The sequence below is a fragment of the Artemia franciscana genome, chromosome 12 (genome assembly GCF_032884065.1).
Source record: "Artemia franciscana chromosome 12, ASM3288406v1, whole genome shotgun sequence".
Classification (NCBI taxonomy): Eukaryota; Metazoa; Arthropoda; class Branchiopoda; order Anostraca; family Artemiidae; genus Artemia; species Artemia franciscana.
This window is the reverse complement of record NC_088874.1, coordinates 33,163,628-33,235,716: the sequence shown is the minus strand read 5'-3', so window position 1 is coordinate 33,235,716 and position 72,089 is coordinate 33,163,628. Positions and strand designations below refer to the sequence as shown.

At 34.9% G+C, this 72,089-nt stretch overlaps 1 protein-coding gene across 1 annotated transcript; it reads right to left on the bottom strand.

Annotated features, from left to right (window-relative positions):
- Positions 1–21,594: 21,594 nt before the first annotated feature.
- LOC136034014 (ras-related protein Rab-2) lies at positions 21,595–49,481 on the bottom strand. The gene is made up of 6 exons (XM_065715064.1): positions 49,331–49,481; positions 41,430–41,501; positions 36,902–36,969; positions 32,987–33,162; positions 31,290–31,470; positions 21,595–27,069 (listed from the first exon to the last, which is right to left on the bottom strand). The coding sequence occupies exons 1-6, from the start codon at positions 49,374–49,376 to the stop codon at positions 26,974–26,976; spliced, it is 639 nt and encodes a 212-aa protein (XP_065571136.1). The 5' UTR covers positions 49,377–49,481; the 3' UTR covers positions 21,595–26,973.
- Positions 49,482–72,089: the final 22,608 nt, after the last annotated feature.

Genomic DNA, 72,089 nt, shown 5'->3' with positions numbered 1-72,089 from the left:
CCAGGGCATAACTTACAACCCTTGCCCTGAGGGTTCTGAGAGAGGGGGTGTCATCCTCAAAGACATAGTTTCCGAACCTTTTAACTACGCTTAACAAAATGACTATCTCAACATTTTTATTTCATGTGTTTGGGGAAAGGATGGGTGTGGGAGGGGTTGGTTACCCTCCAATCACTTTTGACTGTTAAAAAGGGCACTAGCCCTGTCAATTTCCAATTGGATGAGCCCTTTTCAAAGTTTGTACAATTCCTTTGATACGAAGTGCCCTAGTCTAAAAAAAATAATAATAATATATTGTGCCCACATTACTCTTTATATAAGCAGCGCTACTGAGCTGCCTATGATCATTTCAGTCACTGCCCTTGGTCTAAATCCTATTTGAAATATTACGCAGGATTTGAATAATCCTCTCTCTTGTAGCAGCTTTAGTTTGCTCTTTGCTTTGGCAGCACGATGTTTTTTCACCAAGGAACCTTTTATCGAAAGAATCGTCTTATAAACTTTGGAAGGAGCTCATTTGACTTGGAAATTGACACTTCTAGTGGCTTCTGGAAGATTCAAAAGTGATTAGAGGGCTACCAGCCCCCCTCTCGCACCCCTTATTCCCCAAAGATATAGAAGCCATTTAGTTTAGCATAGTTGAAAGGTCGAATATCCATGCCTATAGGGATACCACCCGCTCCTCCCACCTCCTAGAGCCCGCGGAGAAAGTACTGTAAGTATGTCTTCCCCCACTGTTCATATAAAACAGTGTTTGTTATCGGGGAAAGGGGAGGGGGCATGTTTGACCCTTCGTGTCCAAAAATACCGAAGTCATTCAGGTGTAACTATCAGGAAATGTCAAGGGAAGTGTTGAATCAAACAGTTCGTGGTAACGAACTGTAGTAAGGAGCGACCCAGCTCAATAGTAACCGTAACTCTAAAAAATGGAATTTTGATACCAATAGTTACTTCAAAAGAATCGCATCTTATGCTGATTCTAAATATATAAGTTTCATCAAGTTCAGTTTTACCCATCAAAATTACGAGCCTGAGAACCTTTGCCTTATTTTAGAAAATACAGGGAAACACCCCCCCCCTCCCAAAAGTCAAAGAATCTTAACGAAAATCACACCATCAGATTCAGCGTATCAGAGAAACCTACTGTAGAAGTTTCAAGCTCCTATCTACAAAAATGCAGAATTTTGTATTTTTTCCCAGAAGACAGATCACAGATTTCCAGGGGTGATCGTATCGACCCAGTGGTACTAGAATGTCGCGAGAGGGCTCAATCTAACGGAAATTAAAACTTCCAGTGCCCTTTTTAACTGACCAAAAAAATTGGGAGGCACCTAGGCCCCCTCCCATGCTCATTTTTTCTCAAAGTTACTGGATCAAAATTTTGAGATAGCCATTTTTTCAGCATGGTCGAAAATCCTGATGATTATCTCTTTGGGAACGACTTACTCCCCCACAGTCCCCGTGGGAGGGGCTGCAAGTTACAAACTTTGACCATTGTTTACATATAGTAGTGGTAATTGGGACGTGTACAGACAATTTCAGGTGGACTTTTTCACGTTAAAGGGGGGTCGGGGGTTACGTGGGAGGAATCATGGAGATCGTTCCATGGAGGAATTCATCATAAGGGAAGAAAATTCCCATGAAGGGGTCGCAGGATTTTCTAGCATTATTTAAAAAAAAAACAATGAGAAAATAAATAAAATAAAGTTTCTTCTGTTGTAAGTAAGGAGCAGCATTAGAACCTAAAACGAATAGAAATTATTACGTATATAAGGGGGTTCGTCACCTCCACAATACCTCACTCTTTACGCTAAAGTATTTTTAGCAATTTCAGCTATTTATTCTACGGCCTTTGTGATTCAGGGGTCATTCTTAAAGAATTGGGACCAAGTTGAAGCTTTAGTGTAAAGAGCGAGGTATTGACGAGGGGGAGAACCCCCTCATATACGTAATAAAAATATACAAATATAGAATTTTGTTACATAAGTTAATTCGTAAGTTATGTATATTTATTACTAATAAAAACTTTCGTAAAAAAATAAGAAGTTCTAGTTGTCTTTTTAAGTAGCCAAAAATCGGATTTTTTATTTAATTAAATTAAAACACTATATGTACCCATGTTGTCAAAAGGGTGTATCTCAGAAATTGCATATTGCATTAAGTTGAAATTTCAAGGAATGATGAGGGGGATTATCAGTTGACAAAATAGCCAAGATGTGCATGCCAATATTTGTACTACTACTACTACTGCTGCTACTACAACTACTACAAGTACTACTTCTTTTGTGACTACTACTAAGGCTGAGGTTACAAAGATGAAAATTTCAGGAAATTCTGGGGGCAGTACGTTGACCTAAATCGAAACACATTATGTGGTTACTGATTGTTAAAAAGCTGTATCAGTAATATCTAGGAAAGAATATTAAGTTGGAACTTTCAAGGAATGATGAGGGAGATGTTTAACTGACCAAAAGGCAATATGTGCATTTTACTACTCCTTCTACTGTAATTACTACTTCTACTATTATTACTCCCACTACGATTATGATACGACTATGCCAAGGCTAAGGGTATAAAAAAGAAAATTCCAGGGAATTTTGAGGGGAAATTCGAATTAAATCAAACAGATATATGTTTATATGGGTTGTTAAAAGTATGTATCTCAGGAAAGGCTTCGAGCACTAAGTTGGAACCTTCAAGGAATGATGAAGGGTATGATTAATTGACCAAAAGGCAATATTTGCATGATGCACGGTAATACTACTACTAAAATAATTACTGCTAGAGCTATTATACCCATCACAACTAAGGGTAAGGGCAGTGGCATAATTTTATCAAAATCCTGGGGGGTAAAGTTGAAGCCAATTTTCTCAAATCAAGTGAAAATGACAGTGAAAACTCAAAAATGAGCCGAACAGTACCATAAAGGTAAAGATATACTAAAGAAAACTGACCCGTTTCTATGGATGCTTGAATTATGCTGGGGTGGGGGGTTGGGGGGGGGGGGTAAAGTTGAAGCCAATTTTCTCAAATCAAGTGAAAATTATAGTGAAAACTCAAAAATGAGCCGAACAGTACCATAAAGGTAAAGATATACTAAAGAAAACTGACCCGTTTCTATGGATGCTTGAATTATGCTGGGGGGGGGGGGATAAAGTTGAAGTCAATTTTCTCAAATCAAGTGAAAATTATAGTGAAAACTCAAAAATGAGCCGAACAGTACCATAAAGGTAAAGATATACTAAGGAAAACTGACCCGTTTCTACGGATGCTTGAATTATGCAGCCTTATCTTACTTTTGAAATTTTTTTTTGAAGAAGCTAAGTTTCAGCTGAGGGGGGGACGAAGTTTGGGAGGGACAGTCCCCTCTTTCCTGCCTCATTGCAAGTTAAGCCCCTGGCTAAGGGTATTAAGCTGAAAATTTCAGGAAATGTTGACGGAGAAGATGAACACACTACACATACAAGTTGTCAAAAGGGTAGATCGGTAATATCTTAGGTACGACTTCAAGTATTAAGTTAAATATTTCCAGGGCACTATGAGGGGGATTTCTGTATGACTAAAAGGCATTATATTCAGGCAGGACCGTATCCAGGGGGTTACAAAAGGACTTTTCAGGGGGGTGGCTTTACAAAAAAACTTTAAAAACGTATAAAAAATTTGTTTATATACATTTTTGTTGTGTTTTTACAAGTTGGACAAACATTCCGTAAGGGGGGGAGTTCAAATCCCCTACCCCTCCCCCTGGAAATGCCCTTGTGTGCATATCACTATGCTGCTACTATTGTTAGCAATACTGTTAATCTTATTAATACTACTAATACTCCTGCTTCTACTACTTTGAATACTACTGCGACTGCTAAGGTATAAAGGTGAAAAACTCAGGAAATATTAAGAGGGGAAATTGAACTAAATAAAAACACACCCTGTGCATGCAATTTGTCAAAAGAGCACAACTCAGGAACAGCTAAGGGCATTATTTTAAAACTGTAAGGAAAGTTGAGCAGGGTGATCAATTGGCTAAAAGGCAATATTGGCGTGGTACTACTAATACTGCTACTACATCAACTAAATCTTCTGCAACTACAACTAGTACTAAGGGTATTAGGCTGAAAATTTCAGGAAATTTTGTGGAGAAAGTTGAACTAGATTAAAACACAATATGTGATACGAATACCTGTCACATATTCTAACGTATCACATTTCTAAGGCCTACTTTACGTATCACAGTAGTGTATATCACAGTACGTATCTACGGTATACGTATCACAGTAGTCTAAAGTCTACTGTGCAATTGGTGCTTTACAGGAAACTACAGGAAACTTGAACAGCCTTGGAAAGAACTATTAAACTCAAAATTTGGTATATAGTGATATTTATTGCCGAAAGCTCATCAGTTCAAGATTTTATTTCACAGTCATTTGTATTTTCAGTTATTATAATAACTATAAAAGAAAATTAATTGTAATATAATCCATTTTCAGCAAAGACGTAGAAGGCTTTATAATTTTACAATTAGGGAAATGGGTAGTAACCAAACTCCTGTCTGTAGTAATTTTTGTTCGTTTCAACGTTGATTGCATATTAAATTTAAGTTTTACTCATTTTAAGATTTATTTATTCATTTATATTAGTACCTGTTGTATCTTTGTTTGCTATGATTGTTTATTTAATTTCTGTTTGTTTTGGGTTTAATTTATACTTTAATAGTAATTTCTAACCATTTTGAGTTAGAAGGTCTAGTACAAAGATCTTCAGTAAGATTTTATTTCCGTTCGAGCAGGTTTTGTTTACAAAAATTATATTTTTAGTGTTATTTATTATAAAATGACACTAAAAATATTTTCTTATTTAAGTGTTACGTCTGGAGATGAAGTTTATGCACATCAATAGCTCACATAAACGTTATCGTCTTTCTTAAGACTTTAGAACATTGTTGACATGGGCTTTACAATCAAGCAACGTCATCTTGGTTTAACATAAAAATTTTTACCTCCACGCTTTCTCTCAATTTTTTTTTAATTTGTCACTGGGGTTGAACAAACTACTTTTTCCAGCCTAAAAATATAAATCATAAGCAAATGTTTCGCATTTTACTTAAATTGAGAAATTGGATAGTTATATATCCATGGGTAACTTTTGATACTCCAGATACCCGAGTACACATCAAAAGTATTTGCTTCGCATTTAACTTAATTAAGAACTGTGAATAGTTAGATAATCTTGGGTAATTTTCGTTACTTAAGATACCAGAGTACTCCAGATAATTTCGATATACATACTTCAAATATAATTAAAACGCGGTGCGCATATCCATTGCGAATGGGCACGACGTTTTAATTCTAATTTTGTCTTAATTTTCAATCCATATTACCATATTTAAATGAGAACTTCCGTGGTTCTGAAACTCAATTCGCCACCAAGTTTTTAATTTTACCTACTAATAAATTGTCATTACTTTTGAGACATTTCATGAAAGCCTTTATTCTTCTCATTAAATGGCGACTAACAACTACAGGTTAAATTTCACTATGCTGCTGAGCTTCGTCAGTGGTAACGCTAGCTAGATCCACATCTGGCCGGTTACCAGCTACAAGTAAGGCCTTCCGCATATCAATCCAGTTTAAATCATTACAACTTAAGGTTATAAACCAAGCTGGAGCACCTAGGGAACGAATCATGGCTACTAGCTCATTATAAGCAGTTCGTCAATATGCTGCTGACCCTCTCAGATTCTTCATATAAAGATGAAGATCCTCAGCAAAACCGTCTTGACCACAAGCTGATATTTTTGACTGCACTCTATAATGTTAAAACATAGAGAGCACATAAAATAGATAATCGTTTGCTTGAAATCTCGTATTTTTCCCATATTTTTATAGTACAAGTAATCTAAAGGAAAAATTCTTACTTCACGATCCTCATTTAATCCATTTATTCCATATGGAAATAGGCAATACCATGAAAATTCTTCGGCTTTCTTTTCGTGTCTCACATTACCGGGAAAACAGCTAAGAACCAACTAAGAAAACAAAAGTTATTGTGACTAAGAAGACTGATTACTTGCAACTACGACTACTTGCGATTTGTGTCTACTTGCAAATTTGACAATTTGTAACTACGACAAATTGCGACCGTAGCAATTTTTAACTATGACTACTTGTGACTGCAATTTCTTAAGACTGCGAATACCTGTGACTGTGATTACTTTCGACAGCGACAACTTATGACTGTGACTGCAACTTTTTTCAACTGCAACTAAGAATGCGACTTGACTGGTACGCCGGCTACTTGTAAATGTGACTACATACAATAGCGACAACTCGTGACTGCAGCTGCTACTACTTGTGACTGTAACTGCTACTACTATAGAGCTATTATTACTAATGCGATCGCGACTGTGACATCAAACACTACTGCGCAGAAAATACTGCTGCACATTCTACCATTACAACTAGAAATATTGAACTAAATTAAAAGATTTTAGATGTATCCCGCTTGTCAGAAGGGTTTATCTGCAATATCTCACGAATGACTAAGATTATTAAGATGAAAATTTCCGAGAATGTTGAGGCGGGTGTTGAGCTAAATCAAAAGAGACTATGTGAATATAATTTATCAAAATGTGTATTGTGGGGTATCGTTCTTGATCTTAGGATCAGCTATGGGTTTTCAGTTGAAACTTTTATGAAATGCCAAGTCCAATGTTAAACACATTCAAAAGGTGCTTTGTGCATCCTAGTTGTCCAAATGGTAGTTCAAGATTAGTTAATAGGGGTATCAAATTAAAACATTCAGCGAATGTTGAGGGAGATATTGAACTTAAGGAAACTTTGTGCATCCCCGTGGTCAATGGCCGTAACTGTAATATCTCAGTAACATCTAAAATTATCAAGTTGAAACTTTTGGAAAATTTTGATTTGGGTGCTGAACTGAGTCAAAAGACATCAGGGTCTTTTTCATTCATTGTCTGCAGACATTAATGCATTGTCCTGAGTCAATGCAATATCTCAAGAATACTTAAGGGTATCAAGTTAAAACTTTCAGAGAATGCTGAGAGGCTCTTGAACTTTATCAAAGTAAGGGCATCTTGCTGTCAAAAGGGCGTATCTGTAATATCGCAGGAAGGGCTAATAGCATTTAGTTTAAATTTTCAGGGAATAATAAGCTAAATAAAAAATCTGTGTGCATCCAGTTTGTTTCAATGGCGCAGACAATATCATAGAAACTGTTAAGGAAAATATAGTTACTTTCGTCCTTGGCCAAAGGAAATCCCTAGTTGATAAAAAAAAGAGAAAAGCTCACCTGACAGTTGGGCCTGAAAAAGGTCAAAAAGCATTTTATCTAAACAGCTTGAAACTTGCATCTGGAAGTCCCTGGTACAAGGACAAAATTTTCATTAGTAGTATTGTAGCCTTAATTAGGCTTAAAATGTTGTTTGTGGCACAAAGGGGTAGAAAATGAGACAAAATCTCTTTTGTTACTAAAATGAGGTTCAGGGTTTTTGAATTTTTTTTTCAAATGATCCATTTCCCTATATTCTAAGACCTCTGGTCCGCTACGATCATCCCAGGTTAAAAGGGAAAGAAGTCATTTTTGACCTACCTCTTACACATCCTTTTATGGAAACCATTGATGGAATTTCTTTCTTTGACTTTTCTGTTGCTCAATGGTGGGGGATCACTTTGTATAAACACATCTTCTGTAAGACATTTACTAAACTGTTATATTTTTACACATATTATTTGTTTTTGTTTTTTTTTTGGGGGGGGGCTTTATTGATGGGTATTGGGAATTTGGGATCTCTTTAGGGCTCTATAGCTTATTGGGAATGAAATTACCTCAAAGTTTCTTATGTTGTTTTGTGTAAAGTTTTTCTTGCATTGCCATTTTTAATTCTTATACCTTGGGCGTATCCAGGGGGTGGGGGAGCCCCTGGCCCCCAAGATTTTTTCTGATGCCATCATTCCTTTTTTTTCTCATTTTTACTCTTGTTTTTAAATAAACTTGTCAATTTGGTCAATTATTGGTGCCCACGTCACATTGGGTCTCCCCAGGATTTCGCTCTAGGTCCACATTTTTGTCTTAAAATCATCCAGACTTGTTGGGAAGACTATAGTAGTTTAAATAGCATCAATGTCAATATATTATTCTTTCTGTATTTCAATCTTAGACTCTGGATATTTTACTTGTTGTATCATTTCAACGTTTCTAACGTGTATAGCTCTTAGTTTGTCATCTAATACAATCTCCAGGTCTCCTTCCTCTGATTCATTTTCCAATGACTGAATTAGAGGTTCGGCCTTTTCCACGATAGCTAGATGTACTTCCTCTTAAGGCCGCGATTAAGTTAACTTGAAAACATCGAGGTTCAAAATCGAAGTTAGGGTAGCCTTCTATCTCTCAATTCTCTAGAGACCGTCGATTGTCAAAAACCCTTCAAATAGCACTTATTCATTGGCGGAAACAGCAGGTTAATTATACCAGCTTGTCAATCTGGTCTCTAGGGCGATCTGAAACGATTCTTTCTGGCAAAAAACTTGTAAAAATTTCAGGTAGCTAAAAATATTCTGTGGGACTCTTCGAAAACAGGAAAATAGATCGAAAAATGATTGCCATCATCTTACAGGTTATTGTCTTCTGCTCATGATAGTACCGATTTTTATTCTAAAAGCAATATCCTTCATAGAGCACACTTGTGAAAAAGAGCTAGACATTTTCTAAGATTTCTAAGCAATTAGAGGAAATAGAGCAAAATCCTAGCAAACATTTTGTAGCATCTTCCGCCTCTTTCCAGTATCTTCCGCCAATGAATACTTGGGTACTTTTTAAATATAAATTTTCTATTTTAAAATTGGATTTTCGAGTTCCATCAGTTCACTTAATCACGGCCTTACTCTCTTTAAAAGGCTTTCGGGCCCATATATAGATATTAGCCTTAGGATTCTCAACTCAAATGATCTCACTGTCAAACTTCTTTCACGGTCATTCTGATCAGTGGCAGTTCTTGTCAAACAGTTCGTGGTAGCGAACTGTATTAAGCAGCGACCCGGCTCAATAGTAACCAAAAGTCTAAAAAATGGTATTTTGGTACCAATAGCTACATCAAAAGAATCACATTTTAATGCTGATTTTAAATATATAAGTTTCATCAAGTTTAATCTTACCCATCAAAAGTTACGAGCCTGAGAAAATTTGCATTATTTTAGAAAATAGGGGAAAACACCCCCTAAAATCATAGAATCTTAACAAAAATGAAACCATCAGATTCAGCGTATCAGAGAACCCTACTGTAGAAGTTGCAAGCTCCTATCTACAAAAATGTGGAATTTTATATTTTTTGCCAGAAGGCAGATCACGGATGCGTGTTTATTTGTTTGTTTTTTTTTTTTTTGTTTTTTTCCCAGGAGTGATCGTATCGACCCAGTTGTCCTAGAATGTTGCGAGAGGGCTCATTCTAACGGAAATGAAAAGTTCTAGTGCCCTTTTTAAGTGACCAAAAAAATTGGAGGTCATAGGCCCCCTCCCACGCTAATTATTTTCCCAAAGTCAACGGATCAAAATTCTGAGATAGCCATTTTATTCAGCGTAGTCGAAAAACCTTATAACTATGTCTTTGGGGACGACTTACTCCCCCACAGTCCCTGTGGGAGGGGTTACAAGTTCAAAACTTTGACCAGTGCATACACATAGTAATGGTTATTGGGAAGTGTACAGGCGTTTTCAGGAGGATTTTTTGGTTGAAGGCAGGGGTTGAGAAGAGGGGAATATGCTGGGGGAACTTTCCATCGAGGAATTTGTCATGGGGAAAGAAAATTTCCATAAAGGGAGCGCAGGATTTACTAGTATTACTTAAAAAAACCAATGAAAAAGTTTTTTTCAGCCGAAAGTAAGCAGCAGCATTAAAACTTAAAACGAACAGAAATTATTACCCATATGAGGGGCTCACCTCCTCCTAATACCTCGCTCTTTACGCCAAAGTATTTTTAGTAATTTCAACTATTTATTCTGCGGCTTTTGTGATTCAGGGGTCATTCTTAATGAATTGGGACAAAATTTAAGCTTTAGTGTAAAGAGCGAGGTACTGACGAGGGGGAGAACCCCCTCAGTAACGCCCCGCTCTTTACGCTAAAGTTTTTTACTGTTTTAAAATGTAGAGTTAAGAGAAAGAGTCAAACTTTAGCGTAAAGAGCGGGGCGTTGAGAAGGAAAAGCCCCTTTCATATACGGAGTAATTTCTGTTCGTTTTAAGTTTTATTGTCGCTCCTTACTTTCATTTAAAAAACTTGCTTTTTTTATTTAATCATAATAAAAGATAAGGCACTAAACATATAAAAATAACAGCCATAGCCATCGTCATACAAATTTATATGTTGACTCGAAATATCACAGAGTCAAACTAAAACCTAAGACATTGAAATATCCAACTATCTATAAGAAAAAATAAAATATGAAAAATATATGTTCAATAGTTACGCATTGACACCATACAATCTCTTGCGCCCAAGGGCTTTGGACCTATCAACTATCGCTATAGCTTCATCGTAAATTACTTTTAGAATATGCTGCGTGTTCGGAAGCAACTCAGATTTATGCCGTTCAATGCCTCTAAGTAGGGACTTTTAAGCTTCTCCTGAGTCGATAGTAAAGTGAATGAATGAGCTCTGGGGGATTTTTGTCAATCCCGTAGGCATAGGTATTTGACCTTTAGATTATTATACCACCATCCCTTCCAAATGAAATGGGCCTGGAAAATAAAATACTTTGAGGCAGGGGCGTAATTTGCTATAGGGCAGGGGGGAGAAACTGCCCCTCCCAGACCTTATTTTGCTTCCCCTCCCCTAGACTCCAGTTGGTCCCCCAGTTGAAATTTAGTTTCTCCAAAAATCTTGTCAAAAATCTTTTTGTACTATACGACCCATTTGTCAGTTTTCACTGTCATTTTTACCTGATTTGGGGAAATTGGCTTCAACCCCCCCCAAGGACTTTGAGAAATTACGCCATTGCTTTGAAGCCTTACGGCTCTTTACCATGCGTAGGCAATGCTTGTGCGTTGCCTCTAATGTAGCTTATTAAGTTTCTTCCGTGTTTTTCTGCTACTGTTTAATGCTTGCGTTTTTTTCTCATCTTTTTAATCTATTTTCTAGAGTGGGATAACTGCTCATTCTATTTTTTGAACGTATTGATAAAGGCTCATGAGGTGATGCCAAACTATTTGAATTTTTATTAGTGTAGGTGTATATAAAAGAAACTCAACTTTTACTGTTTAATCAAAAGTTTTATCCTTTATTATAATTTTATTTCATTTTAATTACAAAAAAAGGGACTAAAATTGGCTTGGAATAGGCTTGGTAGGCAAAGTGAATCACAAAATATTTTATATGAAACAAAAGTAAGGAAAAAACATCAACCAAGCCCGTTTTGGACTAAAGTTATTTAATTTGCGATAGAAAGTCTTTAGCTTCAAGAATATTTATAATTTCTAAGACTACACTAGCTTTCACTTCGTAGCAAAATTAAATGAAATTACGTAATTAATGGGTAAAATTTGTAATTACAAAAAGGTGGAGGATTTATTTACCATTAAAATGTCATGTTCTTTAATTTAGGCGATATGCTCTTAAACTTTAAAATTACACAATTTGTTTTTGTAGAGGTCGCAACAAGTAAAAAAACAACAAGTTTTTGTATGTTATTTTAATTTTGAGATATCGATGTTGTTCGGCATAGTTGAAAATTCCAGCAGCTAAGTCTCTGGGGATGTTACTTCCCTCCACTGCTCTCAGAGAAAGAGTTGTAAGTTATGCGATTCGCCCATTGTTTTAGGGGAGCATTGTTGAGGCGAGCATTCAGCTAAACCAAAACACGCAATGCGCATACGGGTTGTCAAAATGGTGTAACTCAGGAATGACTGAGTGTATTAATTTGGGTATTCCGCTCACAGCCTTCAGGACAAAATCTGTAAGTTATACAATTCGTCCATTGTTTCCATAAAAGCAGGGCAAGTTTGACCTTTAGAGTTCAAAAAGACGAAGGGCATTAGGGCGAACCTTTCAGAGAATGTTGAGGGGAGCATTCAGCTAAATTACAACACGCTATGCACATACGGGTTATGAAAATGGCGTAACTCAGGAATGAATGAGTGTATTAATTTGAATATTTCCCTCACAGCCTTCAGGACAAGAGCTGAAAGTTATACAATTCGCCCATTGTTTCCATTAAAGCAGGGCAAGTTTGACCTTTAGAGTCCAAAAAGACGAAGGGCATTCAGACCTTTCAGAGAATGTTGAGGGGGGCATTCAGCTAAATCAGAACACGCTATGTGTATACGGGTTGTCAAAAGGGCCTAAATCAGGAATGACTAAGTGTATTAATTTGGATCTATCAGGAAACGATAAGGGGGATGATCAATTGACCAAAAAGGAGATACTTGCACACTACACTACTACAACAGCAACGAGTGCTTTTACTACCCCTACAACTACTGTTTCTGTAGCGAGTACAATCAAGGCTGTGTGGTCTAGCTACGTGGAAAACGGAAGCATTTTTGGGACGATTACTTATTTATAATAGAAATTGATTGATTTTCAAAAAAAGGGTGGAAATAACCCCCAAAAGTCAAAAATCTTAATGAAATTCAAACCATCAGATTCGATGTATCAGAGAACCCTACTGTAGAGGTTCCAATCTCATATCTGCAAAAATATAGAACTTGATATTTTTTTTTGCAGAAGAAAGATCTGGGATACTTGTTTATTTGCTTTTGTTTTTACCAGGGGTGATCGTATCGTATGAATGGTCCTAAAATGTCTGGAGAGAGCTCATTTGTGCCCTTTTCATGTACCCCAAAATCTTGGAGGGCAACTAGTCCCTCTCCCACGCCCATTTTTACTCAGAATCGTTCGATTAAAATTTTGAGATAGTGATTTTGTTGAACATAGTTGAAAGGTCCAATAACTCTACCATTGAGAATGGCATGACCCCCAACAGATCCTGGGGAACGAGCAGTAAATAATGAAATTTGCCCATTGTTTGCGTATAGTATCTCTTATTGAAGAGTATACATAACACTTTTAAAGGTCATTTTATATTCTGCGTTAAAATCTATTGAATTCTGTGGTGTTATCAAAATAATAATAGCGTATAATCTGAATAATGCAATGCTTAACAGCCCTCTTTTCTTGAGCCAGCATACTATTGGGCAAAGTTTATCAGCAAATCAATGATTATCGTGATGCAAAATTTTGCTGAGTAACAAAGCCGTTTCCGGCAAAAGGTCTAGATTCCGTAGAAGTCAGAAATCTTGATTATAGCTATAGAAATCCTATGTTATTTCAGTCTTAGGTCCTATAAAAATTAAGATGCTTTTTACCGTAAAGCAGTATGCTACAAAAAGCAGATAAAATTTTCCTGTGAGTCCCAAATCGATCCCGTGCCGTCGTCCAAAGGTCGCAGGTTCAATTCCTGCCACAGGCAATTTATTAAATATTTTACCTTTCGCGCAGTGGGTTTGACCTTTGTTTGGTAATACGGGACCCAGAGATCGAATCCTGCGAAGCATGCATACTGCGTGTAATCTCTGGGATAAGACAAAAAAAAAGTCTAAACTCTTTTGTGAGTGTTTGAAAACTAAAATTAGTGAACTAGGTCTATTCTTTAGAAGTTCTCTATCCAAACACTATTACCCTTTAGGCAACATTACGTCATAGTTAACAGATTAGATGTTGATTCATAACTTGTGATGTACTCTTGTGCCGTACGACGAAGAGGACTGAGGTTGTATTCTAACTTGAAAACAAATGAAAAATAATTTTAGTTACAAAGAATAGTAAATATGGATAGAAGCAAAATTGTTAGCTTAAGTTAACGATTTACGTTTTAAAGCATGATTCTTGACAGTTTTTGGGCGAAAAGTAAAATCATTCATACTCAATCTTTTTTCGCCCAAATCTCAATGATTGAGTGAAACATAAATAGCAATTACTAAAGCAATAGCGATGAGACAAGATAGAAATAAAAACCAAATAAGAAGAAATTCAGATGAAGAAGAGTTCGTTCTTCCAGGATTTATCAAAAGCGATATTTCGATGTTTATAAGCGGGAATATATTTTATCAAGATAATGGAAACGTAATTTTGGACTCAAATCGGTACAGCCGATTTTATGCCTCTTGTGGAAATATAAATATAATGAAAACCAATGTAAAAATACTTGAAAAACACGATTGTTGACGAAGAGGTGAAAAGACTGAGTGCCCACCTGCAGGAACTCCTGCAGGAGTTCCTTGACCCTTCCATCGCTATCTTAAGAGACGAGCAAAGAGCCGTAAAGCGCCGCGAGAAATTTAAAAGGGCAATGAAGAAATATGTTGGATTTATTACAGTCCTGTGGTGGCGCAGTGGGTTTGACCTTAGCTTGGTAATACGGGACCCAGAGATCGAATCACGCTGCAGGAATGCACTACAGGGCCGACGCAGGGACCTTAGTAGTCAAGAAGCGTCGTTAATTCTTAAATAAAAAATTGGATTTATTGCACTCAACGCAGATGGTTCAGTCCGGGAGGATGGGACTGCAGGATGTGCCATCAACTAGAAGAGATAAGAGTTTTCAAAATTGAAATGAGAAGAATGTCCAAGCCGAACTTGAAGGGTTATTAAAAGCTGTAGAGATGGTCCTCTCCAGCTTTAAATCCACAGACAAGATCGTGATTTACACCGACTCTCTGACCAATTTAGATTATCTGGTAAGCACAAAGGCTCATAAGAAAGAGCCGTTGGTAAGACGCCTTCAAGATACCATCATAAGAGCATCAAAGAAAGTTAAGGAGTTAAAGTTTATATGGGCACCAGTTCACACGGCCATATATGATAATGAACAAGCAGATTATGGAGCTGGATATGCGACGACTAACCTGACTGAGAAATTTGAAACGATTAAGTATGCCAAAAAGACTCCTGAACAATTATTTGAACAGCTAAGGCAAAAGAAGCTAAAATATGATCCAGGTTTAGATATACTTGATGAAAACACGACAGAAAAACAGGAACAGAAAGATTCAAGCAAGAAAAAGAAAGATCAAAAACAAAATTGGAAAATTTTATTTACAGAATTTCAGGGGCTGATGACAAGTATGAAAAAATGTAAAGAGGATTTAACACAGATTCAATTCAAACTACGAAAAAATCAAAACTTTACATTAAACCCTAATTGAGAGAATTTTGTTGCTTGAAAAATTTTCGATTACTTTGAATCGGATTGAATTGTCACTGGGTGTTGTGACTGATGGAAAAAACTTCAAAAATCAAAGTAAAAATGAATCTGTTTTAATGTTTAAAAAAATTATTCTTTGGATTATTTTTCGAGGTGTTTCAAATGTGTCTATCTCGTAGAAAGGGTCTTCAGATCGGGGAGCTCTTTAACGTTGGCCTGCCATAAGAAGGGTCTTACTATTTTGTCCCTAATCTAGCAAAATTAACTACTTTATCGATAATTCATAACAAATTATTCTTAACGTTTCATACCTCAAATTTACATACCTTTCAAAATTTAAACCCGGTCGTTCTGTCTAAAAGTGTGCTCTGCTGGGTATTTGATACCCTGATTGGCGTGCTTAGTTGGGAATCCTTTGTCCGAGGGGCACGGGTTCGACTCTTGGCGTCACCGGTTATTTGGTTTGGGATAGGGGTCTGTGGTATGACTCTATAAGCTCAGCCAGAGTCAACTAAGTTCTAAATGGGTACCTGGAGAAATCTGGAGAAGGTCAACAGGAATGGTGTGCGAAGGACAGGATGACTGGCCCCCAGCCTCCGATCACACTTATTGGCTGGAGGGCCACGAAACAGAGATCAGCACCACCGGTTTGGACCTTGTGGGTCTATTGCCTTCAAAGTTACTTACTTACTATACTTTGATACCTGGGTCACTAAATACCAGGACCCTTTGGAATATAAAACAGAGGACTCCATATAAGGAGCTCCTGGGAAACAGTATCATTTAAATAATTTTTCATCTCTGACATTTACAACTGGTTCAGTGGGAAAAGGTCTCTGAGAAGTTGGTTCTGCCTTTTTCCTCGATTTGAGTAACCTCAGATGCTTTACAGCAAAGGGTTCTTGCTCGCCCTGCAGATAATTCCCCCTGGACAATCCCTCTGGAATGTTTCCACCCGGACAGTTCCATCGGATAAAGAACTTTTATAGACAATTACCCCACGGAGAATTCTCGCCACATGCGATTTAGCAGCCAAAGTCTTTTTTCCTAATATAATTTAAATGGCATATTGTCAAACTCTAAGTCAAAACCAACACATTAAAAGGACAGAATCCCTTATTTCAAAAAAGGAAGCAAACTATTTTCTTTAAACTTGATCTTACCCTGCTATGATGACTCAACCCCCAGAACCCAAAACACAAAAAAGAATTAGGAGAAACAAAAATACAAAAACAAAGCCTATAGGATATTCTACGCCATGGATTCTAATTGTAAATTAAAAGTAAGTTTTTTTTTCACTGAAAGTAAGGAGCGACATTAAAACTTAAAACGAACAGAAATTACTCCGTATATGAAAGGGGCTGTTCCCTCCTCAACGTCCCGCTCTTTATGTTAAAGTTTGACTCTTTCTCTCAACTCTACTTTTTAAAAAATTAAAAAACTTTATCGTAAAGAGCGGGGCGTTGAGGAGGGAACAGCCCCTTTCATATACGGAGTAATTTCTGTTCGTTTTAAGTTTTAATGTCGCTCCTTGCTTTCAGTTAAAAAACTTGTTTTTTTGTTTAATTTCTGAACGTTTTTGAATTAATGCGTATTTTGATTTTGGCTCTCCGCACATGAACACTTAAAACGAAATTTGCATATGGTTTTTTTTTGTGCTAAATGGCTTTCTCATAGTTTTGATCGGACGGTTTTGAGAAAAACAGGAGCGGGAGAGGAGGCCTAGTTACCCTGCAATTCTTTGGTTACTTAAAAAGGCAACTAGAACTTTCAATTTTTTACGAACGTTTTTATTAGTAAAAATATACGTAACTTACGAATTGACTTACATAACAAACTCCTATATTCGTAATTTTTTTTTACGTATATAAGAGAGTTCGCCCCCTCGTCAATACCTCGCTCTTTACACTAAAGCTTAATTTTTGTCCCAATTTCTTAAGAATGACCCCTGAATCACAAAGGCCGTAGAATAAATAGTCGAAATTACTAAAAATACTTTAGCGTAAAGAGCGAGGTATTAGGAGGAGGTGAACGCCTCATATGTGTTATAATTTCTGTTCGTTTCAGGTTTTAATGCTGCTCCTTACTTACACCTGAAAAAAACTTTTTTTTTAGTTATTTTCTCATTGTTTTTATTTTTTTTTTAATAATGCTAGAAAATCCTGCAGCCCCTTCATGGAAATTTTCTTCCCTCATAATAAATTCCTCCATGGAAATATCCTTCCACCCTCTAGATCCTTACCCCCTTTCCCCAACCCCCCTTTAACGTGAAAAATTCTCCCTGAAAACGTCTGTACACGTCCCAATAACTATTACTATATGTAAAGAATGGTCAAAGTTTGTGACTTTCAGCACCTCTCCCGGGGACTGTGGGAGATTGAGTCGTCCTGAAAGACATAATTATTAGGCTTTTCGACTATAATGAACAAAATGGACATTTCAAAATTTTGATCCAGTGACTTTGGGAAAAAATTAGCGTGGGAGGGGGCCTAGGTGCTCTCCAATTTTTTTGGTCACTTAAAAAGGACACTAGAACTTTTAACTTTAGTTAGAATGGGCCCTCTCGCGACATTCTAGGACCACCGGGTCGATACGATCACCTCTGGGAAAAAAGAACAAAAAAAAACAAATAAACACGCACCCGTGATCTGTCTTCTGGGAAAAAAATACAGAATTCTACAATTTTCTCAGGCTCGTAACTTTTGATGGATAAAACTAAACTTTATGAAACTTATATATTTGAAATCAGCATTAAAATCGCATTTTTTTAGAGTTTCGGTTACTATTGAGCCAGGTCGCTCCTTGCTATAGTTCGCTACCACGAACTGTTTGATTTGAAGGAAATACCTCCCGCAGATAGTTCTCCCCGGCAAAATTTTCCCTGCAGAACATTTCCACCCGGACAGTTCCGTCGGATAAAGAACCTTTACAGACAATTACCCCACGGAGAATTCTCGCCACATGCAATTTAGCAGCCAGTTTTTTTTAATATAATTCGAATAACATATCGTCAAACTCCAAGTCAAAACCGACAGATTTAAAAGGACAGAACCCCTTATTTCAAAAAAGGAAGCTAACTATTTTCTTTAAACTTGATCTTACCCTGCTATGATAACTCAACCCCCAGGACCCAACACATAAAAATAATTAGAAGAAACAAAAATACAAAAATAAATCCTATAGGATATTCTACGCCATGGATTCTAATTGTAAATTTGAATATAGTTGGAATATTCCAGAATCCCTTCTTTTCTTCATTCTTTTTCTTTGTCTTACTCTCCCTTAGGCTGATAAATTTTACATATGGGTGAATATTTAGGGGGTGACTGTCTGCAAGAAGATTTTTATTAGGTGGGAGAAATTTTCTGGTGAGGGGGAATTGTCCGCAGGGGTGAGGAATTTCTATGGGGATTTCCTGGCAGAATTCTCTTGGGAGGAGAACTTTTCGGGAAAATTGCCGGGTACCATACCAGAAATGGCTCTGGAGGATCTTTATCCTTTTTATGGACGATAGGAATAAACAATGAGGACACTTTATCAAATACCATATTCATTTTTAATTGGCATTTTTTTATTGATTAATCGAAAGGAATATTGGTTAAAATTTTCCTCCTTAATAATTATGATTTTGGCCTGCTATGTATATTTGGAGCAAAATTTCTAAACAAACTTTTAATTGTAGTTGTATAATGCAATTTTGGATGGAGCGATACAGAGAATATTATTTAAAAAATGGATTGAAAATCGGCATGATTTTTGGGTTTCTATTGGACTGAGGCCATTCAGATTCTCACTATGGTATAGCCTTGAGTAATCTTGTTGTGTTACATTTTATTTTAATTCCCATCTATTTGAATACTTGCATTCTGATTTCCTTTATTCAAAAAGTTCTGATATACTAAAAAAAAAAAAAAAAAAAAAAAAAAAAAAAAAAAAAAAAAAAAAAAAAAAAAAAAAAAAAAAAAAAAGACATCAACACTCAATGTAGCCAAATTTTTCTCCAGTAAAGGGTTCCGTTTTTTTAGTCTGGGGTTCCAGTCTGGTTCCGTTTTTTTTATTAAGCTGCTCTTTGTGACCTATAATTTCAATCTGATCAACCTTAAACAAACAAACTTTTCACACCAAGAATCAATGCAAGCATACTGTTTTTTAGCATTTTCTGTCCCTGATGTGCTCCACTTAGTCCCCCTAAGTATAAACTCAGAACCTACTTGATCTTTCCGTCCAACATTCTCTCGGAACTTTAGTTGGGTCCCTTAAGCCATTAATTTAAGCCCTTGGACAAGTCAGGCATTGCAGATATGCCCCTTTGACAATCTAGATGCAGGAAGTGTCTTTTTATTTAGTTTAACATCCCGTACATCCATCCTACTTAATACCTTAGAAATTCCTAACATATTACAGATACGTTCTCTTGACAACCTGGACCCATATAACGTCTTAGGAATTAGTCCAATATCTTCCTAAATATTCCCTAGTATCCCTTGCTGTTCCTGAGATATTGCAGATCCGCCCATTTAGACAACCTGGAAGCATATGAAGTATTGTGTTTTGATATATATCAACATGCACAGAAAGCTTCAACTTAATACTTTTATCCGCACTTGAATTTTGCAAATACACCATTTTTACAACTTGAATGCACAGTATCTTTTGATTTACTCCAACAGCCCCCTCAGAATGCCTTGTCAAATATAAATTGAAAACCCTTCGTTGTTCTTGACATTTTGCTGATACATCGTTTCCACCACTTGGATACATTTTGTATCTTTTTACTTTGTTCATCATCCCTCCAGCATTCCCTGATAGTTTTAAATTAGCACCCTTAGCCGTCTCTGAAGAATTGTAGATACACCTTTTCAACAGCCTGGATGCAAGTAATGGCTTTTGATTAAATTAAAGTCCTCTTCGACATTCCCTGAAAGTTTCTGCTCAGTTTGATTAGCAATTCCAGAGACATTGCAGATACGCCTTTTTGACAACCTGGATGCATATAGAGCAATTTGGTTTAGTTCAAAATTTCCTAAAGAATCTCTGAAAGTTTTAAACTAATATCCTTAGCTGATTTGGAGATATTGCCATCCTGACCAAAATGTTGAGGAGGATAAAAAGTGATATTTTTTTTTATTATCCTGACCATTTTGTAGAGTTATCTTTCCAAACTTTACTTGATTCATTAATATAATTTAATAATCGGCAAATATCAGCAAACAATCATCTTAGTTATTAAAAAATATATCCAAACTTTCAATATTTTATGTAGTAATGGAAGAGGACAATTATTCTATCATTACGCATGAAGTGCTTTTACTATTTGAAAATTTTCATTAGAAGGACAAGAGCGGCATAATTAATTTTACTGAAATCGATGGGGTGAGAGTTCAATTTTTTTCAGTTTCTTTACTAGCTAAAAGAAAAACACTGTCTTTTAAAACAAATTTTAAATATCCTAATCACTACCCTCTCAAATGAACACTACCCTTACAACCCTATATATGCTATAGCCTTCAACTAACCCTGGTGCAATTGATGTCTAAGCCGCGTTGGAATTGTGTTTACTGTTTATTGTACAGTAGACTTTGCTCCGGCTTGGTTTTTAGCGGGTAGCCAGTGAAGGATGACTGCCTGTCATTTTCCTCTGTGCATTCCTTGCCATTGAGTCTTGTGGGGTAACAGGATATTATGTTTATGTATGTGCAATTTGCATTTTTTATTTTTAAGATCTGAGTTCATTTTTTTTTAATTTGGCATTTTTTAACCCTATTTGGTTAGGCCAATACAATAGAAATTGGCGAATATTTATTTAAGTTAGAATGGATTACCACTAATAATAATTTCTAACCTGCACTACTGAGCTTTCAGTGGCGCTAATACAGTAGGCCTTTCTCTTTTTTTATTTTCTAACCTGCACTACTGAGCTATCAGTGGCGCTAACACAGTAGGCCTTTCTCTTTTTTTATTTTCTAACCTGCACTACTGAGATTTCAGTGGCGCTAATACAGTAGGCCTTTCTCTTTTTTTATTTTCTAACCTGCGCTACTGAGCTTTCAGTGGCGCTAATACAGTAGGCCTTTCTCTTTTTTTATTTTCTAACCTGCACTACTGAGCTTTCAGTGGCGCTAATACAGTAGGCCTTTCTCTTTTTTTATTTTCTAACCTGCACTACTGAGCTTTCAGTGGCGCTAATACAGTAGGCCTTTCTCTTTTTTTATTTTCTAACCTGCGCTACTGAGCTTTCAGTGGCGCTAATACAGTAGGCCTTTCTCCTTTTTTTTATTTTCTACATGATATATTGAACCACTAGAGATCAGCTTATTGCCACATTTCTTATTTCATTTATTAAGAAAAAAGACCAAAATTAGCTAGCAAATTAATAGAAAAGATAGCCATTCAATTGTTTATTTATCATGGAATGAAACACATCAAAATCACCAATTTCAGGACTTAAAAATGAATAAAAATAAGTGCACAGCAAGACTAGACCAAACAGAATAGCTAACCTACGTAATAAGAAAAATCGAATATAATTCCGAATTTGATTTTTTCTAGTAAAACCAAAAAAAGAATAAATATTTACAAATGATGGGAAGGGGGCTGTGAATCTTTTCTCTTATTTCTACTCTTATTGAAGACCTAGTAATAATGAGATTTAACTAATACCAAAATTTGGGGCTAATTCAAACTAATCAGAAAAGTCAACAAAAATCTGATGACCTCAAATTAGCGGTAACTAAATATCAGTATTAGCAAGGTCTCATTGCAAAAGGGCCTTAAGACATAATTGCCTGCAAAAAGAAAGTTTGCTTAGATGACCAAGTCTCGGCAGTAATTAGATATCAGAAGTTTTAATCATTAACGACTATTTCTGAGGGAAAAGCTGGATATAAATGAGAAAATAGGATTGTTGGGGAAAAAACGAGACTTCTAAATATTCATGAGAAACAAAGAAGTTCGGAAATAATATATTCAACCAAGGCCGTATCTAGGGGTAGGGTGTTAGATACTGGACCCCCCCTCTCTCAAAAAATATTTGTCCGACTCAAAAAACATAAAAACAAATTATTAATGCGTTTTTCAAAATTTATTTCTACCTCCCCGGAAAAATCCTGGATACGAATCTGGGCTCAACCAAACGATTGCTTTGTTCTATAAAGTGCACTATCTCTTTTGAGTTTTGCATGTAAATGTTGCATAACACCTTATGAATTACCTCAACTGAAGTGCTATTAGAAGTTCCTTTTACCTTAAATCGCAAAGAACTTCAACTGTGAAGTAGCTATGATTTTTACTGAAGTTAGACCTAGGAAAGACAGAAAAAAAAATCATTCAAGGACGTCAAGAAATCCCTCAAGGTCAATATATCGACAATTACATAACAATGGCGTCATTTTTTCGTTTGCCGGTTTAAAAGACAGGAACGGTATTGAACTTTTTTTACAGTGAGTCGAACCTTTCCAATCCAGTTTAATTCATCATTTGCATTTTATCTCCTTACCATTACCATTTGCCTTACCACTCCTTACCATGTTATCTCCCTAATATTTTATCTCCTTAGGATGTTAACGAGGATTTTCTCGCATGTATAACATCTTATCAGTTGATTTATCCTTGATATCATTAGAGGAAACAGATAATATTTACAAAAACGCACTTTTCGTAGGACGCAAGATGCATGGTTTGAGACAGACAGCAACAATAAATACAACTGTTTTTTGGTTTTTCTCTCTTTTTTTACCGTGTAACAAGGGGTATCTTATACCCTTGACACCCCATCTATTCAAGTGGCAAACCAAAAACCAACGTTAATATAATGCGTAAGATAGAAAATAATTCTGCTTTTCGTTTTTATTTTCTAAAAAACAGGAAGTTACAACTTTTAGCATCCATCCAATTAGCAATCTTGCACATACAATACACATTTACAGAAGCGGCGGTGGGAGACGGGTTGGGGGGGGATTTACAATTTTGAAACTGTCTGACTGTAACAAAACATAACAAGATATTAACCATGAAAACGGCAAAAGAACAATACCATCAAAGGACATTTTGGTCAAAACTGAGGGGAGAGGCATTTTGGACCAATCTCGCCGAGAAATAGTCCCACCATCCTTCCACGTCTATGCTTGAGCAGATAGTGAAATCTATCCCGTAAAAAAGATTTGCAGTGCATGCTCTTACATGTCTAATTAAAGGCTGGGTTTTGACCGTAACTCAGCGACTCCTTGGGAACGCAAGAAATTTGTGGTAAGATTTTCACATGCAGTTACAAGGTTATAAGGAGGCAAAGAGCGACACAATTCTTAGGAACAAAAACAGGGGCATAATCGGACCTACAAAATAATGTTCAGAGACTATAATATAAGCCACAACAGCGTGAAGTACTGACAAACGGTAATTGAAATTAACTATTGGATTAAAATGACTACTTCTATGATCCCTATTTCACTTCCTTCTTTTTACAAAGATAGCTCTTTCGACACCGATTTATTCTTCAATCCGTGAAACATTTTAAAATGTTGAAAGGATAATGAAGAGAGAAAGAGAGATTCTAAATAAAACATTGGGATTCAAGCTTACTCAACTACAGTAATTAGCACTGCTAAAATGTCATAGTAATATGATAATATTAGCATTGCTAAAATACCTAAAATATCGACTAGAGCATTGGCCCAAAAATACTAGTAGATTCTCATTTGTCTTGTTCTTCAAAGGGAATGAGGAAAGGCATATTTTTTTCCTAGGGAAGGGGGAGTCAAGACTGAAAATGTACATTTTCGGTGACTATTGTTAAATTTTTCGGAGGAAAGCATTTTAATAAGATCAAATGTTAACGCGAAGAAGTTTTAAGGCTGACAAAAAAGATAGAATATTCCTTTTTCCAAGCAACACAGCTTTATTACAGCATTCTATCGGACACTTCGACGCAAGCGCCAACCAGTCCATACTCAAGGGTAAAATATGGAAATCAAGATTCACTCTGTCCCCTCTTTAAACGTAATAAAAGGCAAGTCAAAATACCGAAAAATTACACATCCCGAGTTGTATGACGACATTAAACAATTTTAATACACATCAGAATCGAACAACTCTGTGAATAAATGATTAAAAAGGGTGACCAATATCAGTCACTTAATAGAATATATTATCGTTCGTTCCTTTTACTGCATTCTGTTTTCCTGATTAAAATAATTCTAGATTCAACGCGAGGCAAAATAATGCGTCTTGCCCAAGAAATTTGCGTCGTATAAAAATAGCGATAAGTGAAAAAACAATTTTGAACGAAAATTTTTCAGACTAAACGACAAACACACAATACACATCTTGCAGATTGTCGCTATGCAATTCTATTAGTTGCCACTACAACTAAAAGTACAAAACAGCGAAAGCCAAAATTTTCATGACAAATAAAAGCCTTCCATTAAGCTTCTTTTATGGTCAATTCACACATAGCGAAAACATTGTCTCCCAGCCTGGAAAAACTGTTACTTGGCTAGAAAATATATTATTGTTTGCTTTTGTTTAAGTGAAACGAGACTAACTGACAATTTTCACTATTATTCTTAAAAACACAGACATATGAGGTAATAACCCATCTAATGGTATTAAACTTTTAAAATCCGAATGTTGTTAATTAAATGCTATGATTGTTGCTAGAATAGCGTATGGAGCATTTTTGCTAGCTACTATGTCAAGAAAATGCCAAGAAAGACCCTAGACTGCATGTTACGTATCTAAAGTAGCAGTGTTTACATCTCCGTCATTACGAAGAAATCCTGGGAAAATTTTTTGATAGGCCTTCAAAGAAAATCCAGAGCAGTGTGGAAATCAATTCACCGTCTTTCAAGAGGCAGAAAATGTTCCCGTCACTCATTATACTAAAGGATTTAACCCCCTTAACAAAGTAAATATTAACGTTCCTGGAGTATCTCTTGGCCATACGTACTATATCCCTGAAAAGGGCAAATTCCACTTGGCTAAGCTGGAGCTTTTAGCAAAAATGGATTCTATGATGAAAGATACATCTGTCAATAAGCTGAAGTTTGGAACAGATAAGATAACGAACGGTGCTTCCAGTGATTTAAAATTACAAAAACCATTGCTAAGCAAAAACATATGAAAAAAATATTCATATGGCATCCATATGAAGAGCACAACTTCAAGGGTTTGGGAAAGTCCGAACGTGCTTTTTCATGGCAACGGAAGCAATGAAACTGTTGGAAGCTACTGAAATCTGAACGCAGAGACTTTTTTAAAAACTTTAGCATTACAAGCGAGGGATTGAGGAGGGTCAGCCCCTTGTATACCTTATAATTTCTATCCGTTTTAAGTTTTAACGTTGCTCCTTACTTTTAGTTAAAAAAAACACGTTTTTCTTTTAATCATGACCGTTTTTAAATCACGCAGGGAAATCTCCCCCCCCCGAGGTGGGAGTTCGTCATAATAAGAATTAAAACTTTAAAATTGTTTCAAAAGGCTATTGAGTAGTTCCTTTTTATTGTATTGTTTTAGGGGCATTGACGCATTAAAATTTTCTATAAAATTCGGCTCTTAATTGAAGTTGGCGGTAATTCTTCAGGAAGAAGCAGATAATGATGAAAGCATTTAAAAAATTTATAAAATCTATCAATCTCACGAAAAAGAATGAACCGCTTAGATTTTGTAAATATTCACTCTAACGCTATTGATTCCACTTTCTGACGTTACATGTTTCTCCTCATTATTGCTGGCTAAAATGAGAATTCTTGGACTAGGCTATTCTCCATTTGGTAATGAAAAAAATATGGGAAGTTATTCCCACTAGAATTATTTATTTTATATAATCAAAATCAGGGATGCATACTCTCTGCCAATATCTTCGCATTTTCTTTCTTTTTTTAACGGAGCTAAATCGATTTGGGAATTTAATTGACTCACGAGTCCTAACATTTTAATTAAAATGGCATGATTCAAATATTTACGTATTTGTTATCGACTAACGTAGTACATCATTGAAAAAAAAGAATCACTTTTTAAGATTAAGTATTTAGTAACCTAACTAAAGGTTGATATAGGTCAATTTTAAAGCCAGTGATTTTATAAGTCAATAGACCATTTTGTTGCAAACCGAAAGAACGTTTTTCTTAGGAGAAGGACCGGCCATTATTTACGCACCTATAGACCCTTTAACACGCCACTTATCACTTAATAGACCAACAACCGCTTTAAGGTCGACATGCCGGTTTCTCCACGCTGACAGACCATTTTTTGCAGGCCAGCTAACCATTTATAGGCACCTAATAGACCGTTTTTTACAGGCCAACAAACAGTTTTTTACAAGATAAAATATTGTTTTTCACAGACCAGACGACCATTTTTTTTTCCGGCCAGGAGACGCTTTTACCAGCCTGCTTTAAATTACCGTTAAAAAAAGAATAAACACGCATGGTTAATTACAACTTGAAATCTAAAATACTCCTAACCGAATCACTACTACTCTAATGCTTTACATTTATAAATAACTCGTATGAAAATAAAATCCTATAGCAAAGAGACTTATGCCCTACTAATACAACGCTATTCTTGGCTGAACTGAGCAGAAATAACTGAAGTAAACATGTGGATAGACATTTAATAATGCCATTGCTATTTTAGAATTGATTCGGTTTTCTCAAATACACGGATAGGAAACATTTTTCATGTTTTCTGAATTTAAATCTTCTGCCAAGAACATTTCCATCATTAATAGCGTTGAAAGAAATAGTACATACTGCAACTTGACAGATTTTTAACAGCACCCGGCAGATTGCCCACCCGACGCACTAGCCGATTGAGCACTGCCTCCTTGCGGAAGATGCTGGGGTCCGATTTTGATTCCGTTAGCCTAAAAAAAGAGAATAACAAATATTTTATAACCCATATCCTACATTAAATCCATAATATATGAAGATATTCCACACATAAGGGAAAGAGGAGGAGTAGTTCCTCAAGACTAATACGAGAGAGACATAGGACATTTTAGCAAAAATCATTAAAACGTAAACGTATGAATCACTATTTTAAGAATAATAGCGTATTTTTTACAAACCCTCCCATGATGGTCACATCACTAAACAAACTCACCATTTCATCGGCAAAAAACGTATTATCCGATAATAAAATATCCTCTCCAACATATTTTACAAGAAACAATGGCCTTACTTCGTCCCTAGGTTCGACCAACCGTGAAGACTGTATCGTTAGAAGAAACTAAGTATGTCAACAACTTTTATTTTCGATTCTTTGACGGAGTGGAAGACCAACCGACACAAGTTTTGCCCTAATTTCATCTCTGGGAAAGGATAACACCGGATACTATATTACCTAATCATTTCTTTTATATTCTAAAGACTTAATATTTTCTTTGTATGCAGGGGAGGGGTGGAGGGAGGTTGAAATTCCCCCTCCAAGCATTGGTATTCTTACTTCGTCCTTGGTCTAGACTGAACTTAGAGAAGCTATCTCTCGATTAAAGTTTGAATAAATCATGAAAACTTTTGAGACCGAAAATTGTCCGATTCAAACAGATTCCAAGCATCATTTTTTTGAGAATTTTCACTGAATATTCTATGTTACCTGTGCGATCCATAAATGTATTAATGTTTTTCTAACAGTCGAAGGCAATAATTATAGCAGCACTTTCCTCTAGGTTTACCAATAGCGTTGAAGTTTGTCAAGCTAAGCTTCTTCACTGCCGTGCAAATCGCTAGAGTGGATGGGGGGGGGCATTAGCCTTCCAAACCTTGATGTGGTTCAACCTATATGCTATGAGAAGCTGTGACAATATACAGAAACTAGTAGAAAATATAATACGACAAAATTTGGCACTCGGTTAAAAAAAATCAGCTTTTTCATGCCATGTTATAACTTTTGCTAGATAAATGAGCGGTGATTATGTAACTCAACTTTCATTTAAATGCAACCCCTTCAACTCAACCACGTGGAAAATTAATTAGACACCAAATTAGTCCACTCCCACTCGTTTAAAAAAATATACATCTAAAATTGAATTGTCATGGGTTACTGATTTTGTACGAGTCCAAAAATATGCCAACAAACTATCTTCGTCTGATCGGTTCGAAACTTATATCCCTGAGAGCCTGGGTTAAGTGGACCCCAATGCATAAAATAAACCTCAGCAACTAACAAATAAAGACAATTTGATTTTAAGTCAAACTATTATCACTTGCAACAAAACAAATGTCGTTCAGTTATATTATTTAGTCAATTAGCCCGAACGGAAGTTGAGCTGTATCACAGTTTGTTCAATTAAATGAGACTGAGGTGAATGCGGAACGAGATGCAATAGGGTTGAGTTACAATGGAGCGTAAATAGGATTTTAAGCTAACTTTAAGACAAAATGCGATTTTCGGCAGTAAGTTTCACAGCTTTCTAATTTGAAAAAATGTATACTATGGAGACACTCTCCCTCCTTATGATTTTAATTACATGCAGTTTTATTCTCTTAGCACGGTGGGGCGTTTCATTCCGAGCTGAGCTTAACAAGCACAAATTAAACGTACGACAGCCTAGCTCTTGATGATATCCCATCATTGCATTTACAATTCAATACCAAAACTACCTATAATACCTCAATAATGAGTAAACCAACTTATAACTTTTCTCTTTTTATCGCTACAATTAATTCCTCGATAATTAGTCCTGTAAAACTTATAAAAAAAATGCAGTACAATCTGTTTTTTTTTTTTTTCAGAATGGTTCTGCGTAGAATACGCCCTAGAAATATTGCCAATTCAATACTTAAAGAAAAAAAACTACTAAAAAATAATAGAATGTGTTGTAGGATGGTAATACTGCCACTCACACACCTCCTTAATAGATACAGTAAGACGAGACACATGAAAAAAAAAAAAAAAAACAAAGTCCTGTAGTGACGGAGTGTGATTGACCTCAGGTTGGTAACACGTGATCCAGAGTTCAAACTTAACTGTAGTAACACGCAGCACAGCTCGTACGACAGCCTAGCTCTTGATGATATCCCATCATTGCATTTACAATTCAATACCAAAACTACCTATAATACCTCAATAATGAGTAAACCAACTTATAAATTTTCTCTTTTTATCGCTACAATTAATTCCTCGATAATTAGTCCTGTACAACTTATAAAAAAAATGCAGTACAATCTGTTTTTTTTTTCAGAATGGTTCTGCGTAGAATACGCCCTAGAAATATTGCCAATTCAATACTTAAAGAAAAAAAACTACTAAAAAATAATAGAATGTGTTGTAGGATGGTAATACTGCCACTCACACACCTCCTTAATAGATACAGTAAGACGAGACACATGAAAAAAAAAACAAAGTCCTGTAGTGACGGAGTGTGATTGACCTCAGGTTGGTAACACGTGATCCAGAGTTCAAACTTAACTGTAGTAACACGCAGCACAGCTCAAAATTCTATTTCGATGATGAGATTATGTAGTAAAACCTCTTTACTAATCCAAACAAGAAAAAGAAAAGGGTGTGGACAAGGTATTTTGACTGTGGCCCCCAAACATATAAGAAATAACATAGCCAAAATACGAGATTTTAGGCGGAATAATTGATTAATTTAGCTAAATTAATAAAACTAAGAACAAAAATATTGGTTTATAAGAAACTTTTTTGATTTCCAATTTTCCAAACTTCTTTCTTACTTTTTTTTTAAACGAAATTCTGAATTAAAGAGTCTATATTTGACAGTTCTTGCCTCATTGTATTATTTGAACAAAATAAAAATCACTATATTACATTTGTGGTAGCGGCAAACTTCAGGGGAAAAAATACTAGGGGTTGTATGGTTACAACAGATAGTTATTTCCCTTTGATCAACATAGACTATGTCTTGGTTTTGTAAGTTTGAATATCAATCTAAAGGGCGTTTTCGCTCCCTGATTCCATCTATTTGAAAATCGTGAAGAAAAACAAGGGGAAAAAACATGTTCTATGCTTTAGGACTTTTCCGGTAATAGTCTATATTCTCAACTTACATTGTTGGATTGTCAAATAGGGTTGAAAATAGGGTTTATGTAATCTGCAAAAATTGTTAGCTATGCAAGATTAATTCTTTAAAACAATAAATTCATTTTTAGTTTTTTCGCTTTGATTGTGTAAAACTGTATTTTCTTAAAATTGGAAACTGTTCAAATATTTTTTATTACAGTTAGAATTTGATTTCAGGTTCAAAATATTCGTGATCTTTTTAGCCTCCTTTACTTTTTTCGATTCTCCCCCTCCCCCCATATCAAATGCTGGAGCAAGTGACTGATAATCAACTTACCCTTCCAGAATTAGAGTAAGGCCTAAATACATCGACATTTGATACATTTGACGAAAATAACAATAAAACTTAACGGCACGAAAATTCAGAGGTAGATTTGTGTTTTTTTGAGGAACATCATGAACTAATGCATCGGTGGTTAATTACAGAAGCGTCAGTTCTGCGGGTCAATCTTGGAAGGGGGAGGGATTATAATTCCCCCCTGCATGTGGACATCGCTTGAGGATACTTCTGCTTTAAAAATGATAAAACTTTCGTTCAGATATTTATCAAATGAAGCACTTTTCAGGTATTTAGATGTTACCGTGAATGTCAGAAATAACTCTTTTCTTCTCCTTGGATTTAGTCAGCGTTGCCAGTCAATTTTTCCGGTTTAATGCACGGTTGATGATGACAGATTAGGTTAAATTAAGTTTAGTTAGGTCATGTAGGGTTCGGTTAGCTCACACCTAACTTAACTTTAACTTTTACCACCATAAATTGCATAGAAGTGAAAAAGCTGACTCGCAAAGCTAATTGAATCCAAGCAGAAAAAACGGAATTTTGGATATTCACCACAGAATTTCGATATTAGCCAAATTTCGGACATTCACAGTAAGACAGACAAATAACGAAATCCTGACACTATACCTGAAATCATAAAAAGACAGGCCCGAAACGAAACTTGACGCTCAGCATAGTCAGTAAATGAACAAATTTCTGATAACCAATAAATAAATAAAGACTTATTAAAAAATAATAATTAATAAATAGTTAAGAAACGATTAAGTGGGCGACCTTACCTCGTTATTTATGTCAAATACACCCTCTTGTATCTTGTTGTAGATCTTTGTAGCCGTATTTATAAAAGCCTCTTCTACATTGGCAGCCGTCTTAGCCGAAGTTTCCATAAATATTAAGCCATGCTCTTCGGCAAAAGCCTCTCCTTCCTCCCTTTTTACTTCGCGTCTTGATTCTAAGTCACTGAAAAAGATAGAAATATATTTGACAAAAAGAACAAGAACAAAAATCACACTCCACCACATTTTATTTTTTTTTCTTCCGAAAACCCTAAAAGTTCGACCAGAAAAATTCGAAAATGTATTCTGTAAAACTGTGGATACATGAAAAAAATGAGGATACAAGATTAAATTTTGAACTTAGCATAACAAATTTTAAGCAGAAATTTTAAATTTTAAGCAAATTTTAAATTTGGAGCAGAGAGCTCTTTAAACGATATTTCTTTTTCTTTAACATTCAGAACACTCATTAAAAAAAGAAAAAGAAAGAAAGAACTATACGGAAAATCGGGCTGGAGAAAGCTTTTTCTTGTATGTCAAGATTCAACGTAAAAAGTTATATTATATTCACATATTTCAGTTCTTGAGACAAATTGCATGGCTCAATTTTATCAAGGTACCAAGAACAGTTAAAATGACACCTGAATGTTTGAATAGATCAACTGGAAACTTTCCGAACCATATATAGCCGGAATTTAATTTTCAGCGAGAAAGATCTCTCCATATGCAGTTTCGGGATGGTTTAAAAAAGAAACTTGGGTGAAAATTTTGCAAAAACTTATGGCACCATCTAGCGACACCCAGACAGATGGCACCAAACAGCTCAAGAAGTTGTAAGCTTCCTGTTTAAGTGGGATTGTCTTTGAAAATCAAAAGATTATTAATGTTTGAATCAATACGAAAGAGACGCATTGCCAAAATTATTAGGTTTCTAATAATTGAAATATTTGAAAATTGGAAAAAACCTAATAATGGAAAATTGGATTAATCACTTCCATTCCAAAAAAGAGCTATTAGAGATTTCTCTGGTGTGAGGGCGATCAACCTTAAGCCAAGTTTATAGGAGTTCTGTTGTTTTTGTGGCTAAAAAATATCTATCGAAAGTAATTGGAAAGAAGCAATTCGGTAACATCCCGAAGTGTTGAGGTATTCACTATCTCATTAGTGTGCTTGATTTCATTTTTAAACATCTATATGAGCCTGGGAAATTGAATAATTTAATTACAATATATTTTTAAAAAGTTTCGATCTTGCTGATTTTTATTTATTTCTTGGATCCAAGTTATGATCCCCCAAGCAGCCTCTTGATTTGAGGCTGGAAAGGATGGTCTGGCGAGACATGTCCTATCTCCTTCGCTCAATCGATGGTAATATTTTAGTGAAAGGGCTGAAGAAGGCTCAATCCCCATTTTCTGACAAAAGTTGACTCACATAGGCAGGGTCGTATCCAGAATTTTTTCGGGGGGGGGGGGGGGGGTACGACAGATTTGCTTTTTTGGGGGGAGGGGGTATAGAAAACGCATCAAAATTTGTTTATATTCATTTTTACTACGTTTTTACGAGTCGGACAAACATTTCCGGGGGGGATTCAAATCCACTAGCCCCCCTGGATACAACCTTGCACATGGATGAGTTTCAGAGGTCATACTAGTGTTTCCAGGCATAAATGTAAAGCACAATAAGCAACAAGAAAAGCTCACCTTTTATTTCCTATCAGCATAATGACCATATTTGAATTTGAGTGCTGACGAGCGTCCTCAAGCCACGCTGTCAAGTGATTGAATGTGTCACGTCTTGTAATATCATACACAAGGAGCGCCCCGGCAGCACCTCGATAGTAAGACCTGGTAATGGATCTGAAGGCTTCTTGTCCAGCCTGCACGAAATTAAAATAATGAAAGAGTATAATCCCTGTTATTCACTCCAAGTACCTCTGCTGGACTTGATAATAAGGCTTAACTATAAACTTCCCAATCCAAGATATATTTGTAACTTTCTAGAGGGAGATTATTACTGAAGTTTGAACATAAAACAACTGAAAAATCTTCTAACACACACATCGAATTTACAAATAAGAAAAAAAGCCATGATGTCCAACAACAATTGTTGGACGTCCAAAACGTCCAAATATTCCAAGTGTTTGATGTCCAAAACGGCCAACAATAATTGTCATTTATATCTACACTTACAAAAACAAAAGAGAGATATCTTAGTCTCTTCGCAAAGGAGTGTAAGAGATGCCAAAAAGTTCTGTTTGTGGCGCAAACGGTATCATCCCCCAAAAGCTGGCGCCATGACTTTCTGATATCTACACACACAAACAAAATTATTCCTAATGTTAATTTCTAAATAGTTGTAAGATTTAAATTTCTGCATCACAAGCACAAATTTGGTTGGATTATAATGCCCATTTCTAAATAAAGTTTCAACTTCATTCAAGTAACCACAACCATACAAGCCGCAATGTTGCCAAGATCTCAATTCAGTTATAACATATCTATTAATACCTACAAAATGAGTTTCAAATTAAACTTCTTAATATATAGCAACTGAGCATTTAAATAAATAGTCTTATATCTTTTGATTTTTTTTTTCTTTTCCGACGGTTCTTTTAAACTTACGATATTATATGGACCTAGTTTTATTCGAAGTCGCACTGGTTTTTACTATTTGAAATTTATAGAGTTCCTAGTTCTCTATGACGTGAGACACAAATTCGGCTCTTTTATCTTGTGAAATAATTACTTCTTAATAAAGCACTCAAACGGATGTCACTATTCCAACTTATTACTAATATTTATGATCTAAGTTTCGGGTTGGGTGGTTTCGAGGATTGAAGGATTTAATAGTAGAAAACTTTATTATTAACAATAATTTAAAGAATTTATATAGCAAATCAACTTACAGGACCCCTGCACTAGTAACATTAAAACAAATATCTCATCAAACTAATACTATTGATATTATGAATTAATATTAATATTACTGATAACAAATCAACTTACATTAAGTAGTCCCTGTACTTCAAATATTGTTAACAATGTTTCCTCCTCAAAAGCACACCCCCGTCCCCTAAAGCACACCCCCGTCCCCTAAAAAGGAGCAAAGAAATACAGTTCAAAAGCCTATAAAGCGGGTTTTTGTGTGCAATATACATAACTATGACTAGCACAAACCTCACTTTAAAAGCTTTTCACTGTATTTTTACGGATTTTTGAACCATGTTTTTAGCCTTTTCTGATGGAGTGAAAGGGGGGGGGAGGGTTTATGGTCTATTAATTGACTGTAAAGGTTTAGATGAATAAAAGTAAGGAAAATTATGTGTTTTATGGTTTTAATAACCAAATACAGCTTCTTGTTTTGATGGGCGGTCACAACTTGGAGCTCCTTGATAACTCCTTGGGGTGCTATCCCATGCTTTGTTAAGCAATTTAAAAACATTTTTTTGGCGGGAGGGGGGTACATTTTTTGGCGGGAGGGGGGTACATAGCTAATGCGGGGAGGTGCAAAACTAACATTGATTTTTGTTGGGGGAGGGGGACACTGTAAACAATGTTTCAAGTGAAGGGGCACCTAATGTTAATATATATATATATATATATATATATATATATATATATATATATATATATATATATATATATATATATATATATATATATATAATATTAAAAAATGAACAGACATTATTTCTACACCATCCTAATAAAAGCTTACGCCAGATTTACCTCTCACTCAATCGGACTATCTGCCTTGGCTTTTTCTACAATTAGCAATGGCTTGATGCCCACAATTACTTTATTTTAATTCATATATTTGATTTTAGGCACAAATATATATATATATATATATATATATATGTATATATATATATACATGTATACATATATATATATATATATATATATATATATATATATATATATATATATATATATATATATATATATATATATATATATATATATATAAAAGGTAAAAGGTAAAGGATACGGCATTAGACTTTACAGTCCCTACCGGCGGTGCTGATCTCCGTTTCTTGGCCCTTCAGCCAGGAAGTGCAATGGGGGGTTGGGGGCCAACCATCCTGTGCTTTCGCACTAAAATCGAAACATAGAAAGAACCTACTATTTTCCCTTTTAATTAAAATACATCAGTGTTTATTACCAATTGACAATTTCTCCATAGCAACTAAATACTATGGGAAGCTCGGGACACTTACAACAAAAAAGTTCTGTCTTACAGACTCAATAGGTGCACTATTATAAATAGCCTAAAATTTTCTTCTTGATTAAGATAAATTCTGTCACATCATTTTTTCCGGCTCATCCTGTTACCACAAAATTTATGAACTTCAAAATATGCTATGCTTGCGGTAAAGTAAGCCAACAATTATTTTCTGAGCATTCAAAGAAACACAGCAGGTGTATTAAAATACCAAGAACAATGAAAATAAAATACGATCTTTTGAATTGGTTGCATGAAAACTTACCCAAACAAACATGTCTATAAAAATAAGGAAAAGCCGAACTTCAATATTTATAAAAAAAAAACTCCATTTGCAGTTCAAGAGTTTTCACTCCTTACATATTTTCCTCTATAGTGCACCTATAGAATACTTTAAAGAAAGATGAAATAGTAATTTTCGTTAACGAAAAGCGCTTTATGAAAATAAAAAAATCTTCAACAATAGATTTCTAAATTAAAAGTATTTTTATATGGAACAATTTAATTTAAACAGAAAGGATCATAACTAAGCTCAAATTTGGACAAGCTGACCTGGGGGAATATTATCTAGGATTTATTCTCGTTCTAGCCAAGTGTTAGCCCGCTAGACTTGAGACCCTTTGTCTATGAGGACAGGGGATTTGAGTCCTCGCGTCGCAGTTCATTTGGCTTAGTCGGAAACCAGTGGCGTGACTCTGTTAGCTACGTCATGGTCGATCCAGCTCTAAATGGGTACCTGGAGAAATCTGGGGAAGTTAAACAGGAATAGGGTTGCAAAAGCACAGGATGGCTAACCCCCCTCCCTCCATTACACTTTTTGGCTGAAGGGCAATGAAACGGAGATCAGCACCACCAAGAGGGATTGTAAAATCCAATGCCGTATTGCTCTAATTATTTGCTCTATACTTATGGATTATTAATAGACAAACCAACGGATAGAATGAGAATTAAGAACTGATCCCTCAAAATCATTTTTCAGCACTTTACAATCATTGGTTAAATAATTGAAAACCATGTCTGGAAGTTGGAGTTTCTCAGTAATTTGAGTCTTTAGACAAATTATCATATTTTGATTAGTTTGATTCTTTGAACAACAGATTTTCATTAATATTGCTGGTACTCATTGGCATAGCTAAGGGGGCAAGGGGTATGCTTCTTTCCAGGTACAGAATCTGTTGGGGCACCATTTAGCTAAACACGTTTTTTTGTATCTTCAGGGCGTTTAAATGCAGAAAAATAGGTTACAATCTCTATGTTTTACTGGTACTGGGATATTGGAAAATATTCATGACACCTTCATCTCTGATAGTGACTTTATCAGTACAGTTTTCTTCCCCTACTTGTTCTTAAATTGAATTCTCTAAATAGTTATTAAAATCAATACTAACTGTGTCCCAAATCTGTAATTTCACCTGCTTCCCGTCAATGGTTATCATACGAGCTCCAAATTCAACACCTGCAAGTAAAACATAATTATCACTAAAATTGTGCATGGGGAAATATTGCAAACACCAAATAATAGCCTATCAATAACCATAAAACTAAATAAGAGAAAATAGAGATAAACATTTCGTTCCAGGGAGGAATCTAACTCATTTAGGGGGCAAAGGGAGAAAGCTAAGGAAAATGTTAAATATTTAACCTGGTTAAATATTTAACCAGAGAGACAGCCTTTAATAAAAGTAAAAAATAGAAATAAATGTACTGTGGGAGTTCAGGACAAGATAGTTTGGACAACAGGTGGACACAGAAACAGGATTCGGGAGGGGCACCAACAGAACTTGGCTCCTCCAAAATGGTATTTTTCGATTCCTCAAACCTCAAAAAATTAGAAACCTCTTTCTGTATGGGACTCCATTGAAATAGTTTCAATGGGAGAAAGACCTCAAAAAGATTTGGGTTCTTATAAGTAAAAACATCAAACCCTTTGAATACTAAAATATTTAAATATTTTGTACTTATTTACGTTTTTGGTCTTTTGAAAAGGGGGTAGAGAGGATCGCCATACTCCTCACCCTCTCCGTCCCTTTGAAGACATTCCTACGACCATACAGCATATTAAATTTTCATAAAATTGCTGTATATATATATATATATATATATATATATATATATATATATATATATATATATATATATATATATATATATATATATATATATATCCCCCACAAAACTTCTCTTGTCCTAATCAAAGATTTGGACTATGGATTCTATTTATGAATAATTGAGCAATAATATTGACTAAAGTATAGGACAAAGATAAATTCCTACTAAAAAAAAATTCCAGAATTTAGGTTATCAGTTATGATGGTTTGTTTTACAAATTCTGTGTTAAGAACTGTGATGTCAGTATAGTGAAATATTGAATTTATTCCTCTATGATACAACCATAAAACGCAATTGAGTGCAATAAAATACAAGGAAAATACCTACTGTGTTAAAAAAGATCTTGATAAAGGGAGGAATAGAGATGGAAATAAGATCCAGCATTTATCAAATTTTATGGTTCGAAACTTGTATTCAATTTCGTATTTCCTGACTTGTACTAGATTTTCGATTTACAAAACTTTTATATTAGGCAAAAATTTCATAGGCCCCATCAAGACAAGCGAGCGGAAACTAGTTTCAAGCAGGTGTCAAGCCTGGAAAAAAAAACACCAAAAATATATGAATTACATGGAAAATATAAGGAACCTCGTATATAATTACACGGACCTCGAGCACTGCGTTATTTGAAGACTCCAGGCCCACTTGTAAATGTCAGGTCACTCAAGAAATTTGGAGAAAAGGCTGTTAAGACACAAAGTTAAACCTAACTAGTAGTAACTAGTAGTAAAACTACTAGTAGTAAACTAGTAGTTTTACTACCTAACTAGTAGTAAAACCTAACTGATGAGAAGACACAAGCACCATGCTCGTGACAAAACACCCCAGCCGTTTCTGTTAACACGTGAACTGTTTTTACACCTTCCATTATTGTTTCTCCAAAGTTTAACTTAGAGCACCTTTTTGAGGGGAGGAAATCTCCCAAGGACTATCCCAGGAAACCCTAGAAAAATCTTCAAGGAAATGTGTCATGGAAGTAAGATATTTGGAAGGCTGGGGACATAAATTGCTTTTAACATACATTTTTCAAGCATTACATTTTTAATAGATAAATTTATTTTGATTTAACAGTAAAATTATTACACATCCATCTACAAATCCCTACAAAGGCTCCATGACCTGAAGGAGGTTGATTATGAAAAGGTCACATAGACATAAAACATTTAAACTATACAAATAATTTAATTTAATACAAATGATAATAAATTTAATTTAATTAATTTGATTAATTAATTAATTAATTTAATTAATGATAATTAATTTAATACATGATAATTTAAATACAAAAGAAGATGTAAATCTGTGTAAATTATCATGCCTTCTGCTTTGGCAATATTCAGTCAAACTTTTTAATAAAATCAAAATTATCGATGACTACAACGCTGATTATTATGCTTTCGTGACAATCATAATTTGGCTAACGAGAACTTAATCGTTTTCCTCATAACATTTGTCATTTTTAAATGCATACATTTGTTTTTGTTTCTTTTTTTGTACCTTATGACTCACTTCGTGCTTTTATGACCTAATTTTAATGGAGCATGCCTGGGAAAATATATAATTATCAACAGAAAAAAGGAGATAACCCATACCAAACAATTAAAACCAACAAGACAGTAAAACCGTTAAAGATTAAAACCTAAACAATCAAAAGGATCGGTAAATACTTTATTTCATTTTGTTGGAATTGTGCCCGATAGTCATAATTGTCACAATTATGTTGTGACATATAGTCACAATTGTCAAGAAATCAAAACTGTGCACAACTATAATGCCAATTATGTACGCCGTCATAATTTCTTGAGTTGAACATTGTTCAACTTTAAAACCGACAAATTTTCGATTGATTAATCAGAGTTGAGAGTTTAGGCATTCTTTTTAAACTAGAAAACACAAGAGCTTAAAATAGTAGTTTTCCATCTGTATCGCGAATCTAGCGAAAGATAAGACGACGTTGTAATAGCAGAGAATAGTCAGGAACAAGTTAGTACTGGTACCAGCTTTCCAAACAAATTTCTTGATATTTTAATTTTTTCTTCTTAAATACAATCAGGATGTTAAATTCAAGAAAAACTTCATTTCATTTATGCAACTTGGCTAATTTTACTGGCGGAGGTGACAATGGTGTTTCTTGGGCATTAACAACATTTGAAGAAAGAAAGTGGGCCTATTCTAAACTACTTTAGACCAAGTCTTGTCTTACTACAAAAGACCCTTTGAATCTCTATAAGTGCATAAGATGGTTCATAAGAGTTAATTAAGTGAAATAAGAAAAAAAATAACCATCAAAATAGAGAAAAAATCTCAAATTTAAATTCTAGGTAAGTTTGCTCATTGTGACCCTTGCAAAACTAAGTTGAACCACCATTTTTATTGACTTAGATATACTAATTACTTGGTATTAACAATAGATATTGATTGGAAACTGTCTGTTTAAACTATACTTTTAATCTTTAAGGTGTGAGATAAGATCCTCCCCTAAAATTTTTGTGTTTAATTTTTTTTTGTAAATTCTTTCAATTTTTCTGGCAACGATTTTCTTGAAGTAGGTTTTCAGAAAAACTTGCTTCAAAGATTAGAAAGAAGTTTTTTTTGTTTTATTTTTGTTGAACCAAAAAACAACAACAAAGGTTTGAACTTTAACTATCTTGAGTAAAATAGGTCAAAAACGTTCAATGGTTCAGGCATGATTTTTGTTTATCAAACGTTACAACATTTTCTTTTCGACTTCAAGCATATCAGGTGAGCTAGAAAAGCATACTCGATTTGAAAAATTCATAGAAAAATACAGAGGCAGCAAATGCCTTATTTATAAACCAACCCTCTGTTAGTTTGCAACCCCTTTAAGTAGCAAATACGGTCGTATTCACAAGAATAAATATGCCAAAGCCTTATGGAGACAGATGGTTGGAGTGTTTGTTCCTTGATATGTGATGAATTAATTTTTTTAAGCCCCTATCTTTCAATTTCCAGGGGGGCCAATCTCAGGAGGAATTGATATCATTATACGCCTCACCATATCCCTAAATGTAAGGTTGGCTGTAATGTATCTTTCAAATACGTAACTTTACATAAAAAAAAAAGATTAAACATAAATTGTAGAAGAGTTTGATGTTAAATATTAACTTACCAGATACCATAAATCATCCAATTCCCCAAGGTGAAGTGATAAAGAGAGTAAAGGGATTAGAAGCAGCAGTCCCATAACATTGGAAAGATTAACATGAAGTAGTTCCTGCTTAACTATTGTTTTGTTTGTTTTTTTTTTAATTATAAAAATCTCTTTTTTAAATGAGCTGTCTTAGCTCAGTAGTACTCAGTAGCATTCTAGACTTATCCTTTGTCCATGAGGATAGGGGTTTGAGTCCTGGCATTGCTGGTTATTTGGTTTGAATAAGGGTCTATGATGCAAGCTATGCAAGTAGTTGACCCAGCTCTAAATGGGTACCTCAAGAAATCTGGGGGGGGGGAAGAACAGAGGTAGCATTGGATGATTTGCTCCTAACCATGCATTGCATTCTCGCCCAAAGGCAAAGAAACAGGATATTGGTACCTATGCAGACCTTTAGTCAGCATGCAAAAAAGTTTTTTTAAGCTTATTAATAAAAATGGAACTGATTAGAAAAAAGCAAAAAAATGAAGTTTTCATATTATCTACTGAAGTTCTGAAACTGATAATGAAACTGAAATTCACCTTCTAACAAAATTCCACAAAATATTTGTAAGCATCATACAATGTTTAAACAAGAAAAATGGCAATAAACTGTATATTTCACCTTTGCTCAAGAAGAAGAAGAAAATACATACCAATTGTTAAGTCATGGACAGGCTGAAACCTTTTGTCTGTAAATTGTAACAGCAAGCATGATTTTCCAACACCTTAAAAATAAGTAACATCATAAAAGAATAAACATGAGAAAATATTGTCAGAAAAAAAAACTTGTTAAAAGCCAGCTTTTTTTCTATTTTTTTTTACATTTTTCAGTGTTATAAGTGGAGGATATGCTACTAGTTCTATACACTGACAAAGGACTAGATTTTATGTGCATACATACAAATGAGCCTAAACTTAGAGGAATCAAAAGACTAGTGGAGAAGCTGTCCCAGGCCCTGAGACTCAGGGAAATAGATCCAGGATGTGCAGCACTTAACAAATGTGGAACACACTAAGTCCACCTAACCAAGCAAGATTTTAAATAAAACACAAACTGCAATATTCTGTGCTAAGGACTATGTCACAGTTTTTTAACTTTAAAACTTTAAAAACGTTTTTAACTTTTTTTTAAACAAGTTTTTTAACTGAAAGTAAGGAGCAACATTGAAACTTAGAAATTCAAAAGGTAGTGGTGAAGACTCCTCTGAGAATGTTGCTGATGAGGACTCAGGTCCTTGTGGCCATACACCTCTTTCTGTCAATTGTTTGCTGTAATATTTAAGGTTTAAAAGTGAAAAAAAAAACATTAATGGCAACATTTAGAGAGTTAGATACAGTTTGTGTGGTTGAGTCTTGGCATAATTTTAAGGATGTCCTGCAGTGCCCCTCCTTAGATAACTATTCCTTTTGTGCAATAAATCAAAATACTTTAAGAATAACTGGTATTATGTTGGTATGATTACATTTTATAGCCAGACGTCCCTTTCTTCTGCAGCAAGACTTGCCAGCCAATCAGAGAATATAGTGTGGTGTATATTCAAGAGAGAAAACACCTTTTTTATTGCTGGTTCTGTATATCTTGCCCATCAAAATAGTTCTTACTTGTCTGAAGACACATCAATTATGTCACAAGAAGAAAAATGGTTTATACAACAGATCTTTGCAAGGGACTGTCTGGTTGTAGTAGGTGATTTTAATGTATATGTTACTGTGAATGTCCAAAATATGCTGCATGTCAACATTCTCTGGTGAATGTCTACAAAAACATAGTTGCTTTGTGTGTGTCCAAAATATTTGTTATCTTATTTATTGCAACAGCTTAAACTTTTATGACACTTTGAATTGCACAAAAGACCCTTGTTTTTACAACTGATTTTGTCTGTGGGACACTTCCTTTGGTAGTGACAGCATATGCAGCCTTGCCCACTGCATGTCAAATTAGCTGGAGCTGCTTTTCTTATCAAAATTTCTTTAAAATCAATCTCATCCATTGAAAGTAACTTTCCTTTACAAATTACAAACTGATTACATGTGCAAAGCTGCTTAAAGGTACCATTTTCATTTGCACGTTTATATAAGTCAGATTTTTCTATTCCAAGAACAACTGTGAAAACATTTAAGCTATCTGTACAACCACAGTCAACATCTGTGATTTGTATTCATACAGCATCATCAATTTGAGCACATGGAAATTGTTTTTGTGGGGTTTGTAGCATTTTTCCTGATTGCAGCAGAAGATTTCCTATAATAGCTCCTCTTGTTATGGGAATTAACTTCTGTTTATCAGCCATTTGGACATCAGAGCATATCTGTGATTGTCAACATTCACAGGTGAGGATCCACATGCACAAGAATGTTATGAAATATTTGGTCTTTTGTTGATGTATTTGGTGTTTATTGATATTTGCTGGTGAAAGTCAGCATTCACAATTTTTTGACATCCATGGTAACATATATACTTTGAATTTACTAGAGGTAGCTCCTGAATAGTTTTTCATATGAGGATGCAGAAATCCTGCCAGGGGTCTTCAGAATGCCACAAAGCAGCAACAAATCAGTCTAGGAGAAAAAACATTGGGGGGAAAATTTATTAGCATATGATGAAGGAAATGGCCTAGCTCTCTGTAATGGAAGATTGGGCAAGGACAGAGTTAGAGACAAGTACACTTGCTTCTTAGGGCCAAACCCCACTGCCATTGATTATGCTTTAGTAGATTATGTATTTGCTGCTTGTTTTCTCCATGTGCTGGATTCAGGTCATTTTTTATAATACTTTCTCTCCAAATAGGGCATCTACTATTACTAAATGAAATAGTAGGTCATCTAAGATTACCTCTCTCCCACATATTAGCTGCACAACTCGAGCCATAGGGGAAAGAAGATCACATCATGATTGGACTGAGAAAGACACAACACTGTGTGCTTAAGGGTTGATCTTGAATAAGTTAAAGGTTTCACACAAAATTTCATTGGATCCCAAAAAAGTATCTGTGATAAAGACTGCTCTAGTCACCCTTCTTAGATTACTGATGATTTAGTAGCTTCAGTTGAAGCAAAAGTTTGTGAGAACAGATGCTTCACAATAGCAGGTCTATCAAACAAATTTCATGATGTATTGAGATCATTACTTTACAAAATTGTTTCTGAACACCTAAAGTTTAGGTAACTGTGCTCATGTTGGGTTCCAGAGCTCCTAACAGAGGACCACAAAATCCAAGGATTTGAGTGTGATTAAGTTCTTGACTCACTATCACATAAAGGGTGATGACTTAATGAGTCAGATTGAAACTGGAGACAAAGCATGGGTTTTACATATCACACTATAATCAAAGCAACTGAGCATGGAATAGAGACACACACACACACTAACCTGTAAAGGTGAAGGCCAAACATATTCCATCCTAGTGCAAAATCATGTTGCTATTGTTTTGGGATAGGCATAATGTTTTGGTGGTCAACTATGTGCAACAAGGAACCACTTTCAGTGCAGAAGCATACTGCCAAACCCTGAGAAAGCTCCATGGAGTGATTCAAAACAAAAGATAGCATGCTGAAAAAGGCAATTGTACTGCTCCATGACAATGCAAGACCAATCACTACAGTTCAGAGCTCCAATTTGCTGGCCTTTTTGGCTTGGAAGTTTTAGACTACCCAAACTAAAGTCCTGGTCTTGTGCTGAGCAATTACCATCTGTTCATCTCAAACACAATCTCAGTGACAACCATTACACTGATGAAATGAAAACAATGGTGAACTTTTGGTTATTGGAGCAGGCAGCAAGTCTGTATGAAGAGTTTATCTTAAAATTGGTTAAGAGGTATGATAATTGAACAAACTTGACAATTATGACAAAAATAGAGTAGTAAAGTATGTACTTTCTGAAAATAAATTTACTTTTCTGAAATAACCTTTTGTTGTGTATTTATGTTCAAACACACCTTACTTTAAAAACATATCTTGTAAGTATTTTGGATTTGTGGTGACTACAAATGGAAACGGGATAAAACTCATTAAATTGAGGATTTCAAATAGCTGCTTGTACTCTACTCTAACAAAAAAAAAGGATAATGGGAATTAAGATTATGAAGATGCACAAGTACTTTTCCAGTAAAATTCTAGACAAGTTATTTTTATGCTATCTTGGAAATATGTTAGATTAAGAAGAGGTTAGGAGGTTAAGAGAGGTAACTGCCCCTCCTGGGCCTTGGGTTGCAATTCCAAATTGTCCCCCTCCCCAGCTGAAATTTAGTTTCTTCAAAATCTTGTCAAAACTAATATAAGCCTGCATAATTCAAGTATCCACAGAAACAGGTCAGTTTTCTTTAGTATATCTTTACCTTTATGGTGCTATATGGCTCTTTTTTTCAATTTCCAATGTCATTTTTACTTGATTTGGGAAATTTGGCTTCAACTTTCCCCCACCTCCCCTCCTCCCAGGTTCAGACAAAATTATGCCCCTGTGCCTATTTGACATATATTGAACTTTAGAATCCCGTTGATAAAAAACAACATTATACCTTAATTTTCAGTTTTCAGTTTTGTTTTGTCTGATTTTAGTCCTGAAAGTGCAATTCCTGTTATTTGTGCTAAATTTTAAGCCATATTAATGAGTTTTTCTAAATTTACGAAATGTATTTAAAGACCTTTGAAACCCCATAAGTTGGGATTAAGGAAAGATGTTAAGCTGGAAGTACTTTCCTTGTGTTTCATGTAAGCAGAAGATCTATTTTGCAAGGTATCACTTATATCACACAAAAAATTTTAAAGTTCATCAAAGGTCAGTGCCCTCTAGAGGGAGTAGGAGTGGAGGTAGGTATTTCAACATACCTTCCTAAGACATATTTTAGCAACTAGATCTATTCCTGAAAGTTTCATTTTTCCAAACCTAACCTTTTTCCAAGATAGCAAAAAGAAGCTATCTGAAATTCTATCCTTTTTCATAACTAAAATTTCTAACAGTAACCCATTATGGTTGCAAAGGACTAGTATCTTCGGAAACTAAAGTCTCTGCAGTTTATATATTTTGAAAAAGCTCTAGTCTAGGCCTGCAAAATAATTTTAGTAGTTAAGTTTGGCATGTGCATTGTCAACCCAATTAATAAACCAGACCAAGCAACTCCATATTCAGTTCAGATACATACAACTAGATGTATCTGAGATTTCTATGATGTTCACTACCTGTCCTGCCTTGAAAAATTGAACTTCCCTCACTGGCTTATTGCTAAAAGAGAGGGGATATGATTATGGCATTCAAACTGCTCAACCATAAAAAAATTATCCCAATTGTCTTCCAGCCAAATGTCTATTTAAGAACAAGAGGACATGATCAAAAACTTTGAAAAAGCAAAGCAACTCACAAGTTACAAAGCAAATTCTTTTCTAATCAGGTGGTGAGTCTATTGGACTTATTAGACCAGGAAACAGTCTCTTCTACCAGTATTGATTCATTCAAATCATCAGTTGACAAGGAGTGGTGCAACAAGCCCTGGCCATTAATTTTGAACTCACCTGATAAGTTAGTACACTATCTTCACTTAAAACAACTATATGATCATTGTATCAGTGGCAAGTGTGATTTAAGGTAAAAGTACTTTAAGGTGACCTAGGCTCATCAAATATGCATCATTTGAGGATTATATAGATGATTAAGTTTTGATTAGAAATATTATATTTGCCTGACAACTGCCTAGCAAAAGTAGCCAACAATGAGATGTTGAATCCTTTAAAAAAAAACATAGCCAAAATAGATTGAAGTCCTGCTGAATAATGCAAGATTCTGGGATCACTCTTAAGGCTAGGGGGATTCTAGGGCTAGGTCATATGTGGGACCATTAAAAGGGGTGGATGGGGGTGAATTGTCACCTATATAGTTTTTTTCCTTTAATGTTTTTCCTTCAGAAGTACTATAAATCAATAGTTTTACTTTAGATAGGGATGGTGGCAGTGCCCAAAAAGCAACCATGATATATGAAAAAAGCCCAAAATAAGTAATGTAAGGGTACTACTTTTATTTTATTAACATGTCAAACAGTTTGTGGTAACAAACTGTAAGTAAAAAGTGACCTGGCTCAATAGAAATCAAAACTATAAAAAACAGAATTTTGATACCAATAGACACATCAAAAGAATCAAATTTTTATGCTGGTTTTAAATAAGTTTCATCAGGTTTGGTCTTACCCATCAAAAGTTATGAGCCTGAGAAAATTTACCTTATTTCCAAAAAACAGGGGAAACACCCCCTAAAAATCATAGAATCTTAATGAAAATCACATCATCAGATTTAGTTTATCAGAGAACCCTATAATAGATAGGTTTCAAGCCCCCATCTGCAAAAATGTGAAATTTTGCATTTTTTGCCAAGAGAAAGATCATGGATGCATGTTTATTTTTTTTCCCAGGAGTGATTGTATCAACCCAGTGGTCCTAGAATTTTGGGAGAAGGCTCATTCAAATGAAAATTAAAAGTTCTAGTGCCTTTTTAAGTGACCAAAAAAACTGGAGGGCAACCAGGCCCCCTCCCACACTCATTTTTTTTAAGTCACTCTTTATGCTAAAGTATTTTTAGTACTTTCAAAAAAGCTGTTTATTCTAATTAAACAGCCTTTGTGATTCAGAGGTCATTCTTAAAAAATTGGAACAAAATTTGAACTTTGAAAATTTGAACTATGTTGCTTGTTACTTAAAGCTGAATAAACTTGTTGTTTTTTTTTTTTATTTAGCCTAATTTCCTTCAGAGGAGAAATAATTCTAGACTATTACCTAGCCTTCTTGGTAAATTTGCTGTGGGCCATATAATTTAGCTAGGATGAAAGTATAAATGTCAGTTAATTCTTTTTTGTGCTCTTTCATAATTGCTTCTGGGCTAATTACATCTTGAGCCCATAAAGGAGCCCTAAAGGTATTTCATTTTTCTAACAACGCAAAGAAGTTATCAACACTAGTTAAGTTATTGAAAAGTGGTTAAAACATAGTTCTATCACTAGTTTATAAATCAGTTGTTCAAGAGTAATATATTCTACAAATAATTCTTTGTAATGATTCAAACCTCATTTATTAAACAACTCAAATATAAACTGTTTTCATGCCATTTCAATTTAACTGTGTTTTTTATGCTGTTGACAAAAATAGCACTGGATTTTTTTGTTTGAAACTTTGCTGTCAACATTTCAGGGTATATATTTGCACATTGATGGGTGGCAGGGGGGGGGATAAAATTTGGTAAATTTATAGCAAACAGTATTACTAGCTTTCATATGAAGTGAATATACAACTTGATGCCTTTTTTTATGCTCTACAAATATAATAATTGCTTTTAATGGAAATTCAGATTTAAGCATTTTTTTACCTCTTAAAAATGACCTAGATATGGGATATAAAAAAGGCTTAAAACATTGGTCTCAAACTTTATAACATTGGACTCAAATTACTGTTTCATTATAAATCCATTTTTTTAATGCTATACTGTCCACAAGCACTGATTTTCCACAATTAAATTGGATAAATAAATTTTAGCAATGTTTTGGTGTTTTCTTCTTCCTTGACATCAAATTTTAAATAAAAGCATGTGTTTTTGGTTGAAAATATGAAAGCTGGCTATTATAAACGCCAGTTATACTGTTTGCATTAAATTTAACTATATTAAATACAGCAATGGTTAGTTTACCTATTTAATATATGCTATGCTTTACCCCCACCCACCTGATGTGCAAATATAGCCTATAGCCCAAATTTGTTTCTAAACTATTACAGATTTGTGATTTCAAATATCCTATTATTTTGTAAAAAAACGACCAAAAACTCATGATTTAATTGAAGTTTTGGCAACAAGGAAGAAGAAAACATCATAACATTGGAAAAATTAATTTATCCAAATTAATATTGGAAAATCAGTGCTTGTGGGTTATATAACATTTAAAAAAATGGATTTATAATGAAACACTAAGTTTGAGATCAATGTTATAAGGTATTTAAGGTTTGAGACCAATGTTTTAAGCCTTTTTTATACCCAATATTTAGGTCATTTTTAAGAGGTCAAAAAGTGCTTAAATCTGAATTTCCTATAGAAGCAATTATTATATTTGTAAAGAGCACAAAAAAAGGCATTGAGTGGTATATTCACTTTATATGAAAGCCAGTAATACTGTTTGCTATAAATTTACCTAAAATTCATGATAAATTTGCAGTGGGGTATATAATTTAGCTAGCATGAAAGTGAAAACAACATTTGATGCTTTTTTATGCTCTTTCATAATTCATGCAAAATACCTTTGGGGCCCCTTTAAGGGCTCGAGATGCAATTCGCCCCAGAAGCATTTATTGAATTAAGGAAAATTATAAAAAAATAGGCATCAAATGATGGTTTCACTTTCATCCTGGCTAAATCATATAGCCCATTGCAGATTTACTGCCTTCTTTCCTAGTGGATACAGATACAGCCCTAGACCTAGCCTATGTGCAAAAGCTGTGCCAACTAGCCTACGCCTAGACCATCCTTCCAACTAGCCCAAGCAATTCATACACAGAAAATGTCAAAGATGAAATATTCTCATTATACCTGTATCTCCTATAATGATATACTTGAATAAGTAAGCATAAGACATTATTCTCTCTTCAAGTTTATGAATTAGAAATATATCGATAATTTCCTATTAATGTTTCTTCTACGAACAACAAGGTGTTGGAATGCAGTGATGCCATATATTGGTAACGATGCAACAGTTTGACTGAGAAATAACTGCTCAATTTCCCTCCCCGATTTGATATTAGTTTTCTGCCATTTTCTTACGGTATGCATGAAAGCAATTCTAAAAGATTCCAGAGTCGACTAAAACTGCTCATTGATACTGTTATAATGCTAATGGTATGGTGACATAAAATTAAAACAGGATAAAAGCAACTGCAGCTTGCATTTTCCGAATAAGCTCACATGTCCCTGAGTATTTAAAATGCCATTATTGTAAAATATTTTTAATTTGACATACCTTTTTAAAAAACTCCAATCGTAATAAATTACAATGAGGCTTAACTTGGCTCAACAACTAATTACATTCTTGCTTGTTTCTTCTCAGTGGTCACGATGAAGAGTAATCATTCAAAAAAAGGAAGAAGATAAATTAATATCCAGGACGAATAGTTCAAACTTATCGCCCTTCCCCAATAAGCACCTTTCTAAAATTTATCACAGAATTCAGTCTGGCTCAAGTGGGGTAAATGTTTCAGGCATTTTTATGTCAGTTCCCTAATTTAAGTGGCTCAGTTCCCTTTTCTCCTCTTTGCAGGTATTGTAATTTTAAAGATGAAACAATTGACCATTGCCTATTTGAATGCAATATGCTGACGTCTGCACATTATATCCTGCAATTTAAACTGTTGAAGTGCTTCAAACACCACAAAATCTCACTATCAGCTAGAAGTCTATCTGACTATACCTGCACACAGAGCTCTGGAATCAGTGTTTATCTTCTTACATTTCAACTCCTAGAATCAAAAGATCCACTGAAAGAAATCTGAGCAGATTCAAGTAACCAAATTAGTAGCTCTGATCATCTCACTGAGTGAATCAAAAGGAAAAGGGCTGAATAGTATCGACTGAAAAGCCTTCGTTTGCTGAAACAGAAAAAGAAGATGAAGCTAAGGCTGAGCAGCCAAGCCTGGGAAGAGGAAAATGCTAGATTGGGTGTTCCTGGTGGCTTTCAGCATTAAAGACGAAATAAGAAGTTAAAAGAGTCTAAGTTTCATAACCCAGTTTGCTTACATGCAATTTGTGTTTCATTTCGATCCCTTGACTTAAAAAAAAAAAAAAAAAAAATCTGAAATGCTTATAGTCATCTTGGGCTCTCTATTTTATTTTATTTTTCGTGAGATTAATTTATAATTTAAAGAATACGCAAAATAAACGCGGATGAAATAAAAAAAAATATAATATAGAAAAATTAAGTCTAAAAGAATAATTCTATTTAGTTTATGCATAGAATGACAAATCGACATATCACCATTGAAACTTAGCAGCTAATTCTTTTACGTTTATTAAAAAAAAAACCACTTATGGCTCTTTTTCTAAAGTTCGTGGCGGTTTGGTGCCATATTGGTCAAGATACCTCTCACACTGGTATTGCACCAGTCTCTCAATTCATGCCTCCTCGTCCTGCTGGCTAGGAATTTACCGGTTTGAACTGAGAAAATGGCAATGGGCTGACTTGGCCCTGTTGCAGTAGATTTACCTGACTCTAGTTGACTGCAAACCCAGAAGTCAACTTTCAATAAGACTGGGTACCCTATGATAATAGATTAGTCGAGAATAAAGTCAATGAACGAACCACTAAGGAATTTTTGTCCTAGATAGACTCAATGAAGTCCAATCCAGCCCCACCATCATCCGTTTTTTAAATATGCGGACATTGATTCAATGTCTCAGATCGATCCTACTACACTGCCAACAAACATCTTGATATCAATGAAGCCCGATGGGGATGTGACTCCAATCAAAGGATAGAGAGATTCTGCAGCGAGACCATCAACAAGACCAGCCTCTTGACTCCTGTAATGGAGATCTTATTTTCCTCAAACGTATGGCAGTGTTCACTGATTGCGCGACCATCTTCTCCAAATACCAGACGAAATCTCCTGTTGCATTATTTATGATTTCAGCCAGGTGGTCGTAAGGTAGAAACAAATGTATGACCGTTCAAAATGAAATTGTCCGATTGCTTACATCCTTACCTTAGACCTTAGATCCTCCTGAGCCATCGGTGGTACATAGGGCGTCGACAAAGTCTCTCCATTCATCACGAAGCTGTGAGGCTGCAGTGATATCTTCCCATTGCGGAGTGAGGGAAATTTTTGCCTTTTTCAGGTACCTATCATACTGCCTCCGCAGTGTGTGTTTTGGTCGGATTGGTCTTCGTCTTCCTTCAGGCTACCATTGATACACTCTTGAGGTCAGTCTGTCTTCGGGCATGCGTAGAACATGAACCAAATATGTCCATCTTCGTTTCTTCAAAACTTCGGTCACTATGGGCTGGTTTGTTTTCAGCTGGATTTCTCTATTGGTAATTTTCTGATGCCAACTGATTTCGAGGATCCTTCGAAGGCAAATGTTTTCGAATTCAAGGATACGTTTCTCAAGTTGTTGGTTGAATTTCCAACATTCACTGGCGTACATCAATATAGACAACACATTGCTGTTGAACAGGCGCAATTTTAAACAAAGTGAGTATTTGTTGCTTCTCCAAATTGGTGTTAGTCTGTTGAAGGCACCTGATGCTTGCCCAATCCTTCTCTTGATTTCAAATGTTACATCGCCAGTATTTTCTATCCAGCTTCCTAAGTATTTAAATTCTTGGACCTGTTCAACAGATTTATCGGAGCATTGAAGAGTTAGGGGGGAGCCAGATTTGGACATACTTTTTGATTTATCGACGTTGATCGACAATCCGACCTCTCGGGCTTTTTCTGAGATTTCATCAAATAGCAGCTGTAATCGAACTTTGGCGTCTTCTAGTAGTACTATATCATCTGCAAAGTCAAGATCTGCGAGTTGTTTGTTATTGACGTTTAATCCATAGCCCGTAGACTGTCTGAGTACATAGTCCATAACTAATGTAAATAAAAATGGTGATAATACACATCCTTGCTTGACACCAGTCATGATTTTGAAGTATCTTGTAACTCTGTTTTCTGTTCGAACACAGCATTATGTTTCTTTGTAAAGGTCGATAATCAGTTCTACTATCTTGGGGGGTATTCCATAGTATTTGAGGATTTTCCATAAGATTTCTCGGTCAACCGAGTCAAAGGCCTTTTCTAGGTCAATGAAAAGAAGATATAGCTTTTTATTCCATTCCTTTGAGTCGTCAACCAGCATTCTCATCGTGAAGATTAGGTCTGAACATGATCTTCCAGGTCGGAAGCCGTGTTGTTCGTCACGAAGATATTGGTCCAGTTTCTGCTGTAGGCGTTGTAGTATAATAATTAACAAAAGTTTACTAGGTATCGACATTATGTTAATACCTCTTCAGTTGCCACAAACAAGCGCATCGCTTTTTTTGAAGAGCCTAATAATGACTCCTTTGGTCCAATCACTGGGCACTTTCTGGTCACTCCATATCTGAGTTAGTAGCTCAACCCAAACTGTCATGCAGTCACGGACTGAAGTTTTCAGCATCTCAGATGTAATGCCATCTACTCCTGGCATTTTCCCGTTCCTTAGCTTTCTGACAGCGGCTATGATTTCTTCTGGAGACGGTGGTTCTTCATTTACATTAAGAATCATAAATGGATGCTTACATCTTCTCCTATTAAAAGTAGGAATAAAACCCAAGGATTCGCTTGTGACCGCACATGACTAAGTCTAATTGATAGTGTCCAAAACAACATAAATATTTTTGTTTTACTATGACAAGGGAACCTTTTTAAATATTATGGATGTCCGAAGAAAAGGAGTAAATTAAAAATCCCGTAGCTAAGAAAACAAATTACTAGGGGAAAAATGACAGGCTATGCGTTAAAAACGAAATTAAGCAGGAACTAATATAAAATTGCACTAACTTTAGCTCAAATATTGTTTATTTTTAAGCCTAGTTCATATTTTAATAGCGTAGTTTGGGGGATTCCATTTTAAAATTAAAGTAATGTAGCACCGGTGTTTGAGCATTTTTCCAAATACTGACCAATTTTGAGCATTTTTCCTGAAAGGAAGGGCAATGTCCACCTGTAAAAACTCTAGAAGGATTGTTTTTTCAGAATGAGTTCTTAGAACAGTGTTACATTTTCATTAAGTGTTATTGCTTTTGTTTTCCTTTTAACAGAGATTGGGTCTCCCATGTGAGGCCAAAAGCCTTTTCTACTTCATCCCACTTTCGGGTACTCGTAGTTTGTTTTTTACATCTCTTCATGTAATTTCAAGATCGCACCAATAGGATCGTAAAAAATTTTGATTACGGCTAATGCATTATCATGAACAATCGGGATACAACTATATAGAACATGTCACTCAATTTCTTTGTCTTCTTTTGCCTTTCTCAACGTACTATACATTGTTCGCTTTTACCTGATTTTTTCAACTTTAATAATAGTCTCTTATTTACAAATTATGGAGGTGGTTTTAGAGCTATTTTTTATTAGTGTCTGTTGTTCAATAGTTCATTTGGAAAAGCTATTCAAATAACTCATCCAAAACGATGAGTTGATGAAAAAACATAGAACTATTAGCAGTTATCCCCCAACTGTGACACTTGTGGAGTGTATGAAGATATACGCCACATCATCTTTAACTGTAGAAAATACGAAAAAGAGAGAGAAGTACTAAGAAATTGCTGTGAGAAGGCATTTAGTGCATTCACAATGCGTTCTGTTCTGGGACATCACACGTCTCCTCCTTGGGCTAAAAAACTAAGCACAAACCTATTAGGCAAATTTGTTAAGACTACTGGTTTGGTTCATTCCCTATAATTTTTTTTTTTTTTTTTAATTATTATTACCTGTTCAATAGGATTTTTAGAATTGCCCCATTTATCATTTTAGGTATATTTTATCGACATTTGGTTGTATTGTTATTGGTTATAATGTGTAAAATTTGTATTACTTTTTATTATTGTGTTGTGCATGTATTTTAATTGATGTTTGACAATGTATAGTTGCAGTATTTTGATTCCCGTTTTTCAACGCAGGCAGTTGCTGCAGGCAAATAACCCCCCTCCATTAGCAAGTCAAGCGATACTGTTCTGGCTCAGTGAATAATGACTAAGTGACACCCAAGCAAGCTAGTGATCATAGAAGGCACAGAACAACTGAGTGATACGAACGCACATGACCTATTGGTCGAACGCGTCAAACCCCAAACAACAACAACAACATTAGCAGTTGTCGCACCCATTTAACAGCATAAATATTATACTACAAAGGACATCTAACTATAGGAGTCAAAATACTTTCTGATCTGAAATTTGTTGTTTTTTATCTCATTTCATCAACAGTAGCATTTTTCTACTTTTAAGCCCAAGATACAAACATTATTACCAAGATATAAATATTATTTTTAGGGTCTGCTGTAGTTTCATAGCAATGGTTTTTTGTAATATTCAGAAATAATTCCGCCACAAATAGTTGGGACCAAAAATGTTAGTTGACAACAATGCTTTCACAACTTGTTTCAATTACGGATGCATGATACAAAATTTGACGCATTAAAAATATGACGCACTAGAGCTTATGCAACAACTTTTCTTTGGTGATGGTACATCAAGGTTCGCTTAAAAAAAAAAAAAAAAAAAAAAAAATGAGCTGTTGCATATCTATTTTTTTTTTTAATGTAAACTTCGTGCATAAAATATAAATTGTACAGAAAGTTAACACTACAAATCAAATAATCAGTAAAATCTTATCGAAACACTCTTTACTATAGCCCACTCCACAAATTCCAATGTTTCCAGTATTTAAGAGAAAAAAGTATAATCATGGGCGCCGGCAAGGGGCAGGGGGGCCATGGCTCCCCCTGGAAATTTGGGCCTACAAAGTAATTATATGGAAACCAAAGAAAAAAAGCAGAGTAGGGAAAAACCATGGAAAAAATGTGTGTTCCCCCATTGTTGGCTGCCTGCCAATAGATTTTGACCCTTAATAAGGAAAACATAAATTCTAATTTGTGACTGAGTGATCCCTTTCCAGTTTTCCACAAACATTCTTTCTATATGATTTGATTGGAGCAACAGAACAAAAATCAAATTCTTCATAGTAATGAATGGTAAGTAAATAACTATCCTTGTCAATAGCAAAAGTACAAGAGCCTAACTAGTGATAACATTCAATCAAAGAATCAGCATTTTATGGTGATCCTGAATATGTATTTGTTTATTTGTAATTAGTGCAGTTATTAATACACAAAAAAGTTCGTATAATTATGGAAAACACAAGGAAAACAACCTAATAAGGGGCAAATTTCGGTAAAAATATGCCGTCGATTTTGCTTGCATTGCAATAGTATCCATAAGCTGATCTATGAAGTCACTATAATCAGAAGTGTTTTGTCTGAACGGAATGCTGGGAATTTTTGTATTTTCACTCTGAACGGATACGTTTTTTTGTTTTTTATTATCATTTATTTTTCTTCAGGAGTGATTGTATTTACCTAGTTGTCACTTTGAAAAAGATTTAACTTTTTACAGCTATGAAGCATAAAGGCGTCGAATATATTAGTTTTTGGTATTCAAAACTAGATCAAAAATATTGAATTAAAAATCTTTATTTGATTTTCGTAATCTTACTTTTAATGTTTTGATTTTAACAAACTAGTTTGATAGATTTTTAGGGATTTTCACAAATCTTCTTTTTCTAGGGAATTTCTAGGGTTTCTGCACTAGAAAATCCTCTTCCGACCCAAAAAGAAAAATGGGACGGAGTTAGTTTTTCATCCCATTTTCCTAGAAATCTGATAGTCTCGGCGCACATAATGGGGGCTTATTTTGCACAGTTGATTCGACAGCGCATTTTGTTTGAATGCTTGACTAAGCTGGATAGAGCCTTCTAGGAGACGACGACAACAACAGCTAAATTGACCTAGGAATCAAGAGAAGAGGGGTCTGAATTTCTTTTAACACTAGTATTCATTTGAAGAAAACCTGGTAAAGGTGCGGATTATGGACCCCTGCAGTCAAAGGTGCAGAGATACTGCTCTATTAAACCAAGACTGGGAGAAGAACTATATGAAGTCAACGAATGCATTCCCGCTTAATTGGATGAACCAAGTGTTACCTTCCCCTCGAAAGTATTTATGAGTTCAAATGGACATATCCTTGACACTGAACTCAAATACCAGTGTGCCCCATTATGCAGTTGAAAAGATCCTCAGAGCTGCGCAATATTTTTACATAGAAGCTGTGCAGCAGATCCAAACTCGATTTTGTTTCAATGATGACATTTAAAAATATGAAGAAATGGTTGACTCTATATCTGGTCAGTCACCATGGTCTGGTTCTCTCCAATCCTTTGTTCGAAAGTATGGGAAAGTACCATGGGATGGAAATAAAATTGAATAAGAGCGTAGGAAGCAAAGTCTCATCAATTATTGAAGATATAGATTTGGCTACCAACTGGCGTTATGTTTTTTCGAAGTAAAACTTTCAGAGCCAATGTGTACGCAAATCTAAAATTGACAGTAATATTTGTGCTTTCTGTTCCTTTATCAAACGTTGTCGTCTAAAGGTTTTTTAGTGCAATAAAAATCATAAAGACCGACAAACAGAACAAGCTTAAAACGGAAACATTACGTGGAACTCTAAAAACAAATATGATTTGAAGTAGGTCCATGAAAGCTCTCCATGCATATGTGGAGATGAGCAGCTACTACTGGACATGAAAAAAATCAAGGCCTCAGCTACCATCGGAAAAAGATGATGGTGTTAAATCTGATTCTGACTATAAATGGATTTTTCTTTTTCTTTTTTATCAATATAACCGGATACTGAGGTAACTAATGAATTTTTCATATTGATATGATAGGCAGTGTTGCCATAATGACCAAAATTACCAAAAAAAAAATTGTAAAATAAATGTTCATTTATTTTGACCATGATATCCATACTTAACTTTGATTGGTCACAGTTAACAGAAAACAGAGAAAAAATTTATTTTTCTTACTCGTCTTCCTACATTCAATACGCCTTTTTGAACCTTACTACGTGCATGTGCAACTTCCTATCCTTAAAGTTCATATCTTCAGTCATATTTTGATAGATCTGTTGACAGATAGCTTTTTCATTTTTTTCAAACATTTTTATTGGCATAAACACAATAAATATGAAAACAAGTCAAAACAAAAATAATGCTTGAAGAAGCGACGAATTGGATATGATCAATTCTAGTCCATCGTACCGATTCAAATAAAAACAGGGACGTTACAAAACAGAAGTAGAGAAGGAAAAAATAATGGCAATAAAAATATCCTCATATGGCCCATAATCCGAAATCTGACACCGGAATCTATAAATCAAAACCGAACTTAATTTGTCATAAATAGAAAGCATTGTTTTAAGCGTCAAAAAAAGATATTTTGGTACAAGTAAACGTCTTGAGTTACAAAACAGGTCACCTTGAACAAATGCTATTAAAGGCCAGCATAACAAGGCTTTACAAGTGATTTGGAAAGAAGTCAGAAAATGGAGAAATCTATAAGGATTTTGATATCGAAAAGGGGGATTTCTAGGGATTTCCACCAGCCTTTTAGGGATTTAAAAAAATATGAAGTGGAAACACTGGCTTGTCTGTCTCTTGTCTTGACTACAGCGGACAAGATCAAGGTGAATAAAGTTACTCATAGATGCAAGAATACAAACATCAGTACAAAAATACTCAATTATACCAGATTGTACCATAATTTTGTAAACTGTACCGTATTTTGCGGGATTGTACTAAATTTTACCAGTAGAGGTGTTATGTACCAAAATGGTACAATTGCACTACGCTTTGCATCAGTGATTCTCAGATCATTGGAAATGATAATCTCATTAAAAAAATGCTATCCTTGCCTACTATGTGAGTAAGTGAAGTGGGCATTTTCTCATCCTAATAAACGACCGCGATGTGAAAGAATATCAATACTCTTGTCCATGTGATTACACTGGGAACATCGGAATTTTTCACGAAAAAAAAAAAACAGATTGCTCCGAAAATGTGCAATTTATTCATTATTCAAAAGGATAATTCAAATTCTAAAACCAGTACTTGTGTATTATATAATATGCACTCATGAACTTGTAATGCGAACATGAGACAAGTACCCGGTTTTCACGCTGTCTACACCAGACAATTACCTTCAGCTCGCTGGGAAACTACATTATAGCTATATTTTAATAAGATATTTAGTTGGTATTTTGGTTAGGTTATTTTAGGTTATGTATTTAATATAATGCGCTCTGGGTGGTTGTTTTCACAATTTTGTTTCTAAAGTATTGCATTTTCATCATATTTTGTTTTATTTCATTAGCATTCTCCTAAATTCACTTCTCAAGTTTGTATTGTATAATACACAAGTACCCCAAACGTAACAAAAATTTAGTTTTACTTCAAACATACCATAAGTGGTACTCCTCGGTGGCAACCCTGATTAGCAAGGTCGGTGATTCATCACCAATGCTAGCAACCTCAGCACCTCACTGATATCAATAAACCGAGCTGCACCTTGAGATTAGAGTTACCATCATCCAAGGCTACAAAGCCTTACAAAAATTAAACACCTTTAGGTTGCGATTGAAGCACAAATAAATAGATTGGGAAAAGTAAGGAATATTTATTACCATTTTAAAATGGAACTGATGCCTAATTTATATCAGGTTTAAAAACATTTTTTCAAATAAAATGATCCTTAGTAAGCCTTTTTTAATTCAATTGTTATTTTAAAAATGTTTTCTGTAATATGATCTTTTTATTTCATGCTAAATTGTAAATGGAAATATAATGGTCAAAACAAAAATTTGTAATATAGACGCTGCTGCTCAAGCTGCATAAAGTTTAAAACTACTGATCCTTCTAAGAGTTATTTGATTTAAATCAATATAGTTTAGTCATTAGTCTGATAAGCAGTCGATCCTCTCTAATTGTTTTTCTTTTGCAATGAACTATTTTCAAAATTATGCTAAAACCATTTCCAAATAATGTTGGTGTCAATGTTAAATTGGCCTACTGCTGAATTAGAAAATGAGATTTTAAAAATGTTGTCCTGTTTCACCAATTATAGTGAAATGAAATAAAATAGAAACAAAATATAATAAAGAAAAATGTTCTTATATTGGTTGAGACTAATTACTTATTAAAAATATGCCTAGAGTCAGGCAGATACGTAATATTTTTTAGGTTGGGGGGGGGGTCTAAAACAAAGAAACAAATTTTATTTTATATTATGAATAAGGAGTTCACAAAAACTTGGTAATACCTTATATTTTCCTTGGAGGGGAGGAGGTCCGAACATCTAGAGTACCATGGCAAGGAAATGTGACAAAAGCTATGCTATCTTACAATATAGTAAAGAAAGATTGCAAAAAGTTGTTTGCCAGTTTGTTCCATCTGGTGGCTCTTGTAAACGGGCACGGACCTTTGGCCCTCCCAATTACAGCTTGCAAGGCTATTTTACGCAGAAACAAATTAAAAAAAACAAAACAAAAGAGTTTCCACAAAAAAGTTTCCAAAGAAAAATAAAGATCAAAATCAAACCAAAGAAGAACAGAAGCTTTTTCGTATAGAAGGGGGTCTGCTTCTTCCTCAGCTCCTAGCTCTTTACGCTAAAGGTTTTTAGTACTTTAAAAAAGCTTAGTATTCCGATATTCACTGCTGTGTTTCAGTGTTGGTTCTTAAGGAATTTGAGCAAAAAGTCAAACTTTAAAGTAAAGAGCGAGGAGGGATTGCGGAGAAAGGTAGAGAAAGGGACAGTCCCATTCGTGCAAGAAATAATTTCTATTTGTGTTAGGCTCTAATGTTGCTCCTTAATTTTAGCCGAAAAACTAAATTTAAAAAGTTTTCCAGAATATACATCTTTCAAAGAAAAGTAAAGAGCTACATTAAACGCAAATGGGCATAAATATAGTCAAATTTTTTGAATCGTAAAACTACCATAAATTACCATCAATAAATAACTGGGACCCAAGAAGGAACAGATATTATAATAAAAAACTAAGTCAAACTCAAAACGAGTAGAAACTAAGATTAGTACGGTCATTCATTCCCCATGCATTCTAAGGACAAGCACATAATTTGCAGTTCTTTGGATTTGTTGAAGTTGAAAAAACGTCGAAAATACATTCTGTTTTCAATAAAGCGCAAATTATGTGCTGGTCCTAAGAGGGCGTAATGTCACGCCATAAATTATGAACACCTTATGGAGAAATTGAGTGTGCCACGAGGTATGCATGTAATGTTGAAAGATCCCAATGACTTGTAATTAACACTTGCATAGTATATAGCATCTTTGTAGGTTTTTACTCGGTTTTGTGCCAAAGTTTGTTAGCGTCGAAGATTGCGATGGCTTTGTTCTTATAACGTAATATTTCTTTCCTCTTCACTTTCATTCTTGACTTGTTGTGATTTCCCCTCTTGCTTGTCTTCTAATAGCAAAATTCTTAGTTCTTCACTGTCATTTTCAACACGTTCTGATACTCGCTTTCGCGTGTCTACTAACCCTAGAATTTTTTGTTCTATCTTCTAACTGCATAATTCTTTGTTATCACTGTCGTATATCTTCTAACCTCATACTTCTTTGTTCTTTATTTATATTTTAGTTTGTTCTGATCCATATTGCTGCAAGTCTTTTAAACACATGTTTTTGGTTCTTCACTTTCGCTTTTGAGTCGTTTTAATTTTGGTTGCTACTTACCTTTTAACCACATATCTCTTTGTTCTTCAATTCCATCCTTAACTCGCTGTAATTGTCATTTTTTCCATTATTCTAACTATATTTTTGCATTTCGCAATTATCCTAACTACATATTCATTTTCGTTAATAATTGCTTCAGACATTTTTTCATTACCCTTTGCCTTAGCTGCTCGGATGGGTCTTGTCACTTTTGACGGTCTAGGTTATTTATTTTATCCCGTGATTTACATTTCTTAGGTCGTTGTATTGATAGTGTCTTATTTGACGGTCCAGTTTGTCCATTTTGGGCTTACGCTTTTCTCCTCATTTTGAGTTCCCACTAATTTAAGTTTTTTGTCCTCTAGATATTAAGAAACTACTGAAAATGCCTTTTGAACTTTACATCATCAGATATGAATACGTGAATCTATATACTTCTTGTGGAAGATGATCTCTCTCCATAAGCAACGCTTACTGCAATTGCTAAGAATATTTCACAATTTCAAAAACAAAACAAAAATCATTTGTATGGCAGCGCCGGGTTTTTTCAAAGGTGAGGCCCGATTTGGCCCAGTTGTTTCAATCGCCCTTTATCCGGCCCTGGCATCAGAAATAATAGCAGGCACAGAAGCAGAAGTAATATTAGGAATAATAGAAGTAGTATACTGATAGCAGTATAATCGTAAGAAATAATAGCGTTCACATTGTGCCTATTTGGCCCAACATTTCCCTGAACTGTACCTGAATGCTCCACACTAATACAATTAGACTTAGAAATATTATTACTAAACGTAGAAGTAGTACTACTACTACTACTGCTAGTAGCATGCACATGGGGCATTTTTACTACTACAGCAGACCCCTCGACATACCCGAAAGTTTCAAGCAGTTCTAAGCCGTTCTTGAGATACTACTGATATGGCCTTTTGACAGCCTGTATTCAGACAGCATTTTTCAATTTAATTCAGTATACCCCTCAACATTTTCTGAAAATTGAATTCTTAAAACCCTTAGCCTTAGCATTGGTAGTTGCAAAAACAGTAGTAGTAGTATTATATAGTAGCTTTGATTGGTTCAGCTTCCCCCTTAACATGCACTGAATGTTTCAACTTAAACTCTAAACTGCTCCTGAGTTATAGCTGTTATGTCATTTTATTAATCTGCATCTACATAGCGAGCTTCAATTTAGCATTCTATCCTCTTCAATATCCCATGTAGGTTTCACCACGACACTCTTAGCTTCAGTAGTACTAGTAGTAATCATCGTAGTTGTAGTTGCAGTAAAAATAATTCTGGAAGTAGTAGTAACATTTGTAGCAGTAGCAGCAGTAGTGATAATAGTACCAGTAGTTGTAGTAGTATCGGTCGTAGTAGTAGTAGTAGTAGTAGTAGTAGTAGTAGTAGTAGTAGTAGTAGTAGTAGTAGTACTAGTAGTAGTAGTAATAGTATACGCGTTTTGTATTTCCCTAGTTCGACATCCCCCTTTACATGTCTTGTTCGGTTTAACTTAACACTCCAGACCTTACTTCGGATATTGCTGATACGCCCTTTGGATAAGGTGCATGCACATGATGTGTTTTGATTTGGTTTGACATCCCACTTAGCATTTTCTGAAGATTCGCCTTCCTATCCTTAACATCAGTAGTAGTAGTCGTAGTAAAAGTAGTAATAGTTATAGAAGTAGCAGCGGCAGTAGTAGTAGCAGTATACACAAAGTTCCTTTTGGTTAGTTCAACATGCCCTGAAAGTTTCAACTTAGTACTCAAAGCTGTTCCTGAGAAACTGCTCATTCATCCTTTTGGTAAAAAGGTTGTATGAACACCCTTCAACATATTCCCTGAATATTCCCTGAATGTTTCACTTTATTACCCTTAGAATCAGTAGAAGGAGCAGCCATAGCATTCGTAATAGTAGCAATGGTGGTAACATACATATGGTGCCTAATGGTTAGTTTAAAATCCCCTTCAACATGCTCTGAAAGTCACAACTTAATACTCAAACTTTTCCTAAGATATTGCTTTTATACCCTTTTGAAAACCTGCGTGTATATCCCAATAAAATACTGGAGATTTACCCTGCATAAAACCTCACCAATTTAATATTAACCAAAAACTATTCATAAAGATCTGTCAAACATATCCAAAAAGCATAAATCTCCATACAATTCAAGTCTTGCCTTAATCTGATCAGAAATTAGAATTAGAATTTTTATTTATTTGAAACTTCCCCTTAGCACTCCTTGAAAATTTAATCTTAATATCATCAGCCTCACTACTTGCAGTAATTGTAGTAATAACCACATAGTACCTTTTGGTTAGTTTAAAATCCACCTAAACATACCCTGAAAAATAACCTAGGGTGTTTCTGAGATATTGCAGGTACACCCTTTTGACAACCTGCAACCTTGTAGTATGCTTTGATTTAGCTCAACATCCCCCTAAACATTCCCTGAAGCCTTCACATTAATACCGGTAACTTCAGTGGTAGCAATAGTTGTAGTAATAGTAGTAGTAGCATTGGTAGCAGTACGCATTAAACTTCATTTGTTTATTTAAACATCTCCCTTGGTACACGCTGAAGGATTCAATTTACTTCCCTAAACAGTTCCGCGGCGATTGCTGATGCGTTCTTTTGACAACCTGCACACACAAAGTGTGTTTTGATTTATATTCTTGACTTTGGTAGCAATTTTAGTGGTAGAAGTAGAGAAATAATAGTAGCAATAGCAGTAGTAGTAGTAGTTGTTGTAGTAGTAATAGTAGTAATAGCAGTAGTAGCAGTAATAGTAGTAATAGCAGTAGTAGCAGTAGTAATAATAATAATAATAATAGTAGTAGTAGTAATAGTAATAACAATAATAGTAGTAGTAGTAGTAGCAAAAGAAGTAGTAGCACTAGGGGTGCACCTAAGGGGGGAAGGGAGCTATTTACGTTGGATTTCTAGATTATATGTCCATATTTTTACGGCACACTGGAAGATTTTACCGGTACATTCTTTATATCCCTTCTAAAAACTCAAAACCCTAGCTGCACCCCCGTCTACACCAAACCCTGTAAGTTTCATCTTCAAACCCCAAGCCATCGCCACTGATACGCCGTTTTGACAAAATCTATTCACACAATGTGTTTTGATTTAGCTCAACTTCTCCATCAGTATTCCCTGAAATTTTCCACTTTATACCCCTAGCCTTAGTTGTAGCAGTAGTAGCAGTACTAGTAGAAGAAGTATTTCTACTACTAGTAGCAGTAGTATGTTGCCTTTTTGTCAGTTTGCTATAAACCGTTCTATGGTATTGTCGGTATGCCCCTTTGTTAACACGTGTACCCATAGTGTGCTTTAATTTAGATTAATGTCACAATAAACATTTCCTAAAATACTCATCTTAATGCTCTTAGCCTTAGTATTACCTGCAATTAAAATAGTAGTTGCAGCAGCAGCAGTAGTAGTAGTGGTGATAGTGTTAATAGTAGCATACACATTATGTATTTTGGTCAGCTGATCTTTCCCCAAAGCATTCCAAGAAAGTTCCAACTTAATAACTTAAGTAGTATCCGCTCAATACCCCCTTGGCAAGCCTATCCCTAGATTACATGACATCCTTATCCCATCATTCCGAAGAAAGCCTTAGTTTTAAAAACACCTCTATCCCGTCACTCCGACTACAGCCAGCAGGTGCATTTTCACGTTATTGGAGTTGAGGATGACGGGATCTAGCGGGACGTTGCTTCAGTATTGAAAAAGGACTCAGTGTGTCAACTTCAATGATATTATTCTTTAGTAATGGATGCTTTTACTCTATTGGATATTGAAGGCGCTAATAATGCCGAAATGAAATTCAGAGTGCCTAATGCTGGACTAGAAATTACAAAGGGTTAGCAGCTAAGCCTAAAATGGGACGAGATATTCGTGCGATATGTTATATCATGAAACAAATTTAAGTAGGAAGAACAGTCATGCTTTGAAGCAAAATTGAACATTAAGTATATACAAGATAACAAGTTGGATTAAATGCATTAGCGAAATAGATTGAAGACAATGATCTAAATCAATTTATAAAAAGGAGTAAGTTTGTTACTAACGAGTCTATTGCTAGTCTATAATGGACAGTGAGCGTATCAGGATTAAAAATTGAGTGAATTTGAGAAGCAAAAAATCATTTGCAATCTAGTGACTTTTGAAAGTGTTTGATTTTAAATAATTATTTTCTAAAGTTATCCCTTGAAAGGAAAATATTTTCTCAAAGAATGCTTAACGATGTAATGAAAATGAATTTCCATCATTGAACTATTGCATGAAACTCTTACGTCGTGGCCCACATGAATTTACTCAATTTATAGATATATTAAATGAAACGAAACAATATGATATTGTGACTTTGCTTTTAACCATTACCTGGACGGCCATTTTGCAAGGCAACAAGAAATAACTTAAAAAAATACTGCCTAAACATGTTTGTGACGTCAGTTTCTTTTTCGAATTAAGACAGTCAACATCGAAAAATGTTTTACACGTGTCCATTATGTTTTTGTACCTTGGGCAGCTGGTCATCCTGCGAAAATTGTACTTTTACTGATGACCATAATGAAAAGTGTAGGATATGAAATCCATGTAAATTGCACAGAGAATACACAGTACAAGCTAAAGACTGTAATTCCTGTCTTGATGAGGTTTGTAACTCTCACATTAGTGGTTTCCTCTGCTCCAATTGTCACTATGATAACTGTGATCAATGGGAAAATATTTATCCTGGCATGTTTGCAAAACAAATCCTAGATGTGATTTCAGTTTATTTTTAAAAGAATGGTATCATCATTGTTTTAAACTGCTTTGGAAAGAAAACCTAGTCTACACTTCAATTGCTGGAATAATAAGAGAATGTGGTTTTCATGACATCGCTGTGAAGATACCAGCTACTGTGATTATATACCTATAGATTTTTATTTGTCTGTTGCAGAAAATGATTCTTTATATGTGAAATTTGCTTCTGAAGTTGCTTCAAATAAGCAAATTGAAACATGTGAATTTTATAATATGAGTCAAAATACTATTATTGACTTTATGAAGAGATATAATAAAATGAATTTACATTACATTACATTGTGGAAAATGCAACACTGAGTTTGCATGTTAAGATGAACACAAGTTGAATCCTGATGAGCTGCTGCCACTTACCGTTTCCCATGGTTACCTATACATGGAAGATAAAATCTAAGGGAAACAGAGTTTTTGTAGAAACAGTTTTGTTAATAAACAGATTTAAAAACATTATCAAAACATTTCACTCGTAGGGCACTGACATTTATATTATACAAGCATGAAAGGGGTTTTTTCAACTAGAAAGTCGTTCAATCGAGGATTGTTACCATAAATACTAAGAAATTCACTGTAAGTATATCCACGACATCGAAAACAAAACATAATAATGCATGAAAACCACAGCTTTTGGTTGATAAATCTTGTACTCGCTTCCAATTTTGAATGATAGATTTTCTACTTGCTGAAGAAAGTTTTTAATGTGCAGAGTGTAGAACGTATGCGGTAGACCAAGAGGATGAAAAAATTCAATATTTTTCGTTGTTTTAAAGATGCATAGCCAATGCTCCGTCTTCACAGTTGATGGAATATTATTAACACAATGATAAGGATACTGTTAACACTTTGAATATGCTCAAAGAAATTCATGGGATTGGTATTTAGACATGCAAGAATCCAAATTGAACATATTGATTATTTGATTCGTGTTCATGGTGCAGAGTCTAATAGGACACTGCCATCAGGGGTAATTTCCCAAACGATTTCAAATTGATTTAGCAAAATTAATGCTATACTTTCACCCATGGGCTTGGCAAAGTTACACTCTAAACGTAGTTTCCTTATTCGGACAATAGTCATATATTGAGTACCGGACAAATCCAATACAATGATACTATGAGTTTGCGCAAACATTTCTTCAGTTATACCATTTTCAAATAAATGTGAATCTTCAACTAGAGATTTTATTGTCAATTCATATAAGACCCTGTAGGTTCTAAAAAAAGATAAAATGCAGAGTAGAATTTCATTTACTGTACATCCAAGAGATGAAATTCGGAACATGTCTAATTTACTGAAAGTATTTGATAAATACTTATAATACACACTGATAAATGATGAATCACTGTGGGTGCGTGTACCCGTAGCAATATGGCACTGATTCGTGATTATATGAGGAATGAGCCATTTGATATTGTTTCCACTAGCTCTTAATTTTTCAATTACCAAAGCAACAGAACTCATGACTTGTTGCTTTTGTACATGAAGTATTACCGTGGTAAGAGAGACTGTCGAATCGGGTGCAGTGTGCCAACTAATTTTTGCAAAATAAAATTGGACAGGGAAAGTTGCAGCTTTATATCAATCTTTACATTGGAGGCAAGCATTGAGGTATTTTAAATATCTCATGATTTATTTTTCCAACCAAGTGTAAATCAAGTTGTCGCGTCTTCAAGTATATTACTGGTTTCAGTGTCCACTTTATATTCATATCTAATAGCAATACCTCGCAAAAGCTTATAGAACATTGGAGTCATCAGCATGAATTGTATATAACTTGTATAATGTGAAAGATTGGTGTTTGTACTCGCCAAGATTCCATGTATGTAAACATTAATTTGTCTAAATAAAATGTGTAGTACACAATTTTCATAGAATAACCCATAGGCTGAACTTGGTTTTTCATTGTTAGAATTTTTTAGAATCATAGGTAAATCTATAAATGTGGAAGTCATATCAATGAAACAATCTTCACTGGAATAAATTTGAAATGTACATTTTAAGAGAGCAGTTTTAGCGGATAAAACTGTTCATAGTAACCATGTTTTGCTTTCACATCAACATTTTCTGCATTGAAAAGTTTTAGAGATGCTGGATTGAAGGATGAGATTCTTTATGTGGTAGATATGCCACTTCTAGAAAAAAAAATCCTTTTTCGATCTAACAATTTTTACTTTCTTTTTCTTCTTCGACAAGAACGATGTTTTGCGTTTCCGGCCTGAGTTGATACAGATGAGTGATGAGGTGTTTCTCGCCCTTTTAAAACCTTTTCCGCCTTGACATGATTTCCATCGCTCACCGAGGGATTGCGCGCTGGACCTGAAATTCTATGGAACACTTTCTTTAAAATCCTTCCCAGAGCTCCAATAATTTAATGCAGAGGACACAGAATCTGCGGCAACCGATGCAATATTTTTTTCAGCCAGGGGCAATGCACAGCGAAACAACTTAGCAAACCAATTGCCGAGACCATAACTTGACACTGACGAGCGACCCCTGTAATTCTCCATTCTCTGGCCAAATTGTCGTGGTTTAAGAGTAGCAACATACCAATGAATATCAGGACAAACAGAAGTATTTTTCTATTAGCCATCTCACTGAATGGGTGAAAAATGACATGTTATCACAGCCAACCCTTGTGTTATTGCTACAGCATCGCCCAATTCACTTCTTAATATTAATTGACCGAGCTCGAAATATGAAGTGTTGACTGGAATATATTTAAGGCGCTTTATATTGTAGTGTTCAATGTGTTCGTGACTGGTTTTTTGTCCAAGAATACGTAGAAGGGGGACATTGGTGCTACCGACTTTCGATGTCTCGACAAAGGATGCGTAAAGAAATATACAATTGTCTGATGAGAAGCATGTGATGAGTCTGCATAGATAATATGATCCTTAACACTGAAATTTGTTGCTTTTATAATATGATCTTTAATACCAAGAAGTTAATGTAAATCCTCATTGAGGAAAATTCTCTCATTGTCAAATGAATTGGTAACGTAAATTCTCCTCTGTTCTGTTGAATAATTGAATGTGAAGCAACCCTTTTTTTGACTTGCAGTTTTGTTTTGGATGCCCGACACAGCTCATACATATTTTTGTATTCCTACTAGGGTGTAGTAGTAACGGGTAATCATCCGAGTCACAATTTGCTACCAAATCCTTGTCAGAAAAATCAAAGGGTCTTAATTTAATATCATATGTACGATCTTTTCTCAGGATCTCATATTTATTTTTAAGAATACAATCAACAAGATCAACTTCATATTTTCCCTCAAATTTGATAGCTGGGCAGAGTTTTATCCAAAAGTCGCTTCTTTTATTCAAGTCGTCATAGAGTGGGTCAGAGACATTGGACATGAATGTCACATAAAAACCATTAGAAATTGCGAAGGTTTTCAGCGGCAATCCAAGAATCAAAATCAGAGTTGTAAATCCTAGCTAACGAACAAGTAACTGTCTCTTACCCTTGCGACTTCGACGGTTTAATATCTTTTCAATTTGATAAATGCCATTACTTTAATTTTTTGTTATTATCAAATCATAACAATAAAAACTGCCAAGAACCTGATCATCTTTCATATCACGTAGACAATACGTTACAGGTTTGGTGTCTAAGACTTTTGACACTTTGAAAAATTCAGTGGATCACAAGTAATTCCTTTTTTTAAATGTTACTTGTTCGATTGATTCGGACTGTATCACCAACATAAAATTTTTTCTTCACCACCTTTCCATTCGAATACTGTTTAAGACAAATGTCAAGTGTGTTGTTTTGTGATGAAATTCAAGAGGACTATGGTTGGGCAGAGATCGATGTAGATGTTGATTATAAATCAACATGATTTTATCTAAATCTCTAATAAAAAGCAGAAGTCTTTTCCTATGCACAATATCTTGAAATTAAAAGTCAAGTTGTTCTTACCAAACGTTCAGCCAATGCCGCCTTTTCGAACTAAGGCTATGATAGAGTATCGTATCATATTGGAAAAAATCTTTTTATATGTGGATTAACAAATTCACTACCTCGATACGTTTGATTTTTTTTATAAGAATATTTTTCAAAGATAGATCTAAAAGCTCTAGCAACGTCATCGCCTCTCTTTGAACGCAATGGAACGGCAAATGCATAGTGTCTAAAACACTGATTGCAAGTAAAACATACTTGTACGGTCAATTCTGACGTCTTTGATTCTCGTTTAGAGTCGAAAGATCTGCTTATAATATATGGAAGGGGAAAAGGCTTTAGTTACCCAATAACAAGTACCGCGAACTTTATAATGACGATGAAGAGTTTCACAGGGTTTATTCTATAAATACTCTGTAGCCTACTTCTTTTCAACTCCAGTGACTAGGAGAAGTGTTGTTGGTGAGTATTCATAATTCATAAATTCGTTTCAATACTTAACCCTCTTTTGAACGAAAACGTGGTGTGAAGCGTCCTCTACCATTTTATATACTAAATGTGGTGGAAAGACGCTTTCGTTTAATACCCTTTAAATCATCACGCCCACTTGGTGTTCTATCCAAAAAGGATATATCTTTTGATATTTCACCAAATTCCCTTAATCGTTTTAAAATGTGTTTATTCCCAAAAAGACTTTTTTGAAAGTTTAATGACTTTAATATTTATACAACTGAATATCAAATAATTCAAAGTCTTGTACGATTTGCAATCAAGTCTAATACCAAATCAATTAAATTTTAACTCTTGCCATGGATTAGAACTTTATTCTTTTTATCTTCAATTTGCAAATATTGATTTTCGGCGAGATAAACCAAGATTCTTTTACTTTGCTCACGTAACGAATGAGGCATTAGGTCTACAATACTTGATGTAACTTTAGATGATTCTTATTCTTGTTTTGGCGTTTTCACAGTTTCAGAGTTTTCAAAAGTTGGCGCTTGATCAATGACATTTACTTTGAGCGGTTTTTCACGGTAGGGCTTGTGACTATCGACTCGTTGGAGGGTAATTTGAAGCAAAATTAATTTTTCATCGTCGGCAGTCACTTCGTTGTTAATAAATTTATCAATATTATCATCAAAGTGCTCTTTTGGTGAAAGAGTGAGTTTTTAACTGGTGTCAATTTTTTAAGATTTAACCATCTAGAAATAAGTGTTTACAAGTCTAAGGATTATTGGCACTAACAATGAAAAGAAACTACCGTCTGCTTGAACAAGCCTTTTTCTTTTAAAATCTTTTCTTTTCTTTTTCAAGCTAGGGCACATACAAGTGAACGATGTTGCTTTATCTGTTGCCTAAAACCTTTTGGCAGTTTAACACCATGCCTTCAGTTAAATTTAAGCAAATCTCATACAGGAGATAAATGAATTAATTATCAATTCCGTGTTTGAGCGTATCTTTCCTAAGCCGTAGTTTTGAATTTCCAAGGACAGAGAATAAATGTATATTTTCATGTAGGTTTTTCAGCTTCACGACGGTGACTAATAACCTTCTTTACTATTCATGTATAGATATACGGTAATTTCTCTGTCATAAATATATGTGACTACACGTAACTATTCGTGCATGTTTTGATTGAAATTTAATAAAATGTAACATTAAGTTTCGTTTGTAGCTTGATTGAAAGTTGAGAGTAAAAATTTCGGTTCCCCGTAATATATTTGCTTTTTTAAAGTTATAAGAAAACTTGAATCGCGAGCAATCCAATAGATGATATAGAAAGTACAATTCACCGGAACTGTTCTCCTAAATTTACTCGGATGAAAGAGATTATGGAGAATAACAGTTACAGAATGGTTCAATAATACAAAACACGTCAATTCCTCATATGAATTTTATGTCTGGCGGAATTGTCTTTACTTTATCATAGAACTCTTGCCACACTATAGCAATAATAGATATTTTTTGGATTTTCTAAAAAATAAAATTACCACAAATTTTGCATTATTTTCGTTAAAAGTGTTGTTTTGCCAAACATTGATAGTCTTTAAAGAAATGACATGAATGGCGCTTTAAATTGATACACACTCCTCCTATGTCAAAATACAACTAACCGAACCTAAGCTGAATCTGTTGAATAAATACTCTTCTTGTCACGTCAGCGTCACGATGGTGACTAACAACCTTCTTTACTATTCACGTATAGATATACGGTAATTTCTTTGTCAAAAATATATGTGACTACACGTAACTATTC

Excerpts from the sequence above, each read along its gene's own strand:
- LOC136034014 (XM_065715064.1), bottom strand. The coding sequence starts at position 49,376 with ATGTCTTATGCTTACTTATTCAAGTATATCATTATAGGAGATACAG. Across the intron at positions 31,471-32,986 it reads ATGCTGATAGGAAATAAAAG|TGACTTAGAATCAAGACGCG; the intron begins GTGAGCTTTTCT and ends TATCTTTTTCAG. Across the intron at positions 27,070-31,289 it reads TATTTGACATAAATAACGAG|GCTAACGGAATCAAAATCGG; the intron begins GTAAGGTCGCCC and ends CTCTTTTTTTAG.